The sequence below is a fragment of the Euphorbia lathyris genome, chromosome 8 (assembly GCF_963576675.1).
Source record: "Euphorbia lathyris chromosome 8, ddEupLath1.1, whole genome shotgun sequence".
Lineage (NCBI taxonomy): Eukaryota > Viridiplantae > Streptophyta > Magnoliopsida > Malpighiales > Euphorbiaceae > Euphorbia > Euphorbia lathyris.
The window spans coordinates 64,192,707-64,264,795 of record NC_088917.1 but is presented as its reverse complement, the minus strand read 5'-3'; the positions used below and the strand labels follow the sequence as shown (position 1 = coordinate 64,264,795).

At 32.8% G+C, this 72,089-nt stretch overlaps 3 protein-coding genes across 3 annotated transcripts; 2 read left to right on the top strand and 1 right to left on the bottom strand.

Moving 5' to 3' along the window:
* The first annotated feature begins 7,040 nt into the window (after positions 1-7,040).
* On the top strand, positions 7,041-13,009 carry LOC136202681 (4-coumarate--CoA ligase 2-like). The gene is made up of 5 exons (XM_065993450.1): positions 7,041-8,144; positions 9,420-9,618; positions 11,146-11,359; positions 12,424-12,526; positions 12,655-13,009. Exons 1-5 carry the CDS (start codon positions 7,152-7,154, stop codon positions 12,772-12,774), a joined length of 1,629 nt encoding a protein of 542 aa, XP_065849522.1. The 5' UTR covers positions 7,041-7,151; the 3' UTR covers positions 12,775-13,009.
* A 21,088-nt stretch (positions 13,010-34,097) lies between these two features.
* Positions 34,098-35,190, top strand: LOC136203720 (zinc finger protein 2). The gene has a single exon (XM_065994933.1). The coding sequence runs from the start codon at positions 34,370-34,372 to the stop codon at positions 34,826-34,828; it is 459 nt and encodes a 152-aa protein (XP_065851005.1). The 5' UTR covers positions 34,098-34,369; the 3' UTR covers positions 34,829-35,190.
* Positions 35,191-41,849: 6,659 nt separating this feature from the next.
* LOC136203255 (CASP-like protein 2C1) lies at positions 41,850-45,087 on the bottom strand. Its single transcript, XM_065994368.1, has 3 exons — positions 44,880-45,087; positions 44,415-44,556; positions 41,850-42,263 (listed from the first exon to the last, which is right to left on the bottom strand). The coding sequence occupies exons 1-3, from the start codon at positions 45,035-45,037 to the stop codon at positions 42,000-42,002; spliced, it is 564 nt and encodes a 187-aa protein (XP_065850440.1). The 5' UTR covers positions 45,038-45,087; the 3' UTR covers positions 41,850-41,999.
* Between the last annotated feature and the right edge of the window lie 27,002 nt (positions 45,088-72,089).

The following is a 72,089-nucleotide window of genomic DNA, read 5'->3' as shown; positions in this document are numbered from 1 at the left end:
AATTTTACGTAAATCTCTTATTTTTAGACATAATTTACGTAAGATTTGACTAAATTTACGTAATCCTTTTACTTTAGGAGAAAAATCCACAAATATTGTGAAAATTAGAGTTTTACGTAAAACCTTTGAACTTTACGTAAATATTTTATTTTTAGATATAATTTACGTATAGTTTGACTAAATTTAAGTAACCTTTTTATTTTAGGAGAAGAAAATTCACAAACCTTGTGAAAATAGAGTTTTACGTAAAACCTATGAATTTTACGTAAATCTTTTATTTTTAGACATAATTTTCGTAAGGTTTTACTAAATTTACGTAACCTTGTTATTTTAGAAGAAACAATCCAGAAACCTTGTGAAAATTAGAGTTTTACGTAAATCATTTGAACTTTACTTAAATGTTTTATTTTTAGATATAATTTACGTATAGTTTGACTAAATTTACGTAACCTTTTTATTTTAGGGGAAAAAATTCACAAACCTTGTGAAAATAGAGTTTTACGTAAAACCTATATATTTTACGTAAATCTTTTATTTTTAGGCATAATTTACGTAAGGTTTGACTAAATTTACGTAAACCTTTTACTTTAGAAGAAAAATCCACAAACATTGTGAAAATTAGAGTTTTACGTAAAACCTTTGAATTTTACGTAAATATTTTATTTTTAGATATAATTTACGTATAGTTTGACTAAATTTACGTAACCTTTTTATTTTAGGAGAAAAAAATTCGCAAACCTTGTGAAAATAGAGTTTTACGTAAAACCTATGAATTTTACGTAAATCTTTTATTTTTAGACATAATTTTCGTAAGGTTTGACTAAATTTACGTAAACTTATTATTTTAGAAGAAAATATCCACAAACCATGTGAAAATTAGAGTTTTACGTAAATCATTTGAACTTTACTTAAATGTTTTATTTTTAGATATAATTTACGTATAGTTTGACTAAATTTACGTAACCTTTTTATTTTAGGGGAAAAAATTCATAAACCTTGTGAAAATAGAGTTTTACATAAAACCTATATATTTTACGTAAATCTTTTATTTTTAGGCATAATTTACGTAAGGTTTGACTAAATTAACGTAACCCTTTTACTTTAGAAGAAAAATCCACAAACATTGTGAAAATTTAGAGTTTTACGTAAAACCTTTGAATTTTACGTAAATATTTTATTTTTAGATATAATTTACGTATAGTTTGACTAAATTTACGTAACCTTTTTATTTTAGGAGAAAAAAATTCATAAACCTTGTGAAAATAGAGTTTTACGTAAAACCTATGAATTTTACGTAAATCTTTTATTTTTAGACATAATTTACGTAAGGTTTGACTAAATTTACGAAACCCTTTTACTTTAGAAGAAAAATCCACAAACATTGTGAAAATTAGAGTTTTAGGTAAAACCTTTGAATTTTATGTAAATATTTTATTTTTAGATATAATTTACGTATAGTTTGACTAAATTTACGTAACCTTTTTATTTTAGGAGAAAAAAATTCACAAACCTTGAGAAAATAGAGTTTTACGTAAAACCTATGAATTTTACGTAAATCTTTTATTTTTAGATATAATTTTCGTAAGGTTTGACTAAATTTACGTAACTTTGTTATTTTAGAAGAAAAAATCCACAAACCTTGTGAAAATTAGAGTTTTACGTAAAGTTGTTTTATTTTTAGATATAATTTACGTATAGTTTGACTAAATTTACGTAACCTTTTTATTTTAAGGGAAAAAATTCACAAACCTTGTGAAAATAGAGTTTTACGTAATACCTATATATTTTACGTAAATCTTTTATTTTTAGGCATAATTTACGTAAGGTTTGACTAAATTTACGTAACCCTTTTACTTTAGAAGAAAAATCCACAAACATTGTGAAAATTAGAGTTTTACGTAAAACCTTTGAATTTTACGTAAATATTTTATTTTTAGATATAATTTACGTATAGTTTGACTAAATTTACGTAACCTTTTTATTTTAGGAGAAAAAAATTCACAAACCTTGTGAAAATAGAGTTTTACGTAAAACCTATGAATTTTACGTAAATCTTTTATTTTTAAACATAATTTTCGTAAGGTTTGACTAAATTTACGTAACCTTATTATTTTAGAAGAAAAAATCCACAAACCTTGTGAAAATTAGAGTTTTACGTAAATCATTTGAACTTTACTTAAATGTTTTATTTTTAGATATAATTTACGTATAGTTTGACTAAATTTACGTAACTTTTTTATTTTAGGGGAAAAAATTCACAAACCTTGTGAAAATAGAGTTTTACGTAAAACCTATATATTTTACGTAAATCTTTTATTTTTAGGCATAATTTACGTAAGGTTTGACTAAATTTACGTAACCCTTTTACTTTAGAAGAAAAATCCACAGACATTGTGAAAATTAGAGTTTTACGTAAAACCTTTGAATTTTACGTAAATATTTTATTTTTAGATATAATTTACGTATAGTTTGACTAAATTTACGTAACCTTTTTATTTTAGGAGAAAAAAATTCACAAACCTTGTGAAAATAGAGTTTTACGTAAAACCTATGAATTTTACGTAAATCTTTTATTTTTAGACATAATTTTCATAAGGTTTGACTAAATTTACGTAACCTTGTTATTTTAGAAGAAAAAATCCACAAACCTTGTGAAAATTAGAGTTTTACGTAAATCATTTGAACTTTACTTAAATGTTTTATTTTTAGATATAATTTACGTATAGTTTGACTAAATTTACGTAACCTATTTATTTTATGGGAAAAAATTCACAAACCTTTTGAAAATAGAGTTTTACGTAAAACCTATATATTTTACGTAAATCTTTTATTTTTGGGCATAATTTACGTAAGGTTTGACTAAATTAACGTAACCCTTTTACTTTAGAAGAAAAATCCACAAACATTGTGAAAATTAGAGTTTTACGTAAAACCTTTGAATTTTACGTAAATATTTTATTTTTAGATATAATTTACGTATAGTTTGACTAAATTTACGTAACCTTTTTATTTTAGGAGAAAAAAATTCACAAACCTTGTGAAAATAGAGTTTTACGTAAAACCTATGAATTTTACGTAAATCTTTTATTTTTAGACATAATTTTCGTAAGGTTTGACTAAATTTACGTAACCTTGTTATTTTAGAAGAAAAAATCCACAAACCTTGTGAAAATTAGAGTTTTATGTAAATCATTTGAACATTACTTAAATGTTTTATTCTTAGATATAATTTACGTATAGTTTTACTAAATTTACGTAACCTTTTTATTTTAGGAGAAAAAATTCACAAACCTTGTGAAAATAGAGTTTTACGTAAAACCTATATATTTTACGTAAATCTTTTATTTTTAGGCATAATTTACGTAAGGTTTGACTAAATTTACGTAACCCTTTTACTTTAGAAGAAAAATCCACAAACATTGTGAAAATTAGAGTTTTACGTAAAACCTTTGAATTTTGCGTAAATATTTTATTTTTAGATATAATTTACGTATAGTTTGACTAAATTTACGTAACCTTTTTATTTTAGGAGAAGAAAATTCATAAACCTTGTGAAAATAGAGTTTTACGTAAAACCTATGAATTTTACGTAAATCTTTTATTTTTAGACATAATTTACGTAAGGTTTGATTAAATTTACGTAACCTTGTTATTTTAGGAGAAAAAATCCACAAACCTTGTGAAAATTAGAGTTTTACGTAAAACCTTTAAACTTTACGTAAATATTTTATTTTTAGATATAATTTACGTATAGTTTGACTAAATTTACGTAACCTTTTTTATTTTAGGGGAAAAAAATTCACAAACCTTGTGAAAATAGAGTTTTACGTAAAACCTATATATTTTACGTAAATCTTTTATTTTTAGGCATAATTTACGTAAGGTTTGACTAAATTTACGTAACCCTTTTACTTTAGAAGAAAAATCACAAACATTGTGAAAATTAGAGTTTTACATAAAACCTTTGAATTTTACCTAAATATTTTATTTTTAGATATAATTTACATATAGTTTGACTAAATTTACGTAACCTTTTTATTTTAGGAGAAGAAAATTCACAAACCTTGTGAAAATAGAGTTTTACGTAAAACCTATGAATTTTACCCAAATCTTTTATTTTTAGACATAATTTACGTAAGGTTTGACTAAATTTACGTAACCTTGTTATTTTAGGAGAAAAAATCCACAAACTTTGTGAAAATTAGAGTTTTACGTAAAACTTTTAAACTTTACGTAAATATTTTATTTTTAGACATAATTTACGTATAGTTTGACTAAATTTAGATAACCTTTTTATTTTAGGAGAAAAAAATTCACAAACCTTGTGAAAATAGAGTTTTACGTAAAACTTATGAATTTTATGTAAATATCTTATTTTTAGACATAATTTACGTAAGGTTTGACTAAATTTACGTAACCCTTTTACTTTAGGAGAAAAATCCACAAACATTGTGAAAATTAGAGTTTTACATAAAACCTTTAAACTTTACGCAAATATTTTATTTTTAGATATAATTTACGTATAGTTTGACTAAACTTACGTAACTTTTTTATTTTAGGAGAAAAAAATTCACAAACCTTGTGAAAATATATTTTTACGTAAAACCTATGAATTTTACGTAAATCTTTTATTTTTAGACATAATTTTCGTAAGGTTTGACTAAATTTACGTAACCTTGTTATTTTAGGAGAAAAAATCCACAAACCTTGTGAAAATTAGAATTTTACGTAAAACCTTTGAACTTTACGTAAATAGTTTATTTTTAGATATAATTTACGTATAGTTTGACTAAACTTACATAACTTTTTTATTTTAGAAGAAAAAAATTCAAAAACCTTGTGAAAATAGAGTTTTACGTAAAACCTATGAATTTTACGTAAATCTTTTATTTTTAGACATAATTTACGTAAGGTTTGACTAAATTTACGTAACTCTTTTACTTTAGGAGAAAAATCCACAAACATTGTGAAAATTAGAGTTTTACGTAAAACCTTTGAATTTTACCTAAATATTTTATTTTTAGATATAATTTACGTATAGTTTTGCTAAATTTAGGTAACTTTTTTATTTTAGGAGAAACAAATTCACAAATCTTGTGAAAATAGAGTTTTACGTAAATTTTTTATTTTATCAGTCCCTATGTTAAATATCTAACATATTGTTTAGTTCTCGTATTTTAATAATATATTGTTTACTTTTTTTTATCAACAGTTTTGTCACTTAAATTTTTAAATTATTGAATAGATTAATCCCTCTACAAAGGACTAAACTGTTGAATTGAGCTAAAATTAAGGACTGAATAGTGTATTATTAATATATAATGACTAAATAATGATTAGATTAAAATATAGGGACTCATATATTATTTATCTTGTAATTAATAATCTTTAAAATTTCCATAATTAAATATTACCTGCAATAGCAGGTTACCTTTTTTATTAATTTTGATTAACCTTATTTTTATTAACACATATCTAATTACTATTGGATACTAAAACAAAGTATTATTACTTTTTTTTCTAACATAATAACCAATTTACCTAAGAAATATCAAGTTATAATTGATTTGAAAAAATAACAACTAATATCTATAATCTTATAACCACATTAAACAAATAACAACAAAAATAAATAAATTCATAACAATATTCGAACCAGACAAATTTTCAAACTCATTTAGTTTAGTTTTGATATAGATATTAAATTATTTATCTTATTTTCTGATTGATAATTATTTATCTTTTAAAATGCCTATGTTTATTAATGTTGACCAAATGTTTTATAGATATTATTTAGAGAAAAATAATAATAATATCACATTTTAAGCATTGGAAAGCATATAACTAACTAAGATTTTGACTAAGGAATGGTAGTTGGTAAGGTGCTCCTTATCTTTTCTTCTTCTTCTTAATTCAACGTGTCACCATCATCACGGTCTTATTGTCCGTTCTAGTTTTCCAATCAGGTCCAGTTAGAGAAGAACCTCATCAATGTTTTACATTTAGTTAGCTTTAGATTTACTTTTCTGGTTGATTTTGAAATCTATATTCCTTATCGAACTTTTTTTTCCGTCAGATTTACTTCTCTTAACTATACTTCTTTCATTAATTCTGTTTTACATCTTAGTAAGAACGGAAAAGTTTCATCTTATCCGTAAATTTATAGATATGCGTGGTTGCAAAAATGGAAAGGATTCAAATCCGAATGTTAGGAAGAGATTAAATGAAGAAGACTGGACTACAATGGTTTTTCAACGGGATTTGACTTACGGAGAAGGATATGATTTATATCTTTGTTATGTTTGTATCTTTTATGGTTTTTATTGCTCTATGGAGTCGTTTTTCTCCCTTTTGTAGATTTATACTGACTTTAATCTGTATGAATATGATGTTTTATTCATCGCAATTTTCATACCGTATTTATACTTTTTAATCTAATGGAATGATACTGTACACTTTTATATTCGAAAAAAAAGTTGGAAAGGGGTGATGTGTCTTTTTATTTTATATTTTTAGCTTAATACATATGCAGCCCTCTGAACTTGTCCTTTTTTTTTCATTTTACCCCTAAACTTAAGGAACAACCTATTGACCTCCTAAACTTTCAAAAAACCACCCAATTTACCCCTTCTCTCCGACGTGGCGCTAACCTGGCAAAATACTTAGCTGCAATAATCCAAACGTCACATCCGAAAGTAAGGGTAAATTGGGTGGCTTTTTGGAAATTTAGGGATCAATAGATTATCCCCTAAGTTTAGGGGTAAAATGAATAAAAATGACAAGTTCTGGGGTATGTATTAAGCCTATATTTTTTGGTACAAAATGGTGTGATGTGTCTTACTTTCAACGTGTCAACTGCCATTACATATTGACCAAAACTTTTGCCTTCACCCCAAAAAAAAAAAAATATATATCTGTATGTCATAGCTGACCAGACTATATTATAAATTTAAATTTGGAAAACCTATTTAAATTTTCCACTCAATACCCTTCCCAAATTAAAAAATTCCATTCAACTCCCTTCTTACCAGCTCCCCACTACCGTCACCTACCTCTGTATTTTATATCTCCGCACCAATACTTTAAACCAAACACTCACCTGAAACAGAACACAATTATAGCCTTATCCCTCTTTAATAATTTCTCCGGCAATGGAGCTCAGAAATCACAACCAAGAATTCATTTTCCGATCAAAACTTCCCGACATCGACATCCCGAATCATCTTCCTTTACATTCCTATTGTTTCCAAAACATATCTCAATTCAAAGACAATCCCTGCTTAATCAACGGAATCACCGGCGATATCTACACTTACGCCGACGTTGAACTCACTTCCCGTAAAGTCGCTGCCGGATTACACAAATTAGGCGTTAAACAAGGTGAAGTTATAATGCTCCTCCTCCAAAACTCCCCGGAATTCGTCTTCGCGTTCCTAGGAGCATCGTATATCGGAGCTATGTGTACAACCGCGAATCCGTTCTACACTCCGGCGGAGATTAAAAAACAAGCCGTAGCGTCGAAGGCGAAAGTTATAATTACACAAGGGGTATACGCCGAGAAAGTGAAGGAATTTGCGAGAGAAAATGATATTGAAATAATAACGACGGATTTAGAAGATGAGTTCTGTCGGCATTTCTCAGAGTTAACAAAAGGCGACGAGAATGAAATCCCGTCGGTGAAAATCAGCGCGGACGATGTCGTGGCGCTACCTTATTCGTCGGGGACGACGGGATTGCCAAAAGGGGTTATGTTGACACATAAGGGGCTTGTAACAAGTGTGGCACAACAAGTGGATGGAGAGAATCCGAATCTTTATTTTAATGAAAAAGATGTGATTTTGTGCGTGTTACCGTTGTTTCATATATATTCGTTGAATTCGGTGTTGATGTGCGGGTTGAGAGTTGGTGCGGCGATTTTAATAATGCAGAAGTATGATATAGTTTCGTTAATGGAGCTGATTCAGAAATATAAAGTGACGATTGCTCCTTTTGTGCCTCCGATTGTTTTGGCGATTGCGAAGAATCCGATGATCGATAAGTATGACCTGTCGTCGGTGAGGATGGTGTTGTCTGGAGCTGCTCCAATGGGGAAGGAGCTTGAAGATACTGTCAGGGCTAAGCTCGTAAATGCCGTTCTTGGTCAGGTAAATTTTTTTTTTTTATAAATTCTTAAATTTGAGAATAGTATTAAATTTTAGCAAAGTAAAAATATTTTTAATTCTGTTAAAATGCTTGCAAAGTAATAAATTAATTCTGTTTCAAAAAAAAAAAAAAATAATTCAATGATACATCATCAAATTAGTCTGCTGAATAATTAAATTCTAAAATTAACATAGAATTATTTTTTTTTATTTTTTTTGAAAAGGAATTTAATTATAGTTAAAACAAATTGTCAAATTTTCCTTTTTATTTCAAGATCTGAATCATATAGTATAATATTTTTTACTCATTTCAAAACCACTTAATATAAAATCTTGAGTGGGACCTTTTACAATATCATGTTATTAATTATGATAGGTCCTTTTGTGCAGAATTTTCATAAATACTTCATAACTTTATTGTTATATATATAATTCTTGTTTTTCCTTAAAAATGTAGAGAAAGTTGATTTTAAAAAAACAAATAAAGAAAGTTAGGTGGTATTTAATAAAATTGAAAAATAAGTAATAAATAAATATTAAAAGTATTAAATATTACTATAATTGTTTAATAAATATTAAAATTAAAAATTAATTTAAAAAAAACTAAGCAACAAATTTAAAAATAATAGTTAATAATCTTTAACCTATAATATTAAAATAAATACTTTAACTTATGAATAATTATTTTTTTTCTTACTTAACTGAAAATTTTAAAATATGTTATTAAATAAGTTATAAAATAGATTAGTCAATGTTTATATAGATTTTAATAACTAAATTATTTTTTTTGGTACAATGGAGGGGATTACCCCCGGAAAAAAATAAAAGAAACCTAAGACCGTGTCATCCGAGGATGACCAGAGCCACAATAATCCAAAATTAATTTAGTTATTTACGGTTAAATTTAAATTTTATGATTCAAAGGTCGGAGATTCAATTTTATTAAATACCATCTAATTTTGAATAAACTTATTTTTACAGCTTTTACATGTCTATTAAATTTAAAGTCAATTAGTCTTTTAAAATTTAATTATACAGGTGTCACATCCAACTAACTTAGAAAAAAATAAAAATAAAAAAAGAAATAATTTGCCATTTGGGTTTGAACCATATCCAACTAACTTATAATATTATAATATTTTGCTAGAAGAATCTCAATGTTAATCATTGAATAAAGATATCAACTTAATTTATAGTCAAGAAAAAAAAAGATTTATAACCTATATTCTAATTAATTAATTAATTAATTAATCAAAGAATATAAAATAAAATGTGTAGGGTTATGGAATGACGGAGGCAGGACCAGTTCTAGCAATGTGTTTAGCATTTGCAAAGGAACCTTATGAAATTAAATCTGGAGCTTGTGGAACAGTAGTTAGAAATGCCGAAATGAAGATCGTCGACCCAGAAACCGGCGACTCATTGCCGCGAAATCAACCCGGAGAGATTTGCATTAGGGGTGACCAAATCATGAAAGGTACATTTATATGCTTTTCAATTAAATAGGCTAATGTATCTGTTATTAACTGTTTAAGTAAAGTTTTGTTTGATAACCGATTTAAACTTAAATTAAAATGTTAAGCACTTATTTCATTTATGTGCGTTTGATAACAATTGTTTTTCCACAACTTAAATTAGTTAATTAAATTAAAAATCATTTATTTGGATAAGTCAAAATATTTAACTTAACATTTTAAGTTAAAAATTATCAACTAATATTTTTATAAAAGTTACATCATTTAATACTTTCAGTACTTATAATATTCAACACTTAAAATTTAGTACGTATTTTTTCAGTACTTAATTTTCAGTTTTATCAAACAGTACCTAAATTGAAATGATAAAAAAAAAAAATTTGTTAGGTAACTGAAAAATGATTTTATTTAAAAGTTTGAAAGATTATAAGCATTTGAATGTTAGAGGAGCTAAGTATAAATTAAGCAAGTAAATATGATTGGATTGTTAATTAGTTTATTTATGTAAGGCTCTTCAAGTATGCATGAGTTGGCCAACTTCTTATCTTCGCAGCAATTTAATTAATTTTATATTCTAGGATATCTATAATTAATATTTCTTGCACGTTTTATATTAAAAAGTAGAGTAGATATTAGATAATCATACAATTTATTAGTATTATCTTTTTAAAAAATAAAATTTATTATTATTATTCTTTGAGACTTATTATTATTATACACGATTTCGTTGACTTTATATGTCTAGAAGTTTAAACTTCAGTTAATAGACTTAAAATTTTATTAATGAATTTCACTAATAGACTTTAAATTATATCATTAATAAATATAAGATTTAAAATTGTAGTAGTATTTATATGTGAACGTTAAATTCAGTATGCCTATAGACATATATGACTTAATTTGTAAATTATTATTTTTATTAGAGAATTGTATAAAATCAAATTATTAGTTTTTTTTTTATGAAAAAATCGAATTATTGGTTTAGTTGCTAAGCATTAATTTATTTGAGAATTAGGCCCATTATTATACTTTTTTTCTAAATTGTTTTTCTTAAAAATATATAACTTTTCAGGAAAAGGAAAATAATGGATATGAAAATTGAAGACATTTTTCTGGTTATATAAGTAAATAATTAATGTCTAGTCCTGTATACTGGGGCATTCAATGCGTTTAAAATATTTATTGGATAATAAAAGAATATTAATGAACAATGGATTTATGTGGCCAAAGTGCCCATCTCTCTGAAAGGCTACATTATTGCCACTTGTTTCAGTATGGTTCTAGATTTTTGTTTTCACCAATCACCAATTTTATTTAGAAATATATAATATAATTTATTTTCACTCTATAAATTATAAATATTTTTTAATTTGTCAAAGTTACTAAAACTTAATATAAATAATAAAGTTATAGTTGATGAATAATTAATAATTACATTGAAATACTTGATATAAAAAAAAATTAATTTAGTGTAATGTTGATGTAACAGTGAAGATTTGATTAATGTATGATATTGATAAATTGGGCAGGTTACCTAAATGACCCGGAGTCAACAGAGAGTGCAATAGACAAAGAGGGATGGTTACATACGGGCGATGTAGGATACATTGATGATGATGATGAGCTATTCATCGTTGATCGTTTGAAAGAATTGATCAAATACAACGGATTTCAAGTGGCTCCAGCTGAGCTTGAAGCTATGTTAATCACTCATCCTAATATTTCTGATGCTGCTGTTGTACCGTAAGTTTTTCTCCATTCCTTCTTTTCGATTATAACATTTAAAACTAGACGGATAACAAAAGAAAAATGACACTGGGCCTGATCTGCGGAGTGGGCTCTGAGCATAGGTTAAAGTGTGATTACTTAAAGCCCAGGATTGAAAGAGTCTAATTATTTCTGGGCCCTAAGCCTGTCTAATTCTGGGCCAAGTTTGGAATCCTCTAGGGTCAAATACATGAGTATCATAATTAAGTATAAAATTACAATTAAGTCATATCACTAAACTTAATTTTTAATATGTCATTATTTTTTATATATTGTGATTTTTTTAATATGTCATTATTCTTTGAAATATATTAAAAGTACTAATTTTACTAGTTTGATATAATCCAAAACTATAATTTGACATAGTTGTAAATAGTTTTTAAAACATGAATTTCTGTGTAATTTTCCCAATCCTAGAACACAGAATAGACAGCCTGATACACATATTAATATTAATTATTAAAAAATATTTATTTTATAAAATAACAATATTAAAAAAAAGTATAATTTAACCTTACAATTTAAGGTGGGTTTAATGTGGACTGGGATTAGGATTTGAATTTCAAACCCAAAATCTGACCAGAATCTGAACGTGTTGGATTTGAGATGAGCATTTTTAGATGTGAACCTGTTAAACTCGGTTTGAGCCCGACCCGACTATGAATAGGTCTATTAAATGATAGGGAAAATTACACAGAAATTCATTTTGTAACAACTATTTACAACTATGTCAAATCATAATATTGGATTATGTCAAACTAGTAAATCAGTACTTGTAATATATTTTTAGGATTAGAATTTATAAATTAGAAGTCTAAAATATATTTTCTAGGGTTTATGATATATGAATTGGAGTCTAGAATTTTTAAACTATGTTGTAAAATCATAATATATAGAGAATAATGACATATTAAGAATTAAGTTTGGTGATATGACTTAGTTGTAATTTTGTACTTAATTATGATATTCATGTATTTGACCCTAAATGATATAATTAGAGTAAACTGTAAATCGTAATTAATCCAAATTTTGCATTTCAGGATGAAAGATGAGGCTGCAGGAGAGATTCCAGTTGCATTTGTGGTTAAATCAAATGGTTCCAAAATCACTGAGGATGAAATCCAAAAGTACATTTCAAAACAGGTAATTACTAATCTTTACAATTTTAATAAAGTTATAGTGTTATTAATTATTAAATTTCAAGTATGAATATATTACAAAGTTATGTGGCAAAAACAATGTTTATTTAACTACTTAAATTATATTTATAGGTGATATATTACAAGAGAATCAGAAAGGTGTTCTTCACAAAATCAATTCCTAAAGCTCCATCTGGGAAAATCCTCAGAAAAGACTTAAGGGCAAGGCTTGCAGCTGCTACTCCAAATTAAAATAATAATAAAAGATATATATTTGAAAAAAAAAAAAAAAATAGCTCGGATCATGTAATTAAATAATATGAGCTTGTGTTTGCTTAAATTGGGCTTCAAAGTCTTTTAAATATCTTAATATATGAAATATAAATACGTGGTATTCTCCCAAATTAAAAAGGGAGGAGTATATTGTATTTATTTTTGGTTTTGTATATTATGTGCACTGGACTGGACAATATCATTTACTTCAAAACTCAAGTATTGCTGTGTAATAATAATGTAACTTTATTTTTCCCCAATTTTTTTTTTAATAATTTAACTCAAAATTTTTTTGCTTGAAGAGGACTTTGCTTTGCCTAACGATGCAATAAGAGCAAAATAAATAAGAAAAGAAAAAAGAGCAAGATTAAATAAATCATCGGGTCAAATACATAAATATCACAATTAAGTATAAAATTACAACTAAGTCATATCACCAAACTTAATTTTTCATATATCATTATTTTCTATATATTATGATTTTACACCATAATTTAAAAATTCTAGATTCCAATTCATAAAACATAAATCTTAGAAAATACATTTTAGACTTTTAATTTATAAATTCTAATCCTTAAAATATATTAAAAGTATTGATTTTACTTGTTTGATATAATCTAAAATAATGACTTGACATAGTTATAAATAATTTTTAAAAGATGAATTTCTGTATAATTTTCCCTATAATTTTCCCTAAATACGATCCCAATTATTTAAGGGTAAATTACACAATAATCAAGATTAACCAATTATTTACGATTGTCTCAAACTATTAAACAAATTTATTTAAATATCACTTTTGGTGGTTATTTTTAAATCTGTATTTTTTTCTCTAACTAATTAACTGAAAATTTGACAAAAATAAAAATAAAATTATGATATTATGATATTTTAAAATTAAAAATCATATAATAAAATACATAAAAACGATTTTCATAGTTGTAAATAAAAATTAAAATCTGATTTTATATGTAATTTCCTCATTATTTAATGGACCTTTACTAACTGTGGAATAGGGGGCCTATGCGCAAAGTGGCCCGTTACCCTTTCAAAGTTTAAACACCTTATGTGTCTTTTGGGCCACACCCTTAAAAAAGGAAATTTACTATGAAATTCAATTTTAAAAAATTATTTATAATTATGTCTCAAGTAACAATTTGAAGGCTTAGTTTAAAAAAAAAAACTCATGTGATTTTACATTATCATAGATTGATACCTGTAGTTTTTTTCTCCAAAAATAACCATGTAGTTTTTAGCGTTAGTAAAATCGCGGCAAGTGGTTTGATACCGTTAAAAAGCAGTTATACTTTTTGTCTTCAACTAATTATGTCATACTTCAAAATTTTATAGGTCGTGTTGTTTCTCAATAATAGTTTAGTAGTATTTGAAATAATTGGAATTAGTTTTCTCAAATGTGTATATTTGAGAGGATCAAAAGTTCAGAAAGGTTGGAAGATGTATACTCTTTATACTTAACAACTATCTATGTCCAGAGATGTGAATTTTGTAGATTACATTTCCCTATTATACTGACAAATTTCTTATACTAGCTCCAAATCTTTATTGACTATTCAGGGATCTTCATCTACTATCATAATGTCCTTTCTCTGAGTCTTTCATATTTTCTTTATACGATTATACATATCTAGGGTCCATATAGGGATTATACCTATATTTAGGATCTATACGAGTTCATTCCCCGTATGGACCCTAAATATTTAAAACAATCATAAGATTTATTAAATAATATTATACATCCCGTGCAAAGCACGAGTCTTCAACTAGTATATTAAATATTAACAGCATGTTAATTACAAGCCTTCAAAAAGTTTAAGACCGACGTGAAGGTAGTCAATGAAATGGTTATAAATGTATAGTGATATGTAGCGCAAGTTTGTACGAGACAACAAAGATGTAAAAGAATTTTGTTGCTACATACTTGCAGGGCAGTACCTAACAATTTATGGATCATAGGTAAAATAAAAGATAAAAGCTCTTTTAATAATAAAAAATTGTACGTAAAAAATTAAAATATATTCTAATAAATGGTAAATAAAAAAGTATTTTATTAGCAATTGTATGGTACATGATAAAAGATACGAGTAGTCGACTCCGGGTACCGCTATCGATCTCGCCCCTCGACTCAAACGACACACCGAGCCCGGACGCCCGCGGAACAACCTTGACGGGTCTTCGCACCTTAAGGGCATTTGGGTCATTCGGCATCCAACCTTACCCTAGAACCTATAAATACCACTAATCAGACACTTCAAGGGACGACAATTTCTCTCTTTAGTCAATACATTTTCCCTCTCTAGATATCCCATACTTACTAACTTGACATTCGAAGTGTCTCCAGGAGACCGATCCCACCTTAGGTTGCCTATCTAGCCGGCCTCAAGTTCGTTTCCTCATCAGTAACGTATTATTACATTCATTAAATACATTTGTTTACTGAAAAAAAAAAAAGATATTTCACAATTTCTTTAAATTAATCCACTATACTTTTTTGGGTCCCTCTAACCCCGGACCTTAGGCCGGCGAACTCCTATCATAGATCCAGAACCGGCCTTGCATACATGTTCCATCCCTATCTACAAACTTATAAAATAATATATTGTATGAGTAAGATTTTTTAAAAAGGGGCTTATTATTTTTTTTTTAAGAAACAAATATAGAAAGGAACAAGTGGTTTGGGACAGAAAATTTTCTTCTGAAAGATGTCATCCAAGTGATGTTGTGGAATATTATGTAGAAGAAGATGATATAAATTAGTATCATATCATATCATTAAGCACTTTAGATTTTCTAATGAAATGTCTAATTCGAAGTGACCTTTTTATTTGTAGCATGCAACAAGAGTTCCATTCCATGTATTACATTATTATTTATATTATCATATCTTATCTTACTAATACTTCAATTCTTCTCCATAACTTCATGGTTAGACTGCATCCACCACTTATACAACCTCAGTTGTCACTTACGTGTCACCTTCTTATCATTACACGTGTCAATCCTATAGTACTTCTGTTTCTCGTTTGTCTGCCATAACCATCGTAGTGAAAAACCAAATCCTACCCCACATCCATTTTTGAATTTGCTGTTTCGTGGCTACACAACTTTGTACTGGTGATTTCATTATATATATATATATTTATATTTATTATGGTGATTAAAATCTTCACTTAATTTTATTTTTATTAATATAAAAAATTCATTCAATTTTCACAATTCTAATAGAATAAATTATAAAGTGGATGGAAATAATATTCTAATCCATTTTAATTCTCAATTTTGTTAGTTTTGAGATTATTTAAGTATTTTTTAGTTATATACTTTGTAAATTGAACTTTCGGGAATGGGTAATCTTCATGCAGTTCGTGTATATGCTAGTAGACCTTTTGTCTCAACGAGTTAATTATGGTTTTGTGTTAAAGGGTTCTGCTGATTTTATTCATGCTCGAAATAGTAGTCTGAATTTTACGTTTGATATGCTTATCGCTAAGGGTCTTAGTGTCTCGAAGCTTTGAGCTGGTTGAAATATAATGGCTTTCAAATGGTGAATCTATGTTATCCCATATTGTTTTGTGATTGTAAATCCTTAAAGTAATTGATTCTATGTCAGATTACGGAGCTTGAGGTGCTTTATCCACTCCCTTTCTTATTTCCAAGGTTATCAAATCCGGACCGGTCCGACCGGTCCAGCCCGGTTCGACCAGAACCGATCACAATTTCGGGCCGGAGGTGGTCCGGTTGTTAAATTCTTGAAATCTATATATAATATAAAACAGTAACGATTGAGCTAAGGTGTCACTTCCTCATTTTTTACTGATAAAATATAAAATATAAAATATAATATATTAATGGGTTAATTACAAAAAACTACCCTGTGGTTTGGCCGATTTGCGATCTGGTACCTGTGGTATTTTTTTGTTACAAACAGGTACCTGTGGTTGTCGCCGTTACCAAAATCAAGGAAACGGAAAATTGACTGTTAAATTACAGGGGTATTTTCGGAAACAGATTTTTTTTGACTTTTTTGTTGACTTCTCTCTTTCCTCCTCTCCTTTTCTTCTTTAACGATTTTCTCTCTTTTCTTTTCTTCTTTTCTTCTTCTCTTCTCCTTCATCTTCCTTCATCTTCTTCTTCCTTTCTTCTCTTCTTCCCCATTTCTTTTTCTTTTTCTTCTTCTTCCCCATTTCTTCTTCTTCTTTTCTTCTTCTCTTTTTCCCCATTTCTTTTTCTTTTTCTTCTTTCTCATTTCTTCTTCTTCCTTTCTTCTCTTCTTCCCCATCTTCTTTTTTTGTTTTTCATTTCTGGTAAATTCCAGAATTCTGGAATTTCTGGAATTCCAGAATTCTGGAAATTCCAGAAAATTCCAGAATTTCCAGAGTTCTGGAATTCTGGAAATTCTGGAATTTCCAGAAATTCTAGAATTCTAGAATTCACCAGAAGAAAAAAAAAAGAGAAGAAGAAGAAGAGAGGAGGAAGAAGAAGAAAAGAGAAGAAAGGAGAAGAAGAAGAAGAAGAAGAAGAAGAAGAAGAAGAAGAAGAAAGGAGAAGATGGAGAAGACGAAGAACATCGATGGAGAAGACGAAGAACGTGGATGGAGAAGAGAGAAGGGTGAGAGAGAGAAAGAAAAAATTAAAAAAAAAATTAAAAAAAAAAAATTAAAAAATCAAATTTCCGAAATTACCCCTATGCCACGTCAGCTTTTTAACAGAATTCTGACCGTCTCCTTGATTTTGCTAACGGTGACAACCACGAGTACCTGTTTGTAACAAAAAATACCACAGGTACCAGATCGCAAATCGGCCAAACCACATGGTAGTTTTTTGTAATTAACCCTATATTAATTTAAATTATATTATTATAATTATCTATAAAAAGATTATTTTATCCGTACTATATCCAAGAGTTGTAATTAATCCCTAAAATCTCTTTAATTCTCTGCATATCTATATATAATATTATAATATAAAACAGTAACGATGGAGCTGATGTGTCACTTCCTCCTTTTTTACTGATAAAATATATAATATAATATATAATATATTAATTTTAATTATATTATTATATTTATCTATAAAAAGATTATTTTATCCGTACTATATCTAAGAGTTCTACAGAACTTAAATTAATCCCTAAAATCTCTCTAATTCTCTGCATATCTATATCTAAAAGTTCTACAAAATTTAAATTAATCCCTAAAATCTCTCTAGTTATCTGCATATCTATATATCTATATATAATATAAAACAGCAACGATGGAGCTGAGGTGTCAATTCCTCCTTTTTTACTGATAAAATATAAAATATAATATATTAATTTTAATTATATTATTATATTTATCTAAAAAAATATTATTTAAAGTAAATGTGAAAATAAAAGAAAAATATTTAATTTATATAGCACCTTTATATAATTAATTGCATGTTAAGATGAATCCGTGCATCGCACAGGTTAAAAACTAGTATATATAAATTTTGACAAAGGTAGGATTTGAACTTTGGACCTTTGGTCTATAAACTCTAATACTCACCACTATATTACCATTTCACTTATGTCTATTATTAACTATTTAAGAATAAATAATAATGCTATAACTTAAATAATTAAAATATGATTTAGTATTATTTTTTTCAATTTAGATAAATACCATTAAAAAATTATTATATTTTCGGGTTAAAATTTTTTTTATTATATTTTCTCAATATTAATACAGTTTAATTAGCATTTAGATTTTAAATATATATAAATAAATTTTAAAATTCTAATAATTTTAAATTTAAGTTGAATTATAAAATACATATCCTATTAGCATATTTACATGTTAGTTATTAATTAAAAATAATCACTATTAATTTTAAAAGTATATATTTTCTTTAATTTTTATATTTATTTGTCATGTTAAATTTATTAATTTGATATCATGTTTTGATACTAAATAAATTTTACTATATTAGTATAATTTTTATGAATATAGTTGATATTATACCATGTTATAAGATTAAATATGAATAAAAATATAATTTACACATGATTTTTGAATACCGGTTGAATCCCGGTTAGATTCCGGTTAAACCTCAAACCCTTGACCCTTTGTCTTTTCCGATTGTTTCACCAGTCCGGTTTTGACAACCATGTTTATTTCAGTTTTAAGAAGTTATCAATAGATTTTATTTTATTATTTTTTAGAAAAAAAAGCAAACCACAAATTTTTATTTTTGCCCTATATTTAATGTTAACTACTGAAGACCAAGGAAGTTGACATAACCTTAACGAGTTGTTTGTCTTTTAGGTTATTTATATAAACTCTGTGCATTCCTATGCAACTTTTCATTTATTACAAATGTACCCATTTTCCAAAGGCTATACATTATTATAATTTTTTCTTTTTTGAATTTATTCGTTATTTATGGATGAATTAACACTATATGAGCAGTAAATAGAAAGTTGTGAATTGATCTTAGTAATTATGAAATAAATAATTCATTTAAGTTATGAGTGTATTAAAAAAAGTGGGCCTAATACATCACCGGTCCATGAACTTTTCCAAAATAGTAGATTGGCTCTTTGAACTTTGCAAGTGTCTCACCAGCTCTCTAAACTTGTTTATTTCGTATCACTAGCTCCCTAAATTTGTCCATAAAAGTAGATTAGCTCCCCGAACTTTGCAATTGTCTCACCAACTCCCCAAACTTGCTTATTCTATAATAACTAAATACAAAAACCATAATACTAACTCTCGATCCTCATTCATTCAATCTCTCAAACCTGCAACACTAACTCTTATAATAGGCTGAAAGGTAGGAGAATCGAAAAAAATTATCTCTTGAATAGATGAAGACGTATTTTTAGAATATAGGTTATATAAGTTTTTGTATTCAATAGTTACAGAATAAGCAAGTTTAGGGAGTTGGTGAGATAATTGCAAAGTTTAGAAGCTAATCTATTTTTATGGACAAATTTAGGGAGCTGGTGATACGAAATAAGCAAGTTTAAGCTAATAAGACACTTAAAGTTTAAAGAGACATTCTACTATTTTGGACAAGTTCAGGAAGCTGACTATGTATTAGGCCTTAAAAGTGGATAAGTAGATAATTGTTCTACATCTTATCTCCCAAAACTGTAAATAGGTTAATAATTTCGAATTTCGAATTACATACTTATCAAGATAAAAGTCTCAATATTGTTTGATGTTGATCTCATTTGAACCATTTATTGTTTACACCACCACAGCCTCCTAACTAACTTCATATATGGTCCTCAATGTTTGTTAAATTGTCAATTGATGGTATTTAATATTATTACTTTGCTTAATTGGTTATATATAATTTTCAGAAAGTGTGCCGTACTGCTATATATGTAAATTATTGGTCTGGTCTAAGTCTGGTCTAGTCCATATACTGAACTGAGAAACTGACATATATCCACATGCTCATACTTCCTTAATTTCATCAACTTCAAGTACTGTATATAGCTACTCATTCCTTCATTTCATAATATGGTGTCATTCCTTTCTTTTTTTAGACAATATATTCCCCCTTTCTTTCTTTCCTTGTTATTCACCAATCAAAGTAAGCCTATAACTTATCTTTTGATTTGAAACCCAACTTTTTCATCCATGTTCTTTGATGGCTACATGTTCTTATTATTCTCTTTATGTTATTGTTTTAGCTATTGAGTTATAGCTGAATTATAAAGAAAGAAAAAAGTCCCATAAAGATAACTCTTTCAAATTTATTCAGGTGAAAACCATGTCCTGTCCTAAGTCCATGGTATCAAACTCTCCCACAGGATTCAAATGCTCCAAAATCTCTTTGTTGGAAAGCAATATTGTTTGTTACAAAAAAAAAAAAAAAAAAAAAACACCATTTACAAGTCCATTATCTCCTTGCAACAAATAAAAGTGAACATTTTTGGATTCGGAATTAAACATAGAGATTCGGTTTAAGCAATAACTAACCAAATTCTCTTTATATTATGATTGAATATTCCGATCCACCCTTAGAAGGCACGATTCTTTCTAAACAGGACATTTCAAACCTGGTCTAATTGGATTCATTTAGGATTCTTATTTAAATAGATAAGATTTGATCTATTCATATTTAGAGTAGAAATGTTCAGATATACAATTTTTATTTCTCTTTGCAATATTGTTTTGTTATTGCACTCTCTAGTTTAGGACTGACTTGAGCGTTGGAGAGTCCTCGTGGAACACAACCAACCTTTGTTTCTCTCTTGCAAGGATTCAGAAGTAGCTCTCCATTGAATTTTCCTTGAAGCCATTCAGATCTCTATAAATGATTCCCTTCATTATCATTGGTGCCGTGAGTGTAGACATGAAGAGATAATCATGAATTCTTCAAGTTCAAGAAAAAGAGTGAACAAAACAACCATCTCAAAAACCACTACCAGAGCTTTCGTCATTTACTCAACATCTCAGAATCCTACTATAGTCACAAGGAATACTTCTGACCCTCTTTCCATTAATGTGATTTTGGGCAATCAAGTTAAACGTTCACATGACGATCTTATCTTGACTTTGTCACTAGATGGACAAGGTACTTGAAAAGTTCAACAAGGATGATTTGGATAAAGCTAGAACTCCAATAAATACTACCCACAATCTGTCTTGGAATAAAAGTGAAAACATTGACCAAGTGGAATACGTAAGGGTTATAGGCAGTCTGTTGTATCTCATGATTTGTATAAGGCTTGATATGGATTTCACTGCAAGCAGTTTAAGCAGATTCATGAGTAATCTAAAGGAGAATCACTGGAGAACTATCATAAGAATATACCAAGGTACTTGTTGTACACTCGTGATACAAAATGCTTTGCATGAGAGATCCTGCTATCTCAGAAGGATACTCTGATGCTAGTTGGATATCTAATATAAAATATTCCATATAAATGATCATAACCATATCCACCATGGAGTTTGAGTTTGTAGCCCTAAATAAAACTGTTGAAGAACTCGAGCCAAAACATGTGCCTAAAATTTGCTTAAATTGTGATAACCAAGCTATGAATAAAAAGCACAAAACTTGATGTATATGGTAAAAATAAACACATGCACCATCGACATAACACTATTAGACAAGTTATCTCAATAAGAGTTTTTATTGATTTTATAAGATCAAAGGATAATACTACTGATCCACTATAACCAAAAGGTTAAACTGGGATCAAGTTAAAAAGCCATCGAGTTGAATGTGATTGAAGCCCATGAGAATTTAAGGTTCTATAAAAAGGAAAGCCAATCTTGTCGATCGGAGATCCATAATCTAGGTTCAAAAGGACAACCTAATAACATATACCTTGTGAGGTAACTATAGAGGTCAAATATGTGTGTATTCATGCGATGTAAACAATGATTCTTTATGCATCAGAAGTCTGAGAAAAGGTAATCATCTATGTGAGAGTGAAGTTGGTTCGCTTCAAGGGATACTAATGGGGCTTAGTGTTGAAACACAATTTTCCACATAATTTTTGAATATGACAAAAATAAGTTAATCAGAATCCCAAATAAACAAACTAAGGCTCAAATTGGTTTATTTACTAATCTTGTGTGTTAAGTGTATCAAACTAAGTTATAGCCAAGTAAAACAGAAGAGGCTTGAGATAAAGAAAGCTTCATCATCCATCTAGAGGACCATATCCACATCCAGAGTCCATAAGACAGAGGGGATAAATAGCTGGCATGCTTATTTCCAATGCTTGATCTAAAAGCATAAGTGATACAGTGAGCATGTCAGGTCAACGTACCTCTACCATGACCACAAACAGAAAAGGTGGCAAAATTACACGGCCCATGACTAAAGTTGTGGACATGTGGCAGACCTTTCCACCTACCAGATAAAAAGGTATCAGGAGCGGACAAGATAACCTCCGTTCTATCAGAACGGTAACTTCAATTTCAAACGGATCTCTTGATTCCTCTAGCTATAAATAGAATCTCACAAGCTCCACTTGAAGTTGACGAAATCCAAAAGCTCTCAAGCAAAATCAATCTTCAAAAGAAATATACAATATTCAAACATTCAAGCATTGTTCTTATTTTATTCGTCCAAGGATATTGTTTAGATCTTCATTGTATTTCTTTGCAAAAGAAAAATCATTGTTCATAATATTTTTCATCAAAAGCTTTGTTGTTTGCTTCGGTAATAAGCAAGCAATAGAAGTATAGATAACTGAGTGATTGTAGAGGAAGGTACTTTACAGAGGCTATATCTATTTGTATAAGGTTTGTACTCTATCTCTGAAAGAGTGCTCTGCTCTAGTGGATTAAAGCCCAGAAGAAGGTATTCTGGGGACTAGACGTAGGCTGGAGGCTGAACTAGGATAAGTCTACTGAGTAACTATTTGCTAATCTCTGACCTGTTGATTCTGATTATTTACATGTTATAACTGATCTTGCATAAAACCGTATAACTACTTGTCTCATCATTTATTTATCTAAGTAATGCATTGTATTCCGTCATCTGATAAATTTAACAGCAAGCTCAGAAGGCAATAATTGAGATCAGAACTGTAAGGGTAAACAAATTCCTCTGTCTATCTTAAGTCAGCCTCTGATTCCAATTATTGTGCATTCTACGAATCTTGTGCCAACTAAGTGAGAATTTATTAAAAAGGTAAAATTACTTAATAGTTCCATTCACCCCCCTCCTTTTGGAACTAATACTATATCTCACTAGAAACCAACCCTTAGTTCTCTAAAACTCTTGTAAAACCAGGATGTTCACAACCATAATGAAAATAACCAAGAGAAGCAAAATCGGATTATGTTGATATTTGTGTGAGGTATATCGCCGTTTACACAAACAAAACAATAATTTAAGAACGTCATATATATTAGTAAGACAATAAAGTAAATCTAATTTCATAAGAAAAAGTTCAAGGGTTTATGTCTACCTATCATATGCAAATATCCATTATAGGGTGTCATCACCACATCGAATTCTTTTTGTTTTTCAATTTCATTCATGTTGGGGAATTGTTGGAAAACTTAGTAAAATATTTGTGATTATGTTTCAACTTAAGGCTTTAAATATATATTGATAGATCTAGAGAATCTTGAGAACAAGGGACAACCAACTCAAGTGAGAATAGTGAAAGATCTTGGATCTATGTTCTTAATATCATGTATTAGGGAGAATTATGCTTGCTCACTATCCGTCTAGATGTGCTTCCAACATGTTCTTTACCGTGCCAGGTTAATCTTAATTTACTTTGCATGCTGCTAAATAGTTCAAACTCATTGATTATCCTTTTTATGCTTAAATTAGCTATTCAAACACAAATTTTAAGTCACCAACATTCATTCTAAGAATCTGAGCGTTCTATTTAAATATCAATAACTTTTGCTTATTCTATTAGTGTGGAGATGATAATTTACTATCACTTTATTACTTGTACCTAGTGCATTTGCTAGTGTCACGCCATTTTGGGACAACAATTAGACATATTAATCCTTTTAATTAATATTAGATCTTGTTTTATATATAAAAAGACGAGGTTAATAGGTATGTCAATGGGGCGGGTTGGGGATTGGGCGAGAAATTTCATCCTCATCCACATTCGTAATGGAGATTCCCAATCCCCTTCCCATTGAGAAAAATTGTGATAAATTTATCCTCATCCTTGTACCAATAGGTAATGGAGATCCCCATGGATATACACGCTCTATTTTGTAACCGTTTTCTAAACTAATATTAAATATATACGATATACTAAATATAATTTATTTAAAAAATAAACATAAAATTGTGTAACCTCTAATGATGATTAAACACAAAAACAAATAAAAAAAAACAGGTGAGAAGTAAATCAACTTGCCATATCATACCAAGAATACAGATGAGCAGACCAATCTAGTGAATTGGGTAAAAGTTGTGGAATAACACTTCCCAATTTATAAGTTTGAATTAAATAGGAAATTAGAATTTTCATAATTTAGAATTGAAATTTTATTATAATAGGAGATTATGAATTAGAAAGTTTAATTGTTTAGAATTCAATTAAAAAAGAGAAAAGTTGTAATTCTATTCAAAATGGTTTCTATAGACTATATGATATAATTGCATTTTAGAATTAGTTTTTTTGAAAATTATATTAGTATTTAGGTACCTTCTATTACCGTTCCTAACCGATCCTCAGGAGTAGGCATAATTTTCCTTCCCATCCCTAATCCTATAAAAATTTATATTGAGGATTCCCCGACTCTAATGGAGTGGGATCCAATGGATATGGGTATTGCCCGCCCCATTGACAAGTCTAGAGGTTAAATTGGTAGATAAAGTTCAATAATAGTTTTATTATTATTATTATTATTATTATTATTATTATTATTATTATTATTATTATTCCCCATTTGAATCACTTTGATAGGATTTTCTATGTAGTTTTCATTTTCTTCATTAAAACTAGGGATGCAAGTGGGGTCGGGATTCTCCGTCCCCATCGCTGACCCGCCCCGACGGGGACGGGGAGAATCACCGATAAGAATTCATATGAGACGGGGATGGGGATAATTTTATCCTCCGTGACGGGGGATGGGGAATTGTATCCCGCCCCGTTAATCCCCGACGGATCCCCAATTATTTCTCATTATAATTAAAATTATACTTTAAATATTATAATTTATAACATTTAACTTAGATTAAATAGATTTATTTTCAAATAAAAAATTAAATGTGATAAATAAAATATTAGCCAAGAACTAAATTGATTTTTTTCCTAATCTAAACTAAATTAAAGGCATAGTATTTCTACCATTCTTTCGAACAAAACTTAGAATTAGAAATGAGAAGAGAAAAGAAAAATATATTGATTTTGTTTTAAATGTAAATGGTGATTCCCCGCGGAAACGGGAATGTGGAATAGGAAAAAAATATTTTTAAACCGGGATGAGGATCCCCGTAGGGACGGGGATTCCTCGCGGGACGGGGATGGGAGACAAATTTTCCCTCGTCTAACTCACGGGATGGGGACGAGAAATCCCCGACTAGTCGGGGGATGCGAATGTGAAATGCATTCCCCGCCTCGCCCCGTATGCCTCCCCACTTAGAACGATATTGAAATTCTTGTTATTTGAACAAGTGCAACGGAAAAAGAAGTAGCAAAAATGGATTTAAAACATATATAAGTATGATTAGGTAGGGAGAGGTCCCAAGTTAGGAGTCCCACAAACAAATTCAATTAATATATATTGTGATTTGTGGGTTCATTAAAATAGAAAGAGGAAGATTCTACATTCCATTGACTGATTTGGTTATAAAGGAAGGAATTAATGTTCCTAGATTAGATTAGCTAGGAACATCAAGCAGTTTCTTAGTATGTGTTGTGTCTTTGATTAACAGACAACAAATCAGCTCAATCATAGCCGACCTGCAAGATCTTGCTCTCTAATATGGACTTGTTCTTAACCTTCTCTTCTATATTCTTTTATATTTTCATACCCATGTGCTTCTTTCACTTAACAAATGCCCATTTATTATTTTATTTAGATGGATGTCTTGTGATTCCTTAATTTTTCATGTCATTCATCTTTTAATTTTAATTTGTCTTTTTGAAGATAAATTTCATTAATGAGCCAAATCTGGACAGAAGTTTAGTGCATATAAAGAAATAAAACTCGGGATAACATAAAAAACAGTAAGACTAGCTTGCTCTGAAGCCGCCCGTGCGAAAGCATGAGCTAAGCTATTCGATTGTCTTCTAATAAAACAGATTGAAAAACCGTTATTAACTGCTAGTAGGGATTGTCACTGTGCTACAAGGTCTCCGAATTACCCACTTCATTGCTTGTAATAACGCCCACGTTTCCCCCTCTCGTATCTCCACCACTCTGTTTGCCAAAGTTGTTCGTGTCGTGACGAAGAAGCCGCCTGAGTCCTTGATAACTGCACCGCACCCTGAGCTTCCCGAGAAGGGTAAAAATGCTCATATCGGTACAACACGAAAAGCAACTCACTAGAGATCGATGCCATCATTTGTCACATGAGGCCGCTTTCATGGTCGTCACGGGGATTTTCTCTACGATTGGGCCAACTGCTAATCTGAGAGACACTGCATACCGCTCGGGACAATTACAGCAGCAGACGAATTTGCTTGACGCCACATTAGGTCGTTGCGTGTCCGCCACCAACACCACAACAGTACCAAAAAATTTTCCGTCCTTGTCGTGCCTCCCAACCTGCAAAATTTAAAGAACAGGTCTGAAAAATTAACTGCATCAGCAACTAACTGATTGATGAACTCGATCAGCCCCTCCTCCCGCCAAACCTCATGCACCTTTGGACATAACTAGAACAGATGCCATACATCCTCAATGTCTAACGAGCACACTACACAAGCATCTCTTCTATCCACACCTCGACTCCTCAATCGCACTGGGGTAGGAACACAATCTCGTACAAGACGCCAATAAAAGTAACAGACTTTATAGGGGACTGTAACGGACCATATAACTTGCCAAGATCCATCAAATCTTAACACCTCATCGTCAACCAACACCCTCGTTGCCAGCATGTAGCCACTTTTGACAGAATAACTGCCATTCCGTGTTTCATGCCATATGACCCTGTCCTTCCTACCGAAAAATCATACTGTTGATCGACAGATAACAACAATATCTTGTTCTGAGAAAAGTTCTTGCAAAAGCGCAATTTCCCATTCAAAAGAATTTGGAATAAAGAGGTCACTAACCTTCAAGTTCTCCATCCCTTCCACCACATGTAAGGAAATTTTCTAACAATGCTCACCCCTTAGTCATGGATCATTCCAAACACTTATCAACTGCCCATCTCTAATCTTCCACCTAATCCCTTTCTAAAGCAAAATTTGAGAACCTCAGGTACTACGCCAAATATAGCCAGGAGAGTGACCCAACCGAGCTTGTAGAAAATTCCTATTAGGATAATATTTTGCTTTGAATACTTCACTAACTAGAGAATCTAGAGATGACTACAAATGCCACCCTTTGTTTTTCCAGTAATGCTAAATTAAAGGTAGTGAGGTCTTGAAACCCCAGTTCACCTCGTCTTTGGAGACACACAATTTATCCTGAGACATCCAGTTAATTCTACGGGCACCATCCTTCTTATTGCCCCACCAAAACAAATTTAACATCCGTTGTAACTCTTCCACAGTCGAAATTGGGATAAAAAAACACTCATATAGTATATCAGGATTGCCTGACCCACAACTCGGATCGGCGTTGCCCACCCGCCTTGGATAATGGTTTGTCCCTCCATACTTGTAACTTTTTCCATAGCTTATCCTTTAGATGAGCAAAAATTGCTTTCTTTTTTGTCACAACCAAAGAAGGCAATCCCAAGTAACGACCGGTATTAAGCGGCTGCCACACACCTAAAATAGAAGAAATACCTTCTGCCAGCATTACATCAACATTACTGCTACAAAGAATACAAGACTTGGAAAAATTAACAGCTTGACATGAAGCCTCTTCATACACACTCAATAGGTGCTTCATCTCACGATATTTCTCAATTCTCGCCTTAAAAAACAAAAAAGCATCATCCGCGAATAATAAGTGGAAAATTGGGGGAGCCCTCCTACACACTCAGACACTATAAAAACGGCCCAATCTATATGCATCGGTAATTAGTGTTGATAACCCTTCCACACATAACAAAAACAAATATGGTGACAATGGGCCACCCTGTCTCAAACCCTGTTTTGACAAAATTGGACCCACAATTCTATCATTTACTTTGACTCAATACTTAACCGTAGTGACACAGAGTATAATATATTTAATCTAAGCATCAACAGAACCCAACTTTTTTAACATATCAGCAAGGTATTCCCAATTCACCCTATCATAAGCTTTGCTTATGTCAATTTTTAAAGCTACCTCCCCGTTCTTCATATCCTAGTTCATCTTCATACTATGAAATACCTCAAAAGCAAGAAACACATCATCTGAACCTTTTTTCACGAGTTTCTAGTAGGCTCAAAATAAGGCTATTATCAAAGAAATGTCCAAATCTGAGCACACCTTGGCGAAAGAGAAGAGTTCCAACTAAGCTTTAGGAGATATATAGCAAGGATAGAGGCGAAAGTTTGTTCACCACATTCTCCAAGCCTCTAGACAGACGGAAGTGCATATACCACTTAAGTACTTAGAGAAATATGCTAAGGACTCATTGGGGTGGGTCAAACGCCCTTTAAACCTCCATCGCAAGTGAAGTATCCAACTTTTTAATTTTGGGTACAAAGCCACGATATCAATAAGGTCCACTGTAGACAAGGTTGAAGGCTGATCATAAACTTGAGGGTTTACTTGCGTAGAAGAGCATGCTTTATTAGTAGGATTTTTCTGGATATTTTGAAAAGTTGTAAAGGATTTAGATTTTCTTGGAGGCATAATTGTATGTTGAAAGTGAGTAGAAGATGAGGATTCCTTGACGATATTAGTTATGAGGGATATCTTAGAATTCTTTTGAACCAAACTTTCTTAAACAAGAAGCAAATAAAATAAATGATGAAAGAACTTACTAGTTCAAGGGTTTGAAATAAGGAAGAAAGATGAGGACGTAAGAAAAAACACCAGATCCACCTTTCCAACTATTTATACTAGTTTAAAGGAGGCCAAAAGACGACCCATTTAAAACAATCATCATTACACCATAGTTTGAGGATAGCTTAAAGGTTTACAAAATAGTAATGATAATCCCTAATAAATGCAGTCCTGTACAAAAGTGACGCCAGTCAAGGATACAAATGGTCAACGAAAAAAGTTGCATCATAATGACGTAGTCGGAAATAAACAACATCCTTCATGTGAAACAAGGACATCATGTGATGAATCATAAGATTAAATTATGTCATTTCACGAATTCATCAAGTGTTATATCACACACCTGCTTACTACTTCGCATCTAAACAATACAAAACCGTGATGTGTTACGCACTAGACATAAACCAAGAAGAGCCGTAGGTTACTATTAATATTAACCCAATCCAAGAACCAAAACTCAACCTTGGTACAATATTAGGACGGAGTCCTAAAACACTTCGAACTCTAACTTCCGGTGGGACATCCGATATCATACTATAATAAAGGAATTCATGTGGATCAATGAGGTTACTTTACCCCCAAAGTATAATAATTGGACACGTGGCCCAATAAAATGAGAGCCTCAAAAGACACATATACCCTGCCCTTTATTTCCCATCGGAATAAGCGGAAGCAACAAGTACCTCCAAATATAACCGTAACTGGTAGATCCATCAAGGTAACTCTACGCGGGAATCTACTACAATCTAGGTACCCCTTAAATCTACTATAACTATCAGGTACAACACTAAAATGGTATTCACTCATTCATCTCTCTCAGCTCCTCTAAGCTCATTTTATTGCTCGGTACTATTCTTCACTGACTTACGCATCGAAGTAGAATCGTTGATTCTTGGACTATACTCTGACTACTTTTCTATCTTATTTCAATCAATTAGTACGCTCAACAAGCTCAGTTTGGAAATCCGGGTGCTCAGTTTGGAAATCCAGACATCACCCGCTAATACTTAAACTTTATACCCTCTTAAGTCTTGATCTTTGGCAATACATTTCAACAAAACCGTAATATACTAATTGAAAAGATTATAATTCAATGTATACAAAAAATTTGAAAAAGTAGAACTTTTTATCCAAAGAGATATGGGAAGATTAATGTGGATGTGATGTAAGGTAAACGACTTGAAAACTTGGTGGCATACATGCAAAGGGAAAAGTGGGTCCCAATAAGAGCATTATGGGTGATGAGAAAAGAAAAATATAACCAAAATGATATTGGGGGTATCTTGTACAATTTCCAAAACATTTTCTTGGCTTTAATTTGTGGGAAATGTTGGGTCTCAAAGGAAAAGGATGATAGATGGGAGGTCGCACCATTAACTTGTTATAAGGTACAAAGTGGTCATGTTATTGCTAACTTTGAGGTACTATTATGATGGGTCACAAACAACAGTTATTGTGTCCTTTCCTAGAGTAGTTGCAATGTCTATAGATTTTAGTACTTTCAGAATCTTTGGATGTATTTCTTCACTTTAATCATACTCTTTACTTCCACAATTTTGTTGTTCTTGCCTTAATACATGTCTCATAAACTTGTCCATGAAATTAAACTGTCCCCTATATGTTAAAAATGTTATAAGAAACATATCCGTCCTCTAAAATTCACGTGGTAGAGCAAGAAAAGATTTTAGACAAGTTGATGTCGGTCAGTTTTGATCATATAGACTTTAATTACCATATAAAATTTGGTCATTCGCTGTTAGATCTAGGATTATTATAATGGTGAAAATTCAAAACATCCTAAGAATTAGATTTAATAAACATAGCTCTAATGGTGAATGACCAAATTCATTTGGTAATTAAGGTGCATGTGAACATTCCTATCGTATCGGTATACTTTAAGCAAGTTCAAATGACTAATTTATGGACGAATAAGATACTTAAGAGAGCCAGAGTATTTAAAAGGTCAATTTTAACAAGTTGTGGGGAACAAATATGATGTTTTTAAAGTATAGGGAGATAGTTGACTTTTGAATAAATACAGCAGGCTAAAGATGTATATTAAACATTTCTTTTTAGTATTATATAATATGCGCTTAGTAATGAAAATATTTTTGAGTCTTACATATTAGTTGAATTTTTTATATATAAAAATATCATGTATTATTTCATTAGATTAAAAAGTGTAGATAAAAATAAAAAAAAATAGGAGGAATAAAACCCCACACCTCGACAAGCTACACCCGGTACAAGATCATAAAGAGAAGAAAAAAGACTACAAAGAACAACGAAGACTATAAACACAATAAAGATATAAATCACGGCATTCTGATAACTAGAATCCCATTGAAAAACCGTTTTTAATCTATTCTTCATCTCTAACCTTTTTTTACAACCATACAGATCTGTAGATCTACAGACAAGATTAACATTTTTCGGTCTTATAACCTATTTACAACTCAAATTATTAATAAAATTTAAATAATTCGTACACATGGTCTAACTATATATTATAGTTTTGTCATACAAAAAAGTACTGAAACCTGAAATTTTACATATGAAGAATGACCTCTTGATTAACTAGCCCAAGTCCATCCAACAGTTTGCTGGCTTAAAAGTTGGAATATATCATAATTATAATGATTATCTAACTATTTACATGGAATATAATTTATCCCTTTTTCCTTCTTAGTCAGTACAGTTTAACTTTCTGATTCAATTTCATTAGGTTCTTTTATTTTTTATTCTATTATTTATACAAAATTCTAAACCCTAAACCTTTTGAATAATTAACTATAAACTCTAAAATATGTGACTTTCTTCAAATTATTAGCTTAGAACATGTATGATGTGCCAAGCGTATACTAAAAATTCTCATAACCATACTATTTTTTCAGTAGGTTCAAATATTCGGTTTGAGGTTGTTCAGTACTTTTTAGATGACAACTCTCTCAATCATAAGACAGATCCAAAATTCACTTATAGAGGCTTATTGGGATCGTTTCTCGTGAATTGTGGATACTACTTCGATATTTTTTTGAGTATTTTTACATAAACAAAATTAAAACCCAGTACACAGTTTCAGAGTTTTCCCGCTACTAGTGGGTGCTCAAGCCTCCCTAGCTCCCCCCTAATCCATCCCTGACTACATAGATTAGCATTCAAACTCGAAATCTCTAAGTGAAGCGACTTGTGTACCAATGATCAATTATTGATATATGGAATCATATAATACTGGAAAACAAAAGGGTGGTGCATCTAGGAACATATTAATGAATCTCCTGGAAGATAAAATGCATTGAAAAGTACAAACTGAGGACAATAAATGGAACTATTAGAATAGTTATTAACAGAAATCTTTGATTGCAGAAATCTGAGATTACATGTCTCAAGTCAAGCTGAAGATATGTGTTGTAGTATGGGAACAACACAGTTGTACAATTAATTGGGGGATGGTTCAGTGTAAATGGACTAATTCTAAGACTAGTTCAGTGAATGAGATAAATGTTTAATGTAAGTTTGGTCTCTTTCCAAATTGCATGTTCGGTCTAGTCAAGATTGTTTATCTTCTCAATTATATACTTCTTATATTGGCAACTATATTAGTGCATTCTCTCATCCTCTTGATGTGAAATTCAGAGATTGTCAATCACAGAAAACTCAATTAAATATATAAAATAATCTTTAGATTAGACCTATCAATAGATAGGTGTGTATTTCATACGTTTTTTTTTATTATTATTTTCTATCAAGTAACATCTCTCAACAAATAAGTATAAAAACATATTTAGTCTCTGTATAATACAGTGCAATTTTAAGTTTAATTTGATGTAATTTTAAGGTTAATTAATGAAAAATAGAGTGTTTTTTTTCTTCTTAAAATGCAATTTTATGTTCTCATCACTCCCTAATCTCTAGCGTTTTGACCACCCAATTAAACTTGAAACTGCATATCTCTTTTTGCTAATGAAAAAAACTGATTTGATATTTCATGGTCTGGTAAAAGTTAGGCTCCTACCATGATTTCACCCGAATAAGTATCAGGATATACGTGTCCTCATCTTAAACAAGCAGGAACATCCAAAGCAAGGGAGACCGTCAGATTAAACTAAACATGAATAAACATTCCTCAAAACACATAAACTAATGAGATACACTCTGAATCTTCTTCGTATTAGCTCATGTGTAGGATTATAGAATCCCAATCCGGATGTATCAGTAAGTACATAAAATACGTTCACCAATCAGAAACTAACACTTATTCTCCAAGGAATCTAAGGTGAATATCAACACCGACTACCGAGTTTACTCAAGCTCCTTATAAATAGAATAAGACATGCACACATCTATTGTAATTCACTCTTAATTACTTAGTATCCTCGTCCTAAACTCTGCTAAGTTAGTCATCATAGTGAACTCCCATTGATATTTTTATGTCTTATCTCAGGCATCAGATAGAACACTATCATACATATTCTATCTCTATTACACTGTTTTGTACATTAAGACTAAATCCATTGTTCCTCAATAAACATATAGCTAAAATTATAACCATATTATCTAAAGGAAAAAGCAAAGAAACATAATAAAATTGAATGGATATTGACATAGTAAATTCAATTATGGATTCCTATATGAGATAGAAAAATATAATACTTGTATAATACTTTAGGTTGGACCGACAAGAGATTATAATGCTGCCATTAATGGAGGCGACAACCCTTCGATTCCCCACTGATCCTTGCAGCTACCTGTCTATCTCTCTCTCTCTCTCTCTCTCTACACAAACATACCCATTTTTTTATTAGGAGTATTATATAATAATTTCAGTAGCTTAGCTTACTCTACTATATGATTGCAATAAGAGTAGTGCACATAATGCAACACAAGCCTATCTAATTCCTTGCATTATATAGTACCCTATACCCCCTTTTTTTCTCCTTTAAATCCCTCTTTATTCTCTCATTTTCATTGATTCTATTCTAACTTATTTAAACTCAATTAATTCCATCATCATTATGGATTTCCAACCCAATACTTCCTTCAATCTAAATTTACCAAATCTTCTTCATAGTAGAAATCATAATAATAATAATGATCAACTCAATTTAGAGCTAGTTCTTGATCAACCTTCTTCTTCAAATTCATCATCGCCTCATAGTCCTGCTGCTGAACCAAGGATTTTTTCTTGCAATTATTGCCAGAGAAAGTTTTATAGCTCTCAAGCTCTTGGAGGCCATCAAAATGCTCATAAATTAGAGAGGACATTGGCTAAGAAGAGCCGAGAGCTTGTGAATAGCCATGGAAGTTCTAATTCGAGGTCTGGATCATCTGCTCGAACCAATAATCAAGCTGCTGCTGCTGCTGATGAATTTGGGTATGGAGTAAGGGAGATGAATTCTTGGCCTTTAAGTTATAGGACTGAGAATGTTCAAGATCATGACTTCACTCAATTGGACTTATCTTTGAGGCTTTAAATTCTTAGTAATTGCACTTGTATTTCTTTTATTATTGTTATTATTATTTTTCTCTCACTATAATGCTTTTTTATATATATGCAAGAAATGGGGGAGTGATGATTCAAGAATCCAGAATTTATTTGAAGATTGGCAAAATTGAATAGAGGGGTTTGATGATTTTTTATAGTTATGGAAATCAGGAATACTTAAACTAAAATTTTAATTAACTTCTGTTTTTTCTTCTTTATTTCATTCTTTGTTTCTTGGGAAACCGAGTTATGAAATTTCATCACTTGAGTGCTGATGAATTTTGTAAATTTCCGGTGTTGGAGGGTTCCTTCTTTTTTAAGTACTGATAGGAACTTTCTGATTATCTACGATAAAACAAGTAGGTTATTATGTGCGTAAGTAATGTATCATTGTTAATCCGTAAATCCTCTCATAATCCTAATTAATATTGTTGAATAACGAAGCTAAATAAAACAGAATAATAAAGCAAAGATCGAATACAAGAATTTGTTAACGAAGTTCGACAGTTTTGAATTGCCGTCTCCGAGAGCGATGAGCGGTTTTTCTTATTGATTGTGTAAAAAGATACAGATTACATGTATTTAGTGTGTAACCCTACTTGGTATAAAATTACTCAAATACCCCTGTACAGTACCGCGGGGGCAGAGCCCCTGCACTCCCGACCCACTAATCCTAGCGTGTCAATGTCGTTCCAGGATGCGCTCTGCTCCGGGATAAGCCCCTTGGATATTATGAGCCATATCCAACAAATATAGGACTTCACTCATTATATTCTCTTTTTAAGAATTAATGTTCTTGCGACAATAGGAAGGGTTTCACCGGGTGGCAAGGGGCGGAAGCTATGAAATGAAATACCACATCTCTAGGAATCTTAACACAAGCGGGACTTCCAAGGTGTATAACGTAAGATTGTCAAATCTAGCCTATGATACGAATTCATCAACATCCAGTTCGGACTATCCGACTCAGACTTCAATTGCAGACCCAACAGATTATAATTTGAATGTTATGAGAAGCTTCCCTTAAAAAAGGTAAGCATAGTGTAAAATGACGCTTCGATAGTTGTGTCAAGTTGCACAAGCTATAACTTCATGAAAATACCCATACATACGTATACGGGCGCTAATATGAAATATCCCAGAGGTCATTCATCGTTTCAAAAATGCATTTTATAGCAAGTTGTATTCTCACTCTCACTTTTCACTTGCCATTTTTTTTTTTATAGAGGAGAGAGATTTAAAAGAACATCTTACTCTTGTTGCTCTCCTTTACTCCGTCGACCATCTTTCATACCTTCTCAGCGTGTTTCGATAAGCCTTGAGTCTTTACATTTTCTTCTTCATCTTTTTTTTATCTTCCTATTACTTTTGTGTACCACCATTTTGGTTTTCTTTATGACCATAGTATGATCCAAATTAAAGAAAGTCAAACCCTAAGAACTACACCTTTTTGTATAAAGCAGCTTGTTTTTACTATAAAAGATGAAGTATGCATCCATCCAAGATGTAAACCAGACTAAACTGACAATTCAAAAGGATCCCTTGCGAACATTTGTGTATAAAGGTTGAACATCCTATTTATCCATATACGGGTCATTTTGGTGGGTTTCCAGTTTTTAATGCAGATCTATAGAGAAGAAAGAGAGAATGAAGATATGGATCACAACTGTCATCCACTTTCTAAACATGTAATAATTAGTTTTTTTATCATATGGTTAGGAATTGATCTTGATATAGTTGAACAATTGTTTGGCGATTTTTCACTTTTTTAAAACTAAGAGACTGTTTGAGATGTATAAATAGAAAAAATTTGGCAGGTGAAGGCATATTATCTTCTTCAACCTGCAGATTAAGTACATGAGTAAAAGCTCCAACTTTGTAGGACTGTCTTTTTGTCGATTGGCTGTTTTATCATGACAATGAGTGAGTAATCAACTTTTGCAAGCTCACCCCTCTCTGACTGGTGTTGTAAGTATTGGGTTTCTTAATTAATGATGAATGTTATTCACTGAATGGTTGTTAAAGAAGTATAAATTCTAAAAAAAATGCAGAGTTTTAACCCTTCATGACTTGTGTGTCGTCGTCTCAAATGAATGTCTTATGGAATGACGAAAAAACACAGAGTTTCAACCCTTCAAGGGAATTAAGACAGTGAGATCCTCTTTCTCCTTATTTGTTCGTGAGACCGAGTCATTAAATTTTGAATGCAATAGTTGGCAATGAGTGGAAGCCTATCGATTTTCCCGATTAGGCCCAACACTATCCCATATTTTTTCTTTTGCAGATGACATAGTTCTTATGGATGCCGCTATCGGTGATCAGGCATGCATGATTAAAATCATCCTATAAAAGTTTTGTGATAGGTCAAGCCAATGGGTAAGGTTTGCTAAGTCTCAGGTGTTCTTTTCAGGTAATACAAATCCTCAGGATAAAAGTATTACTTGTGAGGAGTTGGGTATTTCTTGTGCAAAGGATCTTGGAAGGTATTTAGGTGTTCCCATTATTCATGATTGGATTACCAAAAATACATTCCGTAAAATTGTGGATCATGTGACTGCTCAGTTATCAAGATGGAAAGCGAAATGTCTTTCTTTTACAGGAAGGTGCACATTGGTTAGATTAGTTCTCTTGGCTTTACCAGTGTATATTATACAGACGATTCCTCTGCCAGTGAAAATATGCATAGCCCTAGATAATCTTAGTCGACAATTTGTTTAGGGAGGCTCGGTTGAGACATAAAAAATAATCATTGTTAAGTTTAATACAATCTGTAAAAAGAGGAAGGATGGGGGGGGGGGGGGGGGGTTAGGCATCCGTACACTTGCAGATTTTAATATTGTGTTAGCAAGCAAAATGGGATGGAGAATGCTTACTGAACCATCAACCCTATGGTTTCTTGTGCTAAAAGTGAAGTGCGCTACTGCTATCGAGGGATTAGATATGTTCAAGTCTAAATCAATGCGAAGTCATATTGGGAGAAATATAATCACTGGCAGTCTGTTACTGCAGCATAGAGTGGGGTAGGTTGTTTGGTCGAGTAATCATACACTTTTTTTTGTTTTTTTTCAGTGGATGGAGGACGTTCAATTATACGACATGGCTACTGCTCTGATTGTAGAGGATGAAATTCATTCAACCATTTCAAGTTACTGATTGGGATCAGAAAGTTGGGACCGGACTCGCCTTTATCTGGTGATGCCGACTTTGATTTTGTTTAAACTAGCTTCTTTCGTTATGTTCAAGGACAATACTGAGGATGATGGCTAGGTTTGGTATGCATCTCGTATGAGGAATTTTATGGTGAAGTTAGCTTATTCGCTGAGCAGGAACATGACGAGTCGAATGGACAGTAATGGGACTGATGGGCACTGGTAGATTGTTTGGCGGTTGAAGACAACCAACGAATTCAATATTTCATTTGGACGTTAATGCATGGGAAAATGCTTACAAATGCTAAACGAGTGCACGACACCTAGGGACTGATGATCGTTGCCTCTCGTGTCAAGAATCGGCAATGTACTACCACATGGTGCATGATTGCCTAGTTACCAAAAGCGTGTGGAATCATTTCATCCCATTGGAGTGGCGACAACCTTTTTGAAGGAAAATAGACAAGCCTAGGCGTAGCGGAATAATAAAAGTTTATCTATTTTATCTATTTCCCTTTTCCAAGATCTGTTAATTGTTATTTCATATAAAGAGGGATAGAATGAAATACCTTTAATAGAATGAAATACCTTTTCTGAAGAACTATCTACAGTTGCAAACGAAGTGCCCACAACTCTTAATCCGTGTATCACGAACAACAAAAGAAACAACACAGAAAAAGAATAACTAATCAGTAATCAACCTCAATAATAGCAATCGCAATGATTGCCTCTAACAGAAATCGATACGAGATCAAAGAGAGAGTAAGAAAGATTGTAATTAGCCGAGACGGTTGTGGAACGATTCCTCTAGACCTTCTATTTAGTGTTGGCCGAATTGTGGGGTTAGGGAGTCTATTTATAGACTTCTCAAAACCCTAATCCCAGTTGTGTTAGGTAATTAAATAATTGGAATCTTATTCGGAATAGGATTCCTAATTAGATAATTAAATAAACACTTTACTATTATCTAAATAATAACTAATTATATCTAGATAATTATTATTAATCAAATTAATAATTAATTATTATTAGGGATAATTAATTAGAGTTTCAATCACATAAAAACTTCTAATTAATATTATCAGATAATCCTTTAATTTAAATTATAATCATAATCTAATTATAATTATTAAATCAAATTAATATCCCTATTTAATTAATGAATTTCGGCCCATATATTGCGTCTCACTAATTTACACTTTCGTCCTTCGATTCCAAGTCCCATATGCGACCCATTAGGTTCTTTATTGCCACTAGCCGTATATATCCTTTGAAATTATTCATCACGATTAATTCCAACATATATATAACGGAATATCGTCCCGAGCTGTTACTAGCAGAACCTATGATATTCCCCCAGAGCAATTAAGAAGTCAGGTTGATAACTGACGTTAACCTTTCTGCATTAGGTACAGTATAATACGATCCTTCATCAACTATATCATGTCGGTCAATTCCTTATAACCATGGAACGTGTCAAGGTTACATATAACGAAGAGTCTGGTTTTACTTGTACAGGTTGAATTCACTCTGAAAAAATAAGTTAAGTGAAATGTTCATTTATACTCTTAACTCTATCACCTTGCAAGGATTTCAGTCAATTCACCACAAGCGGCCATTTGGATATATCTTCCACTTATCGGGAGTGACGAATGCTCAATCTGACATTAACTATTCTGCAATTACTTTGTGTGATACCCAACCCTACTCTCACACACCCCAGGCTCTCACCTGTTGGATCGTGCTCGCACAGAATCAAAGTACCAGACTCCATAATCCAGAATCACTAATTAACGAATGTTTGAGTCTGAGGATTAGTTATACCTACTAATACCAATGAGATGAACAGTTGACACTTGTAGATAAATTAATCCATGCTGTTATCTCAAGTCGGGTCCCAATCCTAATGAACTCATTCACCGGATCAATGTAACTGTCTAGATATCTAAATATCTAAAGCTTGTGAGATCAGCTTTCTGTCCAGAAAACATTGTTACATGCAAGTCTCAACAGTAATATGCCAACCCCTATAACATATTACTTGACTTGGGTTGATTTTAAGTCTATTGGTCTATTATAACATGCTTGTATGAGCACTTTATAACTACTTAAATAAACTTAGGATTACTTCCTTTATGAAAGATTTGTGCCTTTATATATAGTTACATTTTAATGCTATATATCTGATTAAACAAATGACTAAATAAACAATTTATTCATTAATATTTATATCCTAAAACAATTGTCTTTAGGACACTAAACTCCAACACTTTTTACTCCGTTCTGTTTACACATTGGTTGTCAAATAATCTAACACTGCAACATACTTGGAACTCTATTGATTGGCCTACTGTCTTTTATTTAATTTGCTTGTGGATTTGGCATGGAAGGAATCAATCGATATTCCAATCTGATATGAGTGCACCATCTGATAAAATTTGAGTTTCTAGACAAGCAAGCTTTTGAGCAGACTCAAGCTCTTCGTGCAAAGAACAATGTGATGACGAGAGGTTATCAGGAAGTTCTTGTGGCTTGGGTCCCCCGGAGAATGGCTGTCTAAAAGTTAATAATGACGGGCTTGTAAAGGGAATCCCGAGTTTGCTGCAATAGGTGTTCTCATTCGCAATAGTGAGAAAGAGTGGTTCTAGTTGTAATTTGGCATTTGTACGGCAGTGCTCGCTGAGCTTTAGGGGATTTATTATGGGCTAGAGATGACATGGAATAAGGTATTTAGGCGAGTCATTTTTTAGATAAATTCAAAGGTTGTGGTTAGTCTTGTGCAAAAGTTGTGACGTTCTTCTCATCGATTTTTCTGGTTAGTGGAGGGGTGCAAAAATCTTATGAATCAGACATGGGAGATATGTGTTCAATATACCTTTAGGGAAGGTAATAAAGCGGCAGGCTGGTTGACGAATTTCTCAAGTACGTTTTCCTTAGATCATCACAAGTGTGGTATGCCTCTTACAGGCCTTCGGGACAACTTATCTGATGACTGTAGTGGGCTTGGCACGTTTCGGACTGTGTGAAGCTAGTCTGTTATTTTTTGTTTTTCCATTTCTTTTTTACCTTTGGGTTAAGCCCTTTCCATGTAACCAAAAAATAACCTCAAAACATCAACTGTCACGTGAACTTTCAAAAGTTTCTAATTATTTGTCTATTTGACATTTTTTCTTAGACATGTAGCCCAAAATATCTCATATTTTCTGCATCTAACAAATTCTATTTAAAAATAAATTTTATTAAATGCAATTGGCCGAGAATATAAGATCAGTTGAAACTTTTGAAAATTTCGAGGGACAATTGAAGTTTTGTATCAAAGTAGGGCAAGAATTGTGTTAGGCATTTATCTTCCTATCTTAAATCTCCCTCACACAATTTTTTTTCTCTGATCTCAAATTTTTTGCTCCACATTTAGGCTTATATTTTTTTATAGCCATTCAAAATTATATTTTGAATTAATTGGATCAAAGATCTCATCCCATTTTGTGTTTTAAAAAAAATGTATTGGAGGCAACAATTTGATTTTTTTTACTCTTTTCCCTTTGATTTTATTTTTATTAGAAATTTAATAGTGAATATTAACAAAATCTCATATATATAATCAATTCAAGTGTTAAGGGTTGATTTTATACTATCACAGATAATCTTCTGACTTAAATAAACGTCATTAGTAACATCCTATTTATAACGTTCTCTTGTGCTTCTCTTTACCAAAAAAAAAAAAAAATTATTTGTATTAGTCATTATGAAATGTCGTTCTAAACAATCTGGTCAAATCAAATACGTTATTTGGCACTTTACAGACAACATTATTTATAAGGGTTTAGTTCACGATCGTTACAAATAGCACAATTGACTCAGTAGTATAATTGTCATTCATTAATTAGGATATCAAAATACAGAAAAAGTGTTACAATGCAGTGTAATAAACTTTATAGTGTAAACATTGCATTGCTTATATTATAAGTATCCTATTTATTGAGCAATTTAATTACGGTGAGATGAAGATAATTAATAATTAATTAGGGAGGGTTTAAAATGGAGAAAATGTTTAGGAGAATAAAGCCTAAATAAATTGAAGGCTGAAATAAAAGAAATGGAAGCCATAAGGAGAAAGGCTAAGAAGCAACAAAAGACAACACCACCAATTTGGAAGCAGAATCTGGTAAATTTATTACACCATTCCATCCATTGAAAGATCTCAACTCCGGTCACCGCTATTAACGACTCTCCCACCGCGGCTGTTGTTGCTGCATATGTTACGTACACTGCAATCTGTATGTGTTTTTAATTTAGTATCAAATGTTAATTCCATCTTCACATCAAATTTGTCATACGTAGAAAATAATAACATATTAAAAATTAAATTTGATAATATGATTTAGTTATAATTTTGATATTCATGTAAAAAGCCATAATACATTGCGTGATCCCTTATAAGTCGGGCCCGGTCAAGGCAACATAATCTAATTTTAGGACTCATTAACCGAATAGAAGAAAGTGAAACTGCTGACCCATCTTTGAAGCAAGGAGTTTTTCTTAATGGGCCGATTTTTCTATTCTATAAATGAAGCCCAAACTTGAAATATTGGTTGGGCCCAAATGAGTTGTGAGGCTAAATTAATAGAGTTGTGAGTTTACAGAAATAAAAATATGGTGAATTAATATTATAATTCCTAAATTTCATTTCAATATAAAAAAAATTTAAACTTGAAATTTATATTATATAATATTAAAGTCTAATTGAAAAAAACCCATTAATAATTAACCAAATAATGAAAATAAAATATGCATTTCACTATAATTTTTGGTAATATGAACAAAACAGTTAAATTTACCTAGATCGTCATTTCTTTAGTTGTTTTTTTTTTTATGAATTTTTAATATTACATAATGTAAAGTTTAAAAAAGTTTTACGTCAAAAAATGAAATTTATAAATCACAATATTTGTAGCATTACGATTTACTTTACTTGGTAAAAGTATAATAGAAGAAAAGAACAGGTTATTTTGTTAGTATTATTTAAATGTCAAAAATACATTTATTTATTTATTTATTTTTGCTACAATTTAGCTACATGAATTGAAAGTAGTTGAATGAAGTTAGAACAAGTGGGTGAGTTCTAGGGAAAAAAAACAAATAAAAGAAACGAAGTGGGTGAGGAGTTAGGGTTGTACACAAGAGATAACATATTAAGTAAAAAAAATCTAAAATCGGATTAAATTGCTCATTTTTTTTGACCGAAACGGTTAAATTTAATCAAAATTAGTCAAAATTTTAATCCAATTCTGAATATTTTTTTCTCAGATAATCGGTACATTTTAATATGTCTAGGATTCGTGTTCAGTCTGAAAAAAAGTATATATATATATATATAGAAATTATAAAACCAACATTATGCATAGATACCTATTGCTGCCTGTTAGGATTGCACAAACCAATTTAAAAACTGATTTTCGAAACCGACATTAATAGATATCGATATATTAGGTTATGATTTTTCATTTTAAAAACTAACCGTAGTTAATCCACACCAAAAAAGAATCTCATTATATGAATATACACATATAACTAATATAAAAATATACAGAATTATAATTATTCTGTATATAAAAATGCATATTTATAATTCATTTTAAGTCAATAATATTAGACAACATGGTTAATTGATTTTTATAATTAAATGTGAATTTTAGAATTTTAATTTAATGTCTAAATAATTATATATTAATTTAAAAGTGAATAACTATAGACTAAAAATTATTTTTTTATATTAGTTTAAATAAAAAAATATATTTTTTTTATATTAAAGGTCAGTGTTAACCGATAAAAATATAGATTGGTCGACGTAATAACCAACATGCAAAAATACCCCTAACGTTGACATGAGGATCAATTTTACTTCTAACATCTACAGTTATGCAATTTTATCTGTAACATTCACAAACAAGAGCAATATTACACCTAACATTGATAAACTTGGTCAATTTCACACATCATTATAAAACACATATATTTTGTTAGTTATTCTGCACCAGTTACATATTAGTTGGTTATAAAAAAAAATCATATTTTTTGTGATTTGTTTAATTTAATATTTTTAAATTCGATGAAACATTTGGATTTTTTATCCAACACATATAAAATATAGTATAATTTTTAATTTTTAATTTTTATTTTCTTTCATATCTATTCATGTGTTTGTGTTTTGTTACTATAAATGATAAAATGACGCATATGTGCAGTCTAGATAACAATGAAAAGACAGTTTAACGAATTACTTTTCAAATTAACCAGTTTTACCAACATTATTAGTAAAATTACTCCTAACTCTCACGTTATCCATTATTTCCGGTAAAAAAAGAAAGATAATGATAATAAACAATTAATTAAACGATAGTGTGAGAAAAAGTAGTAAACAAGTACCTGATCAAAGAAGAAACAAAACCAGGCGAGATATCTATTAGATCCCTTCAGGTTTCCTTTGTACCATCTATTTAGTATATAGTATTTGCTTAGCTGAAGTATATTATAAACAGCAGCCACGCAAGCTATGTTCATCAAAACACTGCATATTCAACAGTGGAACCCAAAATAAATGATCGTGCAATTAATCAACGAAAATATATTAAAAAAAGTACAGTTATTTTAAATAAATTATAATTCCAAATAAAATGAAATTACTAATTTAGTGTCTCGTTTATTTCCACTTTCTAAAACTGCTTTTTATTTTAAAACATAAACTTAATAAAATTATGAAATAGCTGCTTTTAATAGTAAAAATCAAAGAAACCTTTTCTGTCAATCATTTTATTTTCTTTTGATTTTTTCTGAGCCGGGATTCAAAGGACCCTCAGAAAGGAAAGAAAGAACAGAAGGAAGAAAACTTACAAGAGAGATTTCAAATCTTTGTATGTAACTCTTTTCTGTAAATATGCAATAGTCTTAGTTTGAGAATCGAAACCTAATAAACAAGCACTCATAACCAACATCAAAATTGCAAAAATCCTAAGAAATGCTTCAATTTTGGGTAACCCAATAACCTCCATTTTTTTATTTTTTATTTCTCTCTCTATCTGTCTGCTAAATTATTATTCATCATTTTGCTTTCCTATATAGGCTATGTCAATGAATGTCTGTACCCTGTAGGAAAGAAATATTTACTGGCAAGGAATGGTCCACGAGGTTTCTATATTTAATGCTAATTTCCACGTAGATTAAAATTTGGTTGACTTCGGTTTTAATTATATATCCATATGATGTTTATGTGTTTATGTACTGAATTCATCAATAATTAAATTAAGGAAAATGACATCATCCTAAAAGGTGGTTGCCTATATCTATATTTCCTTTTCATTTGATTCGTTTTTTCTTTATGAAATATCGTTTCTACGTATATAAGAAAGAAATTAATGAAATAAAAGAGTATCTTGATTTTTTCCTTTTTAATGTTTATAGCAAATTAGTATCAATTTTAATCCTGGCCTTACAATCTCTTTATTTCATTAAATTGGATCTTAAACTTACGTGTGTTGTCTTTTTTGTTATATATATATATACTTATTTTATATTTTTAGATGAATATTGAAAGATTAAGCTAATTATCTTAAACACGTGTTATCTTAAACTCGTATTTATAGCTAATTACATATTGTTGTCGAGCTTTGTATCTTTTGATACATCCATCAGCATTTTGTTTTATCTTAAGGACTCATTTAGTCCTAATTGTTTTGCGTCCTTTAAGAAGATCAAGTAGTTCCCAACCTGATTTAATCTCACAGAATTGCTTTCATCCATTTATCCTTGTCAATGGTATCACTTCTTTGATGTTCCTGGGTTCCATGCTATCCCTAGAGGATACTAAAAAAGTTGTCCCTTCGATACTGAACCTCTGGCATTCGACTTTCTGTCTCTTAGTATGATGTGATTTTTTCGAATCTTGGTAGACAAATTTTTGATATTAGTCATAGTTTGGAATGCTCCCATTTGCACCAAGTTCCATATCTTCATAAGATTCAACAATACTCTAACTTAAAATCGGATTTAGATCATTCATAACATTTTGAGGATTTTTAACATTCTCTTGTTCTTCCTGTGAATTTCTTCCACTCGAATGGAAAGATTCATTTGATTCGAGTTCCTCAAATAAAGTGAGATTTTGGTCTATGTTTCCTAACTTTCATCTTTACTCGGCCCATATCTAGGTAATCTTTCCAATCTCAATCTTATACCCTCTTCTTTTGATTCTTCTTCTTCTTCTTCTTCATATCCCACTACACCTGTGGACTCCATCTTAGGTTTTGCCACTCGAAACGTGTCTTCAGATTCTAAAAAAAAGGGACAATGACCCTTTAGTTATGGAATGGACTTTATCACATATTATCCAATCTCTGGGTCTGATAACATGACTGCCACACCTATCAATTCTCCGGACCTCACCTCATTAGCTACAATTGACTCCTCTTTCCCACTAGGATTGAATACTTCACATGCCCATATGACACCTATTACAGCATAATCTATAATACACGAAGTTGTGCCAACTCCATCAACCACTCCCTTCCCTATCGTTGGTACACAGTCTCATTCTACATCCACAACATTGGTTGGTCTAGTTCATCAGCATAACATGCAACTTCATCACTACACACTACATTCTAGTGGGATCTTTGAAGCTCTTCTTACCACTCATCCCACTGGCATAGTTGATTCCATTTTTTTTAACGAGACCAAAAAACCCCCCAAAATGGTGCAAGGCAATGTCTAAAGAGATTCAAGCATTTCTTGATAATGGCATCTGGAAACTAGTTCCTCGTACCCGACATCAACATGTCATTATTTCTCGATGGTTATTTCGCACAAAGAAGAAGTTAGATGGAATCGTTGATAGACATAAGGCTCACCTGGTGGCATGAGGATTCACTCAGCAAGCAGACATCGACTACAAAGAGACGTTTAGTCCTATGGTCAAAGCTAAAACTATCAGATTAGTTTTTGCCATTGCAGCAACTCATGGATGGTTTACTAATCAACTTGATGTCTTCAATACGTTTCTACATGGAAACTTGTCAAAGACTATTTTATATGGAACAACCACAAGGGTTCAAAGATAATGACAAATCGAAACATGTCTGTCTTTTAAAAAAGTCTTTATGGATTAAAACAGACACCACATAAACGGTTTACTCGTCTCCACATGTTCTTACTCTCACTTGGTTTTAAGAAGTCACAGGCTGACAACTCTATTCATTAGGCGTACGGAAACTGAGAAGACCTACATACTGTGTTTTATAGATGATATCATCATCATATGCAATATTCCATCACACATTACCAGCACCATTGCAGCCATTGAACTATAATTCCCCATTCACTATCTCCGCAAGGCATAATATTTTATGGGAATTGAGATTCAGTATGAGAAGGATGGCATTTATATGTGTCAAACCAAGTATGTGGTTGACATTCTTGATAGGGTTAAGATGATTGGCTCTAAACCCACATAAAAGCTAATAGCTACTACACCAACTCTCTCCAAAGATCTCGACACCAACTTGTCTTCCGGTGATAAATAAAAAAGCATTGTGGGAGCACTTCAATAACATTCACTCATCTTGATATTGCATTTGCAGTCAACAAGTTGTATCAATTTCTTTACTATCCCATTGGTGAGCATTGAAAGACTGCCAAATGGGTTCTTTGCTACATTCAAGGTACATTTGATTTTGAAATAGTCATGTCAACTAACTCTGACAGCGATTTGGGGTGGGTGCCCTGATGATAGAAGATCAACAGGTGCATTCTATGTCTATCTTAGCTCAAGCATTATCTCTTAGCAGACTCGTAAACAACCAATAATTGCTTGATCCTCCACTAAAAGTGAATATAAAGTTGTTGCTAATGTCACAGCTGAGCTCCTTTGGTTCATATATTTTCTCTTGGACTTGGGATTTCAACTCCCTACACATGTTCAGCTTTGGTGTGATAACATTGGGACAATCTATCTCACTTCAAATCATGTATTTTATGCTCGAACAAAACATATTGAGCTTGATTATCATTTTGTTCGTGAACAAGTTCAAAATGGGTTCTTCAACGTCTGCTTCATTCCAACTGATGATCAAGTTGTAGACATTCTCACCAAATCCTTGCTACTACTCGCTTCGCTATCCTCTGCTCTCACCTTTTTGTTCATGCTTGCCATCGGCTTGAGGGAGTGTTAAGGAAAATGTTACACATTATCTCTTAATTATATTCTTATTTAGTTAGTGTTTATAATTTTCCATAACACTTATTGTTTATCCTAGTCCTACACTAACTCTTGTATCTACCACTATAAATAAAAGTCGTCAGTGGCGAATACAGGATTAGTCGGTTGGGGGGCCGATTTTACACTGCGTTCGAGAATTTTTTTTTTAACTAATTCGAACTTGCTTAATTTTTTTTATATATGCGTGTTATAATTTGAATGGTTAAGAACCAATTTTAAGGAGACCTAAGAGGAAAAAAAAATTAGAAATTTGGATTTATGGAGGCCTAACAGGCCAAAAAAATTAAAAATTTGGATTTAAAAGGCTTAACAAGTCAAAAATATATATTAGAAATTGGGATTTAGAGAGGCCTAACAAGCAAAAAAAATTAGAAATTTGGATTTAGAAATGCCTAATAGGCCTAAAAAAATTAGAAATTTGGTTTTATGTAGTACCTAATAGGTCTAAAATATTAAAATTTTGAATTTTGGACAAGCCAAACACGTAATGAGATATATTTAAATTTTTTTTATTAGTTCAATACTAGTTTCTAAAAAAAAATTATAACATTTTTACATTTTTAGTTTTAAAATCTTAAAATTTTAAAATTTAATTTAGAAATTAAGTTGTTTGAGTCTCAAAAATAAGAAATTAATTTTTTTAATGGAAAAGACATAATAAAAATGAGTTCAAAAGTGTTATGAAAATAAATAAATTAATAATGGTAACATAGTTTTATAATTATTGAAAAATAAAATTTAAATAAGGGTAAATTTCAAAAAAACCCCTGTGGTTTCACCGATTTCCAAATAAACCCCTGTGGTTTGTTTTTACCAAAAAAAGGAGCGTGGTTTACGCCGTTACCCGAAAAACGAAAAATGGGTTAACAGTGTTAAAAATGAGGGGTAAAATTGGAAATTCCGAATTTTTTAAATTTTTTAAATTTTCTCTTTTTTTCTTTCCTTCTTCTTTTTCTTCTTCTTTCTTTCTTTTCTTCTTCTTCTTCCTTCAATCCTTCTTTCCTTCCTCCTCCTCCTCCTTCTTCTTCTTCTCTTCTTCTTCTTCTCTCTCTTCTCCTTCCTCTTTTTCTTCTTTTTTTTAATCGGAAATCTCAGATTTCGGAAATCTGAAATTTCCAGATTTCTGGAATTCCAGAAATCTTGAAATTCCAGATTTTCAAAATCGGAAATCTAGAAATTTCCAGATTCCTGGAAATTACCAGGAATCTGGAAATTCCCATATTTCCGATTTTGGAAATCTGGAATTTCCAGGAATCTGGAATTTCCAGGAATCTGGAAATTCCCAGATTTCCGATTCTGGAAATTTGGAATTTCCAGATTTCTGGAATTCCAGAAATCTGGAAATTTCAGATTTCCAAAATCGGAAATCTGGGAATTTCCAGATTTCTGAAAATTTCCAGAAATCTGGAATTTTCAGATTTCCGATTTTGGAAATCTGAAATCGAAACAAAAAAAGAAGAAGAAGGGAAGAGAGAGAGGAAGAAAAAGGGAAGAGTGAGAGAGAGGGGAAGAAGAAGAAGAAGAGGAGGAGGAGGAGGAGGAGGAGGAGGAGGAGGAAGAAGAAGAAGAAAGAAAAAAGAAAAATAAAAAAAAATCGTTTTTCCAACTTTACCCTTTGCCACGTCAGCATTTTTAACACTGTTAACCCATTTTTCGTTTTTCGGGTAACGGTGTAAACCACGCTCCTTTTTTTTGGTAAAAACAAACCACATGGGTTTATTTGGAAATCGGTGAAACCACATGGGTTTTTTTTGGAATTTACCCTATAAATAAACACTTTCTAAAATAAATTGAGGTTAGAGGGAATTGAACCTAGGACCTTTTAAAAGGAAACAAGTGTTTTAACCATCTCATCTACTTTTAAACAATGAAATATTACTACACAGAGTGTATATAAACTAATATTTAGGGGGCCGAAACTATTCGTGACCATGGTGATTTCGGCGGCCGGAGGAGCCCGGGCACCCCCAGGCCCCCCTGTATACGCCCCTGAAAGTCGTTTATGCCTAACCATAATCAAAGAAATTCATTATATCTCTATACATCTCTCTATATATCTCCATTATTCAACATTCTCACCATATCACATAATCAACAAGGAGCTTATCACCATGGAATTAGAGGAAGAAGAAAGACATTACTCCTGGTATTTTAAGGTTTAAACCTTTCTCTCACACTATTTATATTACAACAGAACAAATCCTAATATAATACACGATCTGAATTCTACACATAGTAGGAATCCTTTGGCATTGAACATACACAATGGCGAATCCAGGATTTGAGGGAGCGGGGGGCAAAATTCTAAGTAAAAAATTTTTAGACAAAAAAAGTAAAATTGTTCAATTTTTTATGTCAAAAAATGCAAAATTGTTCAATTTTTTGTGACGAAAAATGAAAAATCGTTCAATTGTCATGTATTATTTTCATGATTTTTTTTTATAAAAACGTAAATTATAATGTTTTCGACTCGTAATCATCCATTTCTGGGATTCTCGGGTTGTTACGCATCAAATATCCCTAACGTTTTGGGTCAGGTGCAATTTTACCCCTAACATCTAAAATGGTGCAATTTTACCCCTAATGTTTGTAGCCAAAAGCAATTTTATCTCTAACGTTGATAAATTGGATCAATTTCAGACACTATTATAAAAGACAGTCATTTTTTTTTTTTTTTGCACTAATTGCATATCAATTTTGTAATTTTGCACCAATTTTACTTCTAACGTTGATAAATTGGATCAATTTCAGACACTATTATTCATGACTGAGAAGACAGTTTGATGAAATATTTCTCAAATTGACACAATTTATCAACGTTAGGGGTAAAATTGCTCTTGGCTTCCAACATTAGGGATAAAATTGCTCCTGACCCAAAACATTAGGGGTATTTTTACAGTTTAACCCTTATTTTTGGATTTAAATTTTTTTTTTTGTTTTTTTAATGGGATGAGGGGGGATGCCCCTTTGACCCCCTCCCCTTCCCCCTACATCCGTCCCTGAACATACAGATCAAACGTGTTGTAGATGTCTTGTTGTCAAAGGAATTTGTATTCCATACAAATCCTATTTTGTGTAGGTTATTAACTTCATACCATCCATTTGAAAGCTCGTCTTGAATCATGGGGATAGTCTAGTGATAAAATAGGAGTGTGAAGGAAGTAGTGATAAAATAGGAGAACATGGAAACCATTCTTAGTTTCTCTGGACAAGCTGACAGTTTGTTCAAACTCTATTCAGCTTGAGAAGGAGTTTAAAGGAAGTAGTGATAAAATAGGAACTATTGTTTAAATAAGATTTATTGTTGTATAATATTTTCCTATATATATAATTATTTACGATTCACTACTTAATGGGATATAATGCAAAAATATTCTTATAGTTGACGGTCAAGAGGAATTTTATCTCTTAACGCATAAAATGGTACAATTTTTATCCCTAAAGATGGCAACCAATAGCAAGTTTATCCCCAAGGTTGAAAAGTTATCAATTTTAGAAATAATTCTTCAAACTGTGTTCTTTCAGTAATGAATCTTGTCATCTCCACCGTATGCGTACATCGTTTTATCACCTATCAGTAATAGATCAGTAATATATGTATATACCATGTGGAAAAAAATGATATTGTATTCTACACAAGCTGGGAAAAAATCAAAATATTTTTTCAAATTTAAAAAAATTAATCTCTAATTCTATTATGAAATTATAAAAACAAAAAAATAAATAAAAACCAACTAATATGCAACTGATGCAGAATACGAGAATAAAATATGTATTTTTCAATGATGTCTAAAATAGACTCAATCTGCCAATATTAAGAGTAAAATTGCTCTTAATTGCTTAGGTTAGAAATAAAATTATCCAATTTTATTTGGGTTAATTACTAATCTAGTCCATTTGAAGGGGTCCATTAACATATTTGATCCACTTTACTTTCATCTCACCAAATTACACTTTCATCCACTTTGTATAAAAACACCTTTATTTCAATTCACCTTTTTCCTCAGACTCTCAACGTCTTCTTCGCCATCCCAAACCAACGAAAAGACGGTGGTTTATAGAGAGAAGAGATTATGTTTCGTTGAACCTTTGAAGAATTAGTGTCTGCGGAAGAGGATTAGGATGGAAATCTCAAAAAATGAGAAAGAAAGAAAAAATCTAACAATTGAACTGCTGCGATGTCGCATTTGTGACGGATTTATCACAACTGCGATAAGAGTTATCGCATTTGTGACAAAATGCGATAACTGTTGTCGTATTTGTGACGAAATGTGATAAAATTCGTCACAAATGCGACAACGTTGGAGGAAAATGGAGGAAAATAGAGGAAATTGAAACGATACAATTACAAATGAACAAAGAGGCAAGACCAGCGAGAAAAGCATGCGTATAAGCTAAAAGCATACAATTTCTACGGGAAATTGAATATAATACTTCAATAATCTCAAAAATCGCTAACGATTGGTATCAGAAATTGAAGAAGATGAACCGAAGAAGAAGAAGAAGAAGAAGTTGGAGCAGGAGCAGTTGGATTGATCGATCGAATAGAACTAAGGATAATTTTGTCCAAAATGGATAAAAATGTCTAATTTGGTAAGATGGAAACAAAGTGGATTAGATATATAAATTGACCCTTTTAGTTGGGCTAGATTTATAATTTGCCCATTTTAGATTAGGTACTCTTGATTAGTCATGGTACACCTTATACCTTATTTAAAGAGAATTGAAAACTTTTCTATACAACATTACATGTGGGTTCTTTGTCCTTGTTCTCTGCAATTACCACTCTTATCTAAGCTTAAGAAATACCATTTGACTTTTCTATTTTCAACTCTTTACTTTTCTACTTTCTATGAAATTCTGCATGTTTTGATTTTCTTGGTAATTTTTTAAGCTCATAATACGTTATTGGAAAGTTTAAATAGATAAATAGTCGGTTTAATATATTAAAAGCCCTTTAAATTTATTTAAAAAATTTGATTGGTCTCATGAACTTATATATGAACTTATATGATATCTCGTTAATCTCTTCAATTTGTTTAAAATAATCTATTGACGACATTAATTTGTTTAATATGACATATTTGGTCACATGAACTTGCTTACAGTGATCTAAATCTTTAAAAAAATTCAAAACTTCAAAAATAAAGACTTAATTCGTGATTCTAAGTCTTTAAAATAAATTAAATCTGTTTTGCACATTTTAATGCGTTTTTATGGATCTAGGGACTTAATAATTACATTTTAAACAAGTTTAAGAGATTAATGAGATACTATATAAATTCAGGAGGCCAATCAAACTTTTTGAACAAATTTAAGGACCAACTGATATATTAAGCCTAAATAGTATGATGTATTGATTTTATAAATGGACTTTAATAGAACTGAAATTACCAAACCGCCCACCTAGAGAGAAGATCTGCCTTCTCTCTAGGTCTTCCTTCTATTCTTGCCGCCGCCGCCCACCTCCTCCTCCTTTGCTCTCTGCTTTCTTCTTTCTTCCATTTCATTTTTCTCCTTTTCCAAACTTGATTTTTACAACGTTAAGCTAGAACAAAGTAACCAGATCTAGTCGGAGGAGGGAGACAGAAGCTTGTCTTCCTTCTTCCTCCTCCCATATATGGTTGTATTTCTGTTTTTTTAGCTTGTTAGTGTTTTTCTTTTGTTTTCAGTTGAAAACCCATACATTTCATCGGATTTTCTCCATCTGATTCGAATCTGTTAGCTATATTTCTGTCGTTTACGCTTTTTTCAGATTTAGCAAGAGCGGAAACATGTTATTTTATACGTAGATATACAAATCTACGGGGTTGCACTAGTAAAAAGGACTCAGTTCCAGGTAGTCCAGTTAGTCGGAAGAAACTAAATGATGAGGATTGGTTTGCAGTGGCTATCATGTGGAGTTGGATTCGGGAGAAGTATGAGTTTTGTCGTCTTACTGTTTTAGTTGTACCTTTTAAGGTTATTTTTGCTCTTTGTAGTCCTTATATTTCTTTTATGGATATTGTATTAGGCATTAGCCTGTACTTATGTAAGGTTTTATCTCTTGCTATTTTCATGATGTACTTATATTTTATCATCTAATGAAATGATTGAGCATCTTTATAATAAAAAAAAAAAATAGAACTGAAATTAATCGAAAATTTTCAACTTTTGCTTTTCAATTTTGGCTTATCAATCCGATTTTAAATTGAAATTTTGGAACCATATAATGCAAAATGGTACAATTGCCTTTAATGTAATGTACATCAAACATAATTATGATCAGCCTAGTTAGGGTATTGCTAAATACCGCCCCTAATTTCCGGTTCACCGCACTGTTTTGACCATTATACCCTTGCCACTTTTTTTCCCCTAAAACCTTCAAAACTCTCTCTAGTTTTCTCTCCCGAGCACAAATCCCGGATTTGAAAAAAATGGATCAAAACATTCCCGAAGACAATGAGTTCGAACACGAGGTAATATTACGAGAATTAAAAACGTTATTTAGCATTTTTTTATTTTTTTTTATTCGATTTTTGCCTGGGCGGGTGGCGAATACCACCCGTTCCTTAGGCCGAACGGATGAACTACCCGTTCGGCCTAAGGAACGGGTGGTAATCGCCACCCGCTCCACCCATGGAACGGGTGGTACGCGCCACCCGCTCCACCCATGGAACGGATGGTACGCGCCACCCGTTTCACCTATGGAACGGGCAGTACGCGCTGCCCGTTCAGGCAAAAATGGGCAGAAATTGCCCCGAATTAATTTCGAACGGGAGAAATAGCCCCGAAGTATTTTTTTGTAATTTTAATGTAAATTTTTCGTATATTCAGGTACCGATAGAAGATTGGAACCCCGATAACATTGATTATAGTTCGCGTTTTATAACGGATACCGTTTTTCCCTCCAGTCAGGATGCTATTGATTGGGAAAAAAAGATAGCTATTCAGAATGGGTTTGAGCTTGTAATATCTTCGCACAAAAATGGGGGAAAACAGAAGTTGTTGCGCTGTTCACGGGGTGAACGATATAGAGGTGTTGTGAAAAATGATGAAGATCCTGCAATTAGGAAAAGTAAAACTAAAGCGTGCCGCTGTAAATTTCAGATTAAAGCCTATCAACATGCAGACCTTTCGGGATGGGGGATAAAGGCTAAGGCTGGGTTAACTGGAATGCATAACCATACAATGCGTATGTATCCAGAGGGAAGTCGGAAAATGAGCGGACTCAGTATCGCATCTAAACAAATTGTGCGTGATATGTCTTCAGCTCAAGCAAAGCCTTGTGCTATTTTAGCAGCAGTTAAAGAAAAACACCCAAAGGACAACTCAGTAATTAAACACATATATAATTACAGGGACAAAATGAGGAGGGACGCGTTTGAAGGTAGAGACCTGGCTAGTCAATTCTACCATATTGCTGTGGAGAAATATGTCAATTACACACAGGCTGATTCAGGTGTGATAACGCATGTGTTCATGGCACATCCAGAGTCAGTTGATATGTTCAGGACTTACCACTGGTACATCGGCATTGATTCAACGTACAAAACAAACAAGTACAAAATGCCGTTTGTTGAGATTGTTGGGATGACGCCATGCAATAATAACTTCAAGATAGCGTATGCTATTGTTAAAGACGAGACCGAAGGGAGCTATCGTTGGATTTTGCAAAGGCTGAAGATTTTACTTGGGGATGATCTTAACCCGACCGTTGTTGTTAGTGACAGGGAGCTTGGGTTATTAAAGCCGATACAAGAAGTTTTTCCACAAGCAGCGCACTTGCTATGCACTTGGCATATAAATAAGGATGTGGAAGATCATGTGTATAGAATCATTGGAGATAAAGGCCTTGCCTCTAAATTCAAGAATGGCAAATGGAGAACAATATTAGAATCATTAACCATTGAGGAGTACGAGACCAATCTTATGATGATAAAGGAAAAGATGAGCAGTTTCAAAGGAGTTATCTCGTATGTTGAGGAGACGTGGTTGGTGCATAAGGAGAAGTTTGTTGTTGCTTGGACAAAGGAGTTCCTACATTTTGGTAACACAACTACTTGTCGAGTGGAGAGCGAACATGCTAGTCTAAAGCAATGGCTCAATACGGCAACTGGGTCCTTTGACACGGTATGGCAGAAGGTTCACAAGCAGATTGAATCACAAGCAACCAATATAAGGTATTTGCAATTTCTTCTACTGCGATTTTGGAATTTGCATTTAGGGTTGTATCATTTCACTAACTAATAATAATTTTGTCTTCGTATCAGGTACATGCTTGAACAGTCGCGGCTTCGTCAAGTAGTCACTTTCACCGGACGCCCATTAAGCCAACTTGTATTCAAAGTCTCTCATTATTGTCTGCAGTTGTTGAATCAAGAGTTAGAGTGTATGAGAGGGTTGAGCCATGAAGTGTACGTGCGTTGCGGTTGTGTATTGAGAACATCGCATCAGATACCATGTGCATGTGAACTGAAAAGAGCTTGTGATCTGGAACAAATGATCAGTTCTGAGAGTGTTCACGTGTTTTGGAGAACACTTTTAATCAATCATGGTCACACTGATGAAAATGACGGGCGTAATGATCTGAACAAGGAGCAGCGATATTTTAAGTCCTTAGTGGACCAAGTCTCTAAAGCCGACCCATCCGTAATGCGTAATATTTCAATGTTTATCCATGATCAACTACACCCTGATCAAGCTCAGTACACCGAACCCGATGTCAAAATTAACGTGCGGGGGCGACCTAAGGTGAGCAAATCCACAAAACGTATGCCGAGTTCTTGGGAATATAATGAAACTCGTCATGGACGGGCTCGTTCTACTAGTTCATCTAGGAGTCGTGGTAGAAGTGGCAGAATTAGCTCGTCATCCTCGGTACATAATGCTGCCTCATCAGGTAAATTATATCTGATAAACCTAACTTTTTTTTATAATTGTTTTGCAATATAGAGTTGTTTTACACTAATATACATGAATGCAGATGGAAAAACGTATCATGGTTCTGAATTCGTACATTCCGATAAAATAGTTGGCATAATTAAACCATACGTCGAATCATACTACGACGTTGTAGGTGATGGAAATTGTGGTTTCCGTACGGTAGCAACTTACATTTTTGGTGACGAAGAAGCGTGGCAGACAGTTAGGCATCACATTCGAAATGAAGTAATTGCTAACCGTTGTTTGTATCAAAGAGTGTTTGTTGATACTGTTGATGCAGCTCTTCGTAGAGTAAGTTGGGACGGTGCAGGTTGTACGCCGGATTATTGGATGATCGTTTGGGATGACTTGTGGCCGGTTGCTACCATGTACAATTCTGCTATCATGTTATTTGGCTTCTCAGGTGGGGACACATTAGCGTTGTGTGGTACTATCTTACCATTGTATGCCGCATCGACTGCTACAAGACCATCACGTGAGATTTGTATAGCTCATTTAGGGAATCACTGCCAGCACTACATACGTTTAAATTTATCGCCTAACTTTCCGGTGCCCCCTATAGTACACTGGTGGTTTGTGCACCGAGGCCAAAGCGTTGTAGGATGGGAGCGCTTCTATCAGGATAGGGTGACACAGTGGACCAGATTGGCCCAACTTAGGGGATATTAGTGGTTGATATTCTGTAATGTTACAGGTGAATTCTGATGAATTATGTGTGGTTCTGTAATGTTACAGGTGAATTCTGATGAATTATGTATGGTTCTGTAATGTTACAGGTGAATTCTGATCAATTATGTGTGGTTCTGTAATGTTACAGGTGAATTGTGATGAATTATGTGTGGTTCTGTAATGTTACAGGTGAATTGTGATGAATTATGTGTGGTTCTGTAATGTTACAAGTGAATTGTGATGAATTTTGTGTGGTTCTGTAATGTTACAGGTGAATTGTGATGAATTATGTATGGTTCTGTAATGTTACAGGTGAATTCTGATCAATTATGTGTGGTTCTGTAATGTTACAGGTGAATTGTGATGAATTTTGTGTGGTTCTGTAATGTTACAGGTGAATTGTGATGAATTTTGTGTGGTTCTGTAATGTTACAGGTGAATTTTGATCAATTATGTGTGGTTCTGTAATGTTACAGGTGAATTGTGATGAATTATGTGTGGTTCTGTAATGTTACAGGTGAATTGTGATGAATTTTGTGTGGTTCTGTAATGTTACAGGTGAATTCTGGTCAATTATGTGTGGTTCTGTAATGTTACAGGTGAATTCTGATCAATTCTGATTAATATATTCGAACATGTGGTATTCCAACGGCTATATTCCAACGTCTATATTCCAACGTCTATATTCCAACGGCTATATTCTCCATCTATAAAATTAAACAATGTTGCTACTTCAGTTATCCACATTTACTCTTTACATTACGATCAACGAAAACTCTCAAACATAAATGGCTTCATCTGATTTTACCAACGAGTTCCCTAATTTTCCTCCCGAGAAAAGCATAGTTTCAACTTTGAATAAGTCTGATTGCACGACGAAGATGCTTGATTACCAATACTACGCAATCCGTGTATATGGAGAGACATTTGTGAGTCCAACAATGTTCCATCCTGAATTTCCATTTATGTTTTGCTTCAAGCTTCCGTCTGCTGGTGAGTTTCCAATATACTCACTACACATGCTGTGGTTCTTATGTTATATGTATTACATGCCTTTTGAATTTGCTCTAGAGGAATGGTTGAACAATTTGAATGAAGGAAATATTCCTAGTCATATTCAAACATTTCTGAAGTGGTTTATGCCTATTGATGACTGGAAAGCTATGTTCGCCAGACTATTGCGTGATAATCAGAGGGGAATCATCCCTAAAAAAATTTTCAACTCCATCATCTTTTTAAGATGGACAGAGTCTGAAATTTCTCATGAGGTTCATCGAACTTATCCTTACTCGATCGTGAAAAATTGGGATCGATATAAATTAGAGGTTCGAGTACTACAGAGTATCAGCGCTTCAAAGAACGATTACCTGCCAGGACGAGCTTGGCCAAGAAATAGAGGAAATGCTCCATGGAACATTTTTCCTGTGGAATATGAGACGAATATTGCAGAGGAGAAAGAGATATACCTTGCAATACAGTCAGGTGTACCAGCGACATCTTCACCAAACATTCAGGTGTACGAAGAAGATAGTGACTAATGTCTTTTTTTTTCCGGTTTATGTCGTTGTAATGTCTTTTTTCAGTTTATGTCGTTGTAATGTATTTTTACAGTTTATGCCGTTTATGTCGTTCTAATGTATTCTTAAATTTGCAATAATAACAAAACATACCACAAAAAAGTACTAAAATATCAATCCACCAAATTCAGTCAAAATAGTACTAAAATACTTCAAAATACAGTCATAACTCACTTGGCCAAATGCCAAGCATCCATAATCTCCTCTAACGACTGCCTATATACAATCGCAGCATCCTCGTCCAGATGACTCATGTGATTCAACACAGTTTCACCCCAGCCAGATAATCGACTAACCCACTGTAAAAAAGTAAGGAACAAAAAACAAGGTTAATATCATTTCACATTTCAGTAAATATCATTTCACATTATAAACAGCCGGTCCGGGTGCAACAATCTCCGGAAGTAGACGAGGGTGTGAGTGACGGGTGTACCAATGCATGTACTGATCCTCACAATCTGATGGAGTATGTGCTGGAGTGAATACAGACAGTATAAGGACGGACGACTGGGGAAAAGAGTCCCAAATACCCTGCACCATCACAGCTGGCACCTCTACACGATACTTCAAACTGGTCCACGGGCGAACAGCCTTAGAAGGCTGCAATATCGGTCTAGGAATGGTCTGCACATGTCCAAGCTGTCGAAGGCATCGCCCCGGCATGTACGGCTCGATCACATCTCGATACCGTATCCATCCAGAATATAGAGTCCTCGGGGTCTCAGTAATGGCATCAGGGCCATACGGCATCCACATGACCTACAGATGTATAAAATTACATTAACACATACAAGTAATACACAAATTTGTTTTAATTGAACAGTATTTATAATTATAAAGCAAGTATACCTCATCTGCTGTCAACATATCAAGCCGGGCACGAAATGCTCTCAGCCGCTCATCGCTCTTCTCCATCGATATAGATGGCCACAACGAAGCCCTAGGAAGATCCGGGTCAACTGTAACTGCCTCTCGATGTGGCCTGAAGTAAGGAAAATACTCGTAAATCCAGGACTGGAGCAATGTCATACAACCCGTCATCTGCCCGCAATCTCCTCTGGTAGCAATACCAAGATGACGGTATAGATATGCTAGTGCAGCTGATCCCCAAGAAAGTCCAACGGCTCCAGCCGCCGAGTCCTGCACCTCTAACAGACAAGAAGGTCGGATGCGGTCACCACTCTTGTCTACGAACAAGGTGGAACCGAGCATCAGCCACGTCCAAGCTATAGCCTGGGTCTCAGGAATCCGATCACCTCTACAGTGCTCCATGACGGAAGCGGCTCGTATACCACCAGAAGCATAATGACGGGCATCTAACTGAACCCGAGTCACCCCAAACAAATCCATCACGCACTCCTTAAGCTCATCAATAGTCGCATCAGCAGTCACCATGGCACCATCTACGGGGATGCGCAATATCTCCCACACATCATGCATCAAAATGGTCATCTCGCCAAATGGCATGTGAAATGATGACGTGTCTGGCTGCCACCGCTCTACAAATGCCGTGATCAGAGCAGCATCTATGTGACTGTGCATAATACCAGGTAAATGGAACAAGCCAGATGACTCGATATGCGACTGAATCGTCCGGGAAGAACCACTGTACCATAATCTCAGCTTCGTGCAATACCCTGATCTGGTATGACACCTAAGGACGCCCCTATCCTGACCGGCCCATATAGCACATACAATATGTCCCAAAAAGCTCGGGATCACAGCACCATCAAATAGACCCCCGGGGACGGGGTCCTTCACAACCCAGTCATCCTCTACACTCCTCGATCGCTTGCTGCTACCTGAAATTACAGCAAACGGTTTACATTAATTTTTTAGTATATTTTTCAATAATCACGATTAACACAAATACAAATAAACACATTTTTTAATTTCTCTTACCAGAAGAAGATGCTGCGGTAGAAGAAAATCGTCCGTCTCGACCCCTCATCACAACACCACGATCTATGGGGATAGTATCAGCACTAGGACGATGCATAGAAGCATCCCCGTCCATGTCTATATCAGCCGCCTCATCCCGTCCCTCAGCACGCTCCGCCTGTGCAGCATGTGCCCTCCGGGCGTCCGCCATGAACCGTTGCTGCTCCTCCCGGTCCCGCCGAGCAGATGCAGTAACAGGACGTGAAGACGTGCGTCTAGGGTCAGCTCCCTCCTGATCCTGTAATATTATTTATTTATAAGGTATATTCAATTTAACATAATTTTTTTTTCTATACGTTCGGGTCTGCCTATGCCCGGTCCGTGCAATTTTTTAAAAAAAAATTCAAAATTTGCCCCTTTTTGGCCTGGGCGGGTGGTTTACACCACCTGCCCTATGGTCCAAATGGGTGCGGCGCACCAGTCGGCCTTAGGGCCGACCAGTGCGCCGCAAACGTTTGGCCCTTAGGCCAAATGGGTGGCGCATGCGCTCCACCATAAGGTGGAGCGCATGCGTTGTACGCGTTCCACCTTAAGTGGAATGCGTACGACGAGCGACCCACCCCATGGTGGAGCGCATGCACCGCGCGTTCCACCTTACGGTGGAGCGCGTGCGCCGTGCGATCCACCATAGGGTGGATCGCTCGACACGCTCCATCTCCACCTACGGTGGAACGCATAGTTCATGCGTTCCACCGTAGGTGGAGATGGAGCGTGTCGCCCGCCTAGGCCAAATTCTGGGATTTTAATCCCGAATTTCGGCCCGATTACTCACGATTTTGATAATTTTTTTTATGGAAATACTTACCGTAATACCCATGTATCCTTTGCCGATGCCTCCTCTTCGTGCCATCTCGTTTTTGGTCGGTTTTTTTAAAGAATGGAAAATAAGTTGAGAGGATTTGGAATTTTCAAAACTTATATTTGAAATAATGAGAAGGGTAAAAAGGTCAATACAGGGCGGTGAACCGGAATTTTAGTGCGGTATATAGTCGCCCACAATTAGTTATATAGTCAATTACATAACTTAATTCAATGCTATGTGATTTAGGTAGTTAGCATTACCAAATTATGTTCGATACGTAAGTGAGAACGTGCAAGATATAATTACAGAAGTGGATTGCTAAATATTGCCCCTTTTTATTTATCACCGCTTCCATTTGGGCATTTTTGCTCTTTGCATAATTTTGAACAAAAACTGAAATTCTTTCTGTAATTTTTTCTAAAATCACAAATGCGAACAACAATCATGACTGATGGACACGGTAAAGGAAAATGACTGATGATCCGTCTGGTACGTCTTCAGATGAAATGCCCGCATGCTCTTAGCCTAAGGACATGCGGGATTTTCTCCCGTCCATGGGAAATTCATGAAAAAAAATCCTATTTTTTCGCCAAAACATTAATTTCAGTAGTTTTCGAGTTAATTTGTTACATCGTGTTCGAAATCGTCCATTTCCTGAGTTCTCGGGTCCATTTTTTTAGAATTTCAGTTTCTTTCTCGGGAGAGAGAGGATTTTCAGTTTTTGTTCAAAATTATGTAGAGGGCGAAAATGTCTAAGAAGAGGCGGTGATAAGTACAAAGAGGACGGTATTTAACAACTCCCTTACATAAACTATAACAAAAACTATAGATATTAATTAGCAGCAGCTGATTTGATGTAAATTGAAATTTTCAAATATTACAATTTTATTTTTTCCTAACCACTCTATATTCTAATACAAGTTCAAACTAATTAAGCAAATTGGTTTGTGATATGGACGTTTTTATCCCTATCTTTTAAAATAATTCACGGTTTATTCTTAAGTTATAATTAAGTTTAATATTTAATTTCACATATATTTCAATAAATTAACGAGAAATAATAAAATATGTACTTTTAGTTAATTTTAGTAATTTTGAATCTCGTTTTGTTATACATAAAAATAAATAAATAAATCAAGTAATCTCATGTTATATGTTTATATTTTATAGGCTTAAGCAACGCATGCAAGATGCAAGAGACACACGAAAAACCTAAAAAGAACTCACCACACGCCATGTGATAGGAAGAAATTACTCTTCCAGGTTGCCACATGTCGTGTGGAGTGTGAATGGGACAATATCGACTGAATTTCGGCAGTCAATGAAGTCAACTGAGTCAAGTGTTCCCTAGTCAAAATACGCCCCATACGACGTCTGAGCGTTCCACACGGTGTGTGGGATGTATTAACACGAGCACAAATCTACACCAAACGGCGTGTGAAGGTAGGGATTTTGTCCCGATCAACCAAAAGCACAGGTCAACACGACGTGTGAGACATCCACACGTCATGTAACCCAATTTCTACATTTTATGTGAACGAAGTTTAGATAATTTTAGTTTACGATCATGCCCCGAGCTTGGTTTTTGTATAAATAAGGGTGCTTGACACCCAATTAGCCATTCAGTTTTTATGCAATAAAACACTTTACATCTTGAGAGCTTGTTGTAACAAAATTCCTCCATCGTCCCGACGAAGTTACAATTCCATCCTCTTTCCCCAAGCTTGAAAGTTCCACCTCCGCATCCAAAGCGATGATTTTGGGTTCGGTTAGCTAGTTCTAATGGCTGATTATTCTTTCCTTTTATCTTGTTAACTAGTTTGTACTCTTTCTATGTGCTAAATTCGGTTGTATTCCGCTTTAACACTTTCCACGGTTTCAATATATGATTTACGATTTTCAGCTTCACTATACTTGTTGATGTTTATTCCTTACTTTGATTCCCATAATTGATTATTGTGTAGGTTGATTACAAACTCCGAAATCTATTAGGATTTATATAGATGTTGCCTCATCAGAATTGACGACCCAGAAATCGTAGGAATTGGCAATTCATGATACTTACGGGCCCTATTTTATGAATCTATAGAATTAGAACCGTCTTAAGAACGAATCACGATCTAAGTACTTAACGGAGTTGGTCAATTTATATATAATCATTTTTTCTAAAGTAAATTGTTATGTATAATCTGAAATATTATTTATTACGTGTTGTAACTTAACACAATATATATCATCCCATAAGAGATTGAATGCTAAAAACTGTCTCATATATAGTTTAGGAGTAGTTCATAATTGTTACACAAACTCAATAAAAAGTATTCATCGCCTAGATAACATTGTAAGATTGGATAGTTTAATATTTGTGGGTATAAATTTTGTGGATTCGATATGTAAACTTAACAAGATTTATTATTTGATAACGGTACACTTAACCCTCAATTGCAGTCGTAGAGAACGTGCACTCGAGTTTATTATAATACACATCAATTATGTTTTTTTAGGAAGTAAATTTTTCACTAAAAATATGAATATTAACCTTTTTAACATTCAGAGCTTCCACGGTATTGATGTTCACTTGAATCAACAACTTTCTCACATAAATCACCCTTTAAATATTTTAGCATATAAAATAAAAATAGTAAACTACTATTCTTGAAATCTTTTTATATCTAAATTTTAATTTTACATTTAATAATGTTATTGTTTTAAATATTAAAAATACACTTTAATATTTAATATTGTTCTTATATTTCTTGAATAATATTTTACTTTTTATATAATAAGCTATTTCAATTATATTTTATTAAAATTAGATAGGGGAGAGAAGAGAAAATAGATGTTGGGAATATATTAAAAAAATAATAAATTTTATTTTTAATATTTATTAAAATAAGTGGAAAAATAAATTCCAGGTATCAAAGTGTAAACATATTAAATTTGAGATATTAATTTTTGTTTTATTCTTAATCTTTCTATCTATTTAAATTATTGATTACGTTTCACTTCAATTATAATGTAATATGGAAATACAAAGACTAATAATTTACATATAATTTTTTTTTAAAAAACCTTAAAGGGGTGCTTGGTTTGGTTGCTCTTTTTTATGCTCATGTTTGTTTTTTCACTTTAAAAGAGGGTTTTAAGTGTTTAGTTAAACAACTCATATTTGCGTTTTACATATGAAAATTAGTTTTTTTTATAAAAGCAGAGAATTCCTGCTTTTTGAAAAAGCAACTTTTTTTCCATGATGCGGGGCATCTTTCCCTAAGATCGAGTCCGGACGAGGGAAGTCGGAAGAAGAATCAAGCACGAGCAACAAGCGAGTAGGGAGGCCAAAACTGTGCCACACAATAAGTGGGGCACGCTCCACGTGGTTTATTACACGCTCCGCGTACTTGAGGGTTTGATCCAAAGAGAAGTCCAGGAGCTCATCTACGCAGGGCTTGGATCGGGGCACGCTCCGCGTAGAGTTAAAACACGCTCCGCGTGTAAGAATAAATGATCCAGAGAAGAGTTCAACAGCCAAGGCACGCCCCGCGTAGAATTAGGCACGCTCCGCGTGCCTTCAGTTGAAAAGCCTACGCTCCGCGTAGATTTAGGCAGCTCCGCGTAGAATGGGTACTGATCCGGAGAAGAGCTCAACAGCCAACCCACGCCCCGCGTGCCTTCAGCTTAAGGAACTTGCTCCTTACTCCAGCTTTCTCCTTATTTATAATCCTGCCACTCCTTATTTACACCTTTGCCACTCCCTTATTACAACCATGCCACTCCCTATTTACCATCCATGCCACCCCTTTATATTTCACCCATTTACCCCTTATCTTTATGTTTTAATTAGCTAGGTAATTTGCCCTTTATGTAATTTGGCAATTAGGGTTTTTGAGATGATATAAATTCATCTCTTTCTCTTTGTAATGCTTTAAATTTTTATCAATCAAATTAAATTCTTCTTCAAGAAGCTTGTTAAGGTTCTACCTTCAACAATGGGGATTTTATTATTCCTATGGATTTAGTCCATGAAATTGGGATTCACTCCTTCTAGTTTAGCTAGAGAAGAACATTTTTGTTAGTTTACGATTAAAACTAACACGTCACGAAACCGATCCGTATCAGTTGGTATCAGAGCCGATCGTTTCCTTGAACGGAGGCTTCTTTCGACTATGGTTCAACCAAAGTTATCTCCAAGTTATGAAGAAACCTTCAACAAGGGGTTGGAAAACATCAAAGCCATGGTGATGGGGTATCATGAGAGTTGTAAGGAGGATTTTCGGGTGATAGATGAGCTAACGAGGGAGCTTAAGACATCCGTAAAGAGTCTTAAGCAAGAGTGCCGAAATAGCTCCCAACCAACCATGGAAGTGTTGGGGTTTAGTGTCCTATAGACAATTGTTCTAGGATACAAACTTAATGTAAATGAATTGTTCTTTATATCATTGGTTTTAATGAGATATATGTTTTATAACTATATAAAGGCAACCCCTTTTAAGCGCTAAATAAAGTCTAATAAAAGGAAATCCATAAGTTTATTTAAAGTGATTATAAAGTGTTCATACAAGCATGAAGTGAGACAAAACTTTATAATAAACTAATAAACTTAAAACCACCCCAAGTCAAGTGATATGTTTAGGATTGATATATCACTGTTGAGACTTGCATGTAACAATGTCTTCTGTCCGACAGAAAGCTGATCTCACAAGCTTCATATATATAGATATCTGGACAGTTACATGGATCCGATGAAAAGTAGTTCATTAGGATTGGGGATCCGATTTGAGATAACAGGATGGGTAGATTCATCCTTGTCACCTGTTCATCTCATTGGTATTAATAGGTATAACTAATCCTCAGACTCAAAGGAATATTAATTGGTATTCTGGATTACGGAATGTGACGCTTTGACTCTGGTGTAACACGATCCTTAACAGAGATGACTCTGGGGTATGAACAGTAGACGTTGGGTATCACAGGAAGTGATTGCGGGATCGTTATATATTGGATTGAGCATTTATCACAGGATCGCTTGTGGAAGACTCGACTCTAAATCCTTGCAAGGTGATAGCTTAAGACTTGAAATACAGATTTCACTTAACCTATCTATTTGAGTTGACTCGGCCTGTACAAGTAAAACGAACGTCTCGCTATATGTGACTTGACATCATCTATAGTCATAAGATTCAGTTCAAGGATGTAGTTGATAAAGGATCGAATTATACTGTAACTAATACGGAAAGGTTAACGACAGAATCAACCTGTCTTCTTATGGCTCTGGGGGAATGATTACGGACTTGCTAATCACATACTATGTACATCATTCTGTTATGCAAAGATTAAATATAATTCTTTGAAAATTATTTAATAACGTTGCATACGGCTAGAAGCAATAAGAACCTAATGGGTCACACATAAGACTTGGAACCTACAAGAGAGATAGATGTTAATTAATTGATGGAAGCCCAATTGAGCCCAATAAGGTCCATGGACCATAGGGGGTCGAAATTCATGTAGTCAAAATACATGAATAATTAATTTGATTTTATTAATTCTAATTAGATTAGGATTATGAATTAAATTAATTAAGAGATAAATAAGTTAGGAGTTTTAATTAGATTATAATACTCCTATTATTATCCAATAAGGTTATTATTATTATCCTTAATATATTAGATATATAATGAGATAATAATTAGGAATTCTATTCCAAATTGAATTCCTATTCAGTAATCCAATTCTATCTAACTAGGGATTAGATACAAGAGATTATAAATACCCCCCTATGGGAATTTCGGCCAACACACTAAGGCTAACCCTAGAGTGATTTTTAAAATCCCCTATAGTGCAAGAGAGAGAATTTTCGACCCCAGTTCGAGGACGAGATTTTCTACGGCTTCCTTCCGATCAATTGATTTCATCTATTTCTTTTATCCTTGATCTTGTGTTGATTAATTAGAGGCAATCTACTTTAGTTGCTATTCAACGGTTGATTCTAACTTAATCTTCCCGTATTTTATTTCGTGCTTGGAAACTCGGAGAAGAGTTGTGGGCACTTCATTAACAACGGTAGATTGATCATCAAAAGGTAATTCTTCTTATCCCTCTTTATATGAAATAACGATTAACGGATCCTAGGGTTAATGGAAATAGGTTAAAAATTTTATATTTCCGCTGCTATACCTTAGCCTAATTTCCAACAGTGGTATCAGAGCCATCGTTAAATCCGTTATTTCATATATGAAAATTTAGAAGTTTTTCAATAGGATTGAATAAATATTTATAGTTAGGATTAATTAACAAATTGTTTTGATTAATTAATTCTAAAGATAAATAAGTTTTAATTAATTGTTAATTAAAATAGATTATGCGTATATTCCTAATTATTTTGGTTGATAATCATCATGACAAAATCTATTAGTTTTATAGTTAGATTGATAAAATCAGTTTTATTAATTCTAAAGATAAAACAGAAATCTATAGTAGTTTTTCCTATTTTCTGAAAATCGTTTTAAAACCGTTTTAGAACTGATATATATATATTTAAAATTATTATATAAAAAAAATTGCGACAGCAGCTCGAGTCGCACCTCGCGGCGCGACTGGCCGCGTGCGGCGCCTGGCCGCCGCTGCCGCAAGGCAGCGGCGGTTCAGCTGTCCTAGGGCTGCTGCCAATCGGCAGCAGCCCACCCTCGGGCCCGGCCCGAGACCCACTTGAATTTTAAATTGTTTAAAATCGGTTTTTATATATATTTGAATATATATGTTTCAGAAATTGATAGTTTTCTGTTTTGATTATCGAATGAAAATTTGTTTAAAAGTTTGTTTTACCAATTTGTAAATCAAAATGTTAAATGAATTGAAATCAAAATAATTGGGACGTGCATAATTGACGTTTTGTATAGTTATATTAATCTAAGGGTTAATATAAAGATACGAAACTATTAGAAGTAAAATTGGATGAAAGTTAATTTAATAAGTTAATGTGATTAACCTAAATATTACATAAAATAGTTATGTAATCAACCAATTAAATTTATTTAATTGAGTCTATGCATGTTTGGAGTTATGGACATATTTGGACCCTCTTTTAGTCTTTTGGTATTTTTGAAATAGGGCATGCGAGTCCTGCCTTTCTACTATCTATTGTAATTTCTCCTCTCATCTAATTCCCTTCAATTCAATTGAAGTTTTCTTTAGTAGTATAGAAATTAATATGTAATTTCAAGGCGCCATGGAGAAGATGGAGGACCTAAAGAGAAATATGTAATAGTTAGTATTTCCTTAGGTTTGCCCTTTTATTCCGTCTCTGGCTCGACGGAATAATTTAGATGATATGTCCATAACGCCAATGTATGTGAATGTATGTGTCTGATGTATGCTAAAGCAAATCAAGACTAAGTTAGATTATGAGACCTAAAATAAAATCCCTTATTAAAAAGTTAAGTAAATAAACAAGTTATTAAAATCGGTTGCCCCTTCCTAATATTATAATTCAGCCGACAGTACTGGGGGCCTTTGGGTTGTTGAGAAAACTCAAGCTTGGGGTCTTACGGTAACACCTGAATTATCGAAAATTACTTTTCATGAATATGGGGTAATGCTTAAATTAGATTATGATAATTGGATGAGCAAACTCATGTTGTCATAAACTAATGGGCAATATGGTTGGGATTAATGTGAATAACATATTAGTTACTAATGTGGTTAGTAACCCAATAACCTAGGAATCACATTAAAGATGTGATTGATTACATGAATCTACCTAACGAATGAGACTAGCTTGTTGAGCAAACTCAAGGCGAAATCGCAGGAGTTAGGATCCTAGCTCACTAAAGGATTTGTGAAATTCTTCGAATTAATATGGAGGGCTATTAATTTGGCAAAATAGTGGGAGCAATCTAAAATAAACAAAAGGCCTATAATTTTAGATTGATATACTTTAAGCAAATGAATAACATACGTTTACTCTTTCTCACTCTCAGGTTTAATTAAACGCACTCTTAAAATCATGACTAAAACCAATCTGCAAAACATTCTTACCGATAACAAGTTGAATGGTTCAAACTTCACCGACTGGTTTCGTAACCTCAAAATCGTTTTGAAGTTCGATAAAATAGGGTATGTACTTGATACATCGATACCCCCTCTCCCTGCTGATGATGCTCCCATTGAGGAAATTGATGCTTACCAGAAGCACAAGGCTGATGATGATCATGCCGGATGCATCATACTTGCATCGATGACACCGGAATTACAAAGGCAACATGAGGAAATGGATGCCTCTTCCATCATCATGAACCTAAAGGAATTGTTTGGGAAACAGACCAGGTGCGAACGCTACGAGATATCCAAGTTGCTATATCGTTGCAGGATGCAAGAGGGCACATCTGTCATGACACATTGTGTCAAGATGATTGGCTACATTACCAAACTTTCTAGTATTGGATTTGCGATGGATAACGAATTAAGCATAGACTTAATTCTTCAATCCCTCCCAGAGAGTTATTCACAGTTCATTATAAACTATCAGATGAATGACTTGCAAACCTCTCTTGAAGAGCTTGCAAACATGCTCAAGTCAGTTGAGCCCAATATGAAGAAAGACAAAGCCATACCGGCTCTTGTCATAGAGGGATCAAAGAAGAGGAAAGGGAATTCTCCCAATCCTAAATATCCCAAGAAAGGTAAGAAAGCCGTGCCCAACAAAACTAAGGGAAAGGAAGTGAAGAAGCCCAAAGGAGAGTGTCACTTCTGTGGTAAAGACGGGCATTGGAAGAGAAACTGCAAGGAGTACCTGGCCTCCCTCAAGAAGGGAAATGACGGTGCTTCAACATCTGGTATGTTTTATATTGAAATAAATACAGTTTCACAGTCTGAATCTTGGGTACTTGATACCGGATGTGGATCTCATATTTGTACGAATATGCAGGAGCTAAAACAGACTAAGGAACTAAAGAAAGGAAGCATAAACTTGCGAGTGGGAAATGGAGCAAGAGTTGCCGCCCTCGCAATTGGAGATTATGTTTTGAATTTGCCCTCTGGGCTTGTAATAGAATTAAGGAATTGTTTATACATTCCTCAAATGTCTCGCAACATTATTTCTATTAGCCGTCTTGTTGACGACGGTTTTCATATTTCAATAAAAGACAAACATTGCGATTTTTATAAAGATTCGATCTTTTATTTTTCAGGAATATCACAAAATGGGATTTATGTGTTAGATGACAAGATTTCTGTTTTCGCAATTGATACCAAAAGACATAAGCTAGATAACTCAACTTACTTGTGGCATTGTCGTTTAGGCCATATAAACAAGAGACGCATGCTAAAGCTACATTCAGATGGGCTTATAGATCCAATCGATCCCGAATCATTGGAAACATGTGAATCATGTTTAAAAGGTAAAATGACAAAGACACCCTTTAGCAATAAAGGTGAGCGTGTATCAGACACTCTAGGACTTATTCATTCAGATGTATGCGGTCCTATGTCAGTCCAAGCAAGAGGAGGATTCAGATTCTTCATAAGCTTCGTAGATGACCATACCCGATATGGTTACATCTACTTGATGAAGCACAAATCAGAAGCTTTTGAGAAATTCAAATGCTTCAAGAATGAAGTAGAAAATCAATTAGGAAAGAAAATAAAGACGCTTCGATCTGATCGAGGTGGCGATTATCTTTCAGATGATTTTCTGAATTATCTAACTGAATGTGGGATATGCTCACAATGGACACCTCCCTATACACCACAACACAATGATGTATCTGAGAGGAGAAACCGTACCCTACTAGATATGGTACGATCCATGATGAGCATGGCCTTACTTCCAAAGACGTTCTGGGGCTATGCCTTAGAAACTGCCCTCTTCACCCTAAACCGAGTACCAACTAAATCCGCTAGTTCCACACCATATGAATTGT

Bases quoted from the DNA above. Each gene is read 5' to 3' on its own strand.
- LOC136202681 (XM_065993450.1), top strand. From the start codon at position 7,152: ATGGAGCTCAGAAATCACAACCAAGAATTCATTTTCCGATCAAAACTT. The intron at 9,619-11,145 runs GTACATTTATAT...TAAATTGGGCAG, and splicing joins GGGTGACCAAATCATGAAAG to GTTACCTAAATGACCCGGAG. The intron at 11,360-12,423 runs GTAAGTTTTTCT...TTTGCATTTCAG, and splicing joins TCTGATGCTGCTGTTGTACC to GATGAAAGATGAGGCTGCAG.
- LOC136203720 (XM_065994933.1), top strand. From the start codon at position 34,370: ATGGATTTCCAACCCAATACTTCCTTCAATCTAAATTTACCAAATCTT.
- LOC136203255 (XM_065994368.1), bottom strand. From the start codon at position 45,037: ATGGAGGTTATTGGGTTACCCAAAATTGAAGCATTTCTTAGGATTTTT. The intron at 44,557-44,879 runs GTAAGTTTTCTT...TTGAATATGCAG, and splicing joins AAAGATTTGAAATCTCTCTT to TGTTTTGATGAACATAGCTT. The intron at 42,264-44,414 runs GTACTTGTTTAC...AAACACATACAG, and splicing joins TTTGTTTCTTCTTTGATCAG to ATTGCAGTGTACGTAACATA.